This window comes from Xenia sp. Carnegie-2017, unplaced genomic scaffold, assembly GCF_021976095.1.
Source record: "Xenia sp. Carnegie-2017 unplaced genomic scaffold, XeniaSp_v1 HiC_scaffold_6, whole genome shotgun sequence".
Classification (NCBI taxonomy): Eukaryota; Metazoa; Cnidaria; class Anthozoa; order Malacalcyonacea; family Xeniidae; genus Xenia; species Xenia sp. Carnegie-2017.
The window spans coordinates 10,189,255-10,261,343 of NW_025813526.1; the positions used below are offsets into that span (position 1 = coordinate 10,189,255).

General features: G+C 34.3%; 1 protein-coding gene and 1 long non-coding RNA gene across 3 annotated transcripts in view; both read left to right on the forward strand.

The window, feature by feature from the left end:
* The first annotated feature begins 16,962 nt into the window (after positions 1-16,962).
* LOC124458151 lies at positions 16,963-30,698 on the forward strand. Of its 2 annotated transcripts, none has more exons than XM_047008229.1 (3): positions 16,963-17,328; positions 20,170-20,259; positions 30,158-30,698. In XM_047008229.1, the coding sequence occupies exons 1-3, from the start codon at positions 16,975-16,977 to the stop codon at positions 30,422-30,424; spliced, it is 711 nt and encodes a 236-aa protein (XP_046864185.1). In that variant the 5' UTR covers positions 16,963-16,974; the 3' UTR covers positions 30,425-30,698. The 2 variants fall into 2 exon arrangements, with proteins under 2 accessions (XP_046864185.1, XP_046864186.1); XM_047008230.1 differs by lacking the exon at positions 30,158-30,698 and adding an exon at positions 23,202-23,390.
* Positions 30,699-72,018: 41,320 nt separating this feature from the next.
* Positions 72,019-72,089, forward strand: part of LOC124456677 — a 289-nt gene continuing 218 nt past the window's right edge. Inside the window, exon 1 of the long non-coding RNA XR_006952391.1 lies at positions 72,019-72,078. This is a non-coding gene — a long non-coding RNA (uncharacterized LOC124456677). The remainder of the gene's footprint in view (positions 72,079-72,089) is intronic.

A 72,089-nucleotide genomic window follows, 5' to 3' on the forward strand; every position in this document is an offset into this window, starting at 1 on the left:
ACCTTGGTCAAATAGTTGCAGAAGTTTATTAATAACAGTATCCATATCAGTGAATTTACCTACCTTACGCTATTGTCTAAATGGATGTATCCTAACCTAGCATATAATGAAAATTCAGATAATATAACATACAATACGCTATTGTCTAACTGGATGTATTCTAGCATTTAGTGAAAATTCAGCTCATACAACCTACCATACGCTATTGTCTAAATGGATGTATCCTAGCATCTAGTGAAAATTCAGCTCATACAACCTACCATACGCTATTGTCTAAACGGATGTATCCTAGCATCTAGTGAAAATTCAGCTCATACAACCTACCATACGCTATTGTCTAAACGGATGTATCCTAGCATCTAGTGAAAATTCAGCTCATACAACCTACCATACGCTATTGTTTAAATGGATGTATCCTAGCATTTAGTGAAAATTCATCTTAAATAACCTACCATACGCTATTGCCTAAATGGATGTATCCTAGCATTTAGTGAGAAATTCAGTTAATATAACCTAACATACGCCCTTCTTTAAATAGTAAGTCCCGGCCTCCACATAGCTGAGGACTATGCTAAACGCCTTAGTGCTCGGGCCTCTTTTCTACGAAGGCGAGCTTTTCCGGCTTGCTGGCCACAATCTGCGCATCATTGATTTGCAATTGATTGAACAAAATTTGCTTTTACTAAAAATTCATGCAACGAATTGTTCCAATTCCTGCCGCTTTGCTTAAGACGGTAAAGTGATTTCTTCAATTTACAAACTAATTTTTCATTATTTTCACCTAACTTTTCATAGCCTTCAGGTTGATCAACGAAAATTTCACAATCAATAGGTGCGTTCAAATAAGCAGTTTTGACATCCATTTTGTGAATGATCATGTCTTTGTTAACAGTGCGTTGTAGTAGTGTGCAAATTGAACTCGTGCGTGCTGTGGATGCGAATGTTTCTTGATAATCAATTTCTTGCACTTGAGAGTAATCTTTGGCTACAAATCTGGCTTTGTACGTTTCCGCCTCGATTTGATCTGTCTTAATTGTGTAAACCCATTTCGCCCCCCCTATTTGTCTATCGTTTGGTTTTGGTACAAGCTCATATGTATCATTTTTTTCTACTAGGGCTTTCATTTCAATATTCATGGCCTCTTGCCATTTGTCTGCATCATGTGCTTCAACAGCCTGTTTGTATGTTAATGGTGTCCTCAACCCTATAACAATAGTCTACTGTAAGACTTAAATTGTCGTTTGTTTGGTTTTGCCCAAAATAACTTGGTTTGCTTCGTTCTTGTGTCGGATATTTAACTAGTTGTTTTTGTTCATGCTGCCTTGTGCGTGCGTGTCACTACTTAATTCAGGATTGTTTGTTTTTGAAATATCTTTTTGTTCTTTTAAATTGTTTGGCTTTCTTCTGTTTCATACATACTATCTGCATTTTGTATTCTATCTGAAATCATATCATCGATATAATTTATCTTTTCTGCCTGAAATTTATCATGAAATTTGACACATCGTGCTTTCTTTACTTTATTTGATTCTGAATAATAAATCAAATTTGCCGCACTTTCTTTGTAATAACCAACAAAGATTCCTTGCACTGCGATGATCTAACTTTTTGGCATTTTGTAGATATGCATAACAAGTGGATACAACGGTGGCCCGTATTTGCTACAGCTTCTGCGTAGAAATATGTAGCTGTTCCATACAAATCAAGTTTCTCCGTACAAACCCGAGTGTTCTCCGTACGAATATAATGTTGCTCCATGGAAAACGAACTGCTCCACACAAATGTTAACCTTCTGCTTGTTCAAATGCTACTTCTCCACACTTAAAGAAAGATTGCTAAGAGCAAATAATCCCTTCTCCATGCTGAAATTATCTTTCTATATACAAATAAACATACCGAGCACTCTCTGACTGTAGTTTGGCGATAACGGTTACCAGTTAAGAAATAAAAGATGTATAAATGACCTGCTATAATGGTCAATTGCGAAAATTGCCTTAACATATGTCGAGGCGATTATAGATTTTGCGACGAATGTGGATATCAGCTTGTGCAGCTTGTAGGTTTGTACAAATCGTAATGATTTTAATCATTTGGATCTTACTATTTAATGTTTATGTTTCAACTAAATGATAGATGTCTTTATTAGTCTTATACATATATATAAAACAAATTTCACTTTATTGTATTGTCTATGTACAATTTATGGTTACTATCTCTTTATTTTGTTGAAAGTTTACAATTGCATCAAATATAAATAGTATGTATTTCTTAATTTTGCAGCTGCAAAACAACCTGTTGTAGATCAGATAAGGGTAGCCATTACGTTTTACTTCAAATTTGGCTATACCTATGATGTTATACTTGACTTCTTGACAAAACATTATGGAGTATCTATGGGTCTTAGAACACTCAATAAGCGACTAAGAGAGTATAATCTGAAGCGAAAGAATGTGTCTGTTGATGAAGCATATGTAAAAGAACTGGTTATATTGGAGATGGCAAATGCAGGAGAACAGTCAGGATACAGGACCATTTGGCATGCTTTGAGGATAATATATAATGTACATGCACCCCGAGAAATGGTTTGCAGAATTTTGTATGAACTTAGCCCTGAAGCAAGTGAAGCAAGAAAAGCAAAAAAGTTGAAAAGGTTATGACAAGCTTAAGCCCTTTTGGCTTCCCTATGGTGCATGTGATGGATACAGTCGGAAAGTACTATGGTTAGAAGTTGTAAAATCCAACAATTCGCCAGCTGCTCCTGCATTGTTGAATCTTGAGTTTGTTAAGCAGTTAAAAGGTTGCCCAGCTTTCCGCAGAACAGATTGTGGAACTGAATGTACAACAATGGCAGCGATGCAGTGTTTTTTAGAGCTAATGGCGACGATGAATATTGTGCAGAAAAAAGCACATCAGTATGGTACATCTATTGGAAATCAACGAATTGAAAACTGGTGGTCTCATTCGCGAAAGATGAGAACCCTTTCGTGGATAAATTTCTTTAAAGATATGTGTAACTCTGGTGTGCTAAATATGAGCATTCACCTTGAAAGGGAATGCCTTTGGTTTTGTTTTCATGCTGTACTGAATGATGACCTTCAGAAAGTTAAAGCCAGCTGGAACTCCTATCTTATCCACCCATCAAGGCATGATAGTGTTTCTGGACAGCCAGTGTTAACAAGTGATAACTTTCCCGCGTAAAGTTTACTAACATGTCGTTGATTGAGTGATGATGTAATTTTATTATGTTAATTATTTAGAGATGATATAAGCACATTGGCATTGTTAATTTATACATGTAGAAGCACATATATTTTACTTTTGTATTTTGTTCATTAAACGTTTCAACATATATCGCTTTCGTTTGGTCGGTGGGGGAATGTTTAATTGGTTATGTGCCCAGGACGTGTATGATTGAATAAAACGTGTGTGTTTGTCCTGTTGACGAATATTTAAACCAAATACATCGAGATGGAAATGGCGACCGAGATAACGAGGATTGATAAACTGAATGGCAGTAACTATCAATCATGGAAATACAATGTAAAACTGGTGCTTATGGAACGTGGTTTATGGGGATTTACGCAAGAGGGAAAAGAGATACCTCCAAACGAAGACGCGACAAATGTCGTTAAAAATGCATTCCAATTATGGTCTGATAAAGCTTACTCTTTAATAGCTCTGAACGTCGAGAAGTATCTACAAATTCACATATCAAGTACGACGGACCCTTTCATAGCCTGGGACAAACTTCGCAAGCAATTTTAGTTTTTTTCCATAACACAAGTCGTTCGACTCAACCAGAAGTTTTATGCCGCATCAATGGAAGAAGATGGTGATTTGATGAAACATTTAACTAATATGACAGCACTACCTGAGCAGCTGCGAGAGATGCAAGAAGATATTTCCAGTAAGAATTCGCTACCGTTGTCTTGGGAACTTTGCCAGAGTCATATAATAACTTTCTAACAAGCTTGAACGCGAGGAAAGCTGATGAATTGGAATGGGATAGTATCAAGGCTCTGTTGGTTGAAGAATATTTGAAAACGAAAGATAAGAAGCAGCAAAACACGAGCAACAATGCGCTATTTGTTAAGAGAGGATCTCATAATGGAAGAGGAAGATTTCACAATGTTAAAAAGGGGAAAAATATAATCTGTTTCAAGTGCAACAAACCTGGGCATATTGCCAAGAATTTTCCACTAAATAAAGGTACAAGTAACAACAGAGAGGAACATTCGAAAATGGCTGAAGGAGGAGGAGTTGCATTAATTTCTAGTATGGGAAGCTCCACTGAATGGTATGTTGATTCAGCTGCCACAAAACACATGACTAACGGTAAGGACTCCTTCATTAACTATACAAAGTTTGAAACCCCAACAAGTATTTACCTTGGTGATGATACATGCATAAAAGCATCGGGTCAAGGGATGGTGAAGTTGTTCTCGAAAGGTGATAATTCATATTATTTGGAATTACATAAAGTTCTGTATGTGCCAAAGTTGGCTAAGAATTTACTGTCTGTACCAGCGATGACTTTGATGGGGGCTCAAGTGTCTTTTGACAAAGAAAAGTGTATTGTCTCTAAAGATGGAAAATAATTTGAGATTGGAAAACTGGCTAAGGGAATGTTGTATACTGTTGAAAATACTAAATATGCTAGCTCTACAAGCGAATCATCAGATAAATGGCATGAAAGGTTTGGTCATTTGAACAGTCATTATATCAGTAAACTAGTGAAGGATCATATGGTCAATGGGATGAAATGTGATATAACTAAAGAAGCTCAGAAATAATGTAAAGGTTGCTCAATGGGAAAAATGCAAAAGTTATCACTTCCTAAAACAAATAAGCACAGAGCAAAAGATATCTATGAAATTGTACACAGTGACCTATGTGGACCAATGCAGATGAACATTCACAGATGACTACTCTCGGTATTCTGTGGCATACTTCATCAAAAGCAAAGACGAAGCACTGACAAAATTCAAAGAGTTTGTGTCCCATGCTGAAAATCAAAAGGGTCGTAAGTTAAAAACTTTGAGAAGTGATAACGGAGGTGAATATAGGTCGAAGGAGTTCACCAAGTTTTGCGCTGACAAAGGTATAATATAGCAATTTACATGTCCTTATACACCTGAGCAGAATGGTGTAGCCGAGCGCCTTAATCGTACACTCATAGAATCAGCTCGATCAATGATATATCATGCAAATCTACCATTACACTTTTGGGCTGAGGCATGTAGTACTGCAGTGTACATCAACAATCAAAGTCCCACAATGAAGTTGAAGGTTAAAACACCTTTCGAGTGTTTGTTTGTAGAAAAACCAGACGTTTCCAAACTTAGAGTGTTCGAATGCATTTGTCACGTTTTCATTGCTGACAGCAAGAGAAGAAAGTTTGACCCAAAGTCCTATGAGGCTATTTTCGTAGGCTATTCCTCAAACACGAAGGGTTACAAGGTGTATGATCCAAAACAAAAGAAATTTGTAGTTAGTCGCGATGTAAAGTTTTCAGAGAAGAGATTCTTTCGTTTTGAGCGACCAGGGGACGAGAATGAAAGAATGACTAACGACACGGACAATGATCTACACGTGGTTCTTATTCAACCCCAGTAGGACACAATCACCGATACAAATAATCCAGTTGAACGTATCGAGTAGCCAGACGAACCTGTGGACGAACCAGAAATTCCATCAGCGCCAAGAACATATGAAGAATTATTCGTGGAAAATGTACCCAATTTGTGACCCGTCAGACGTAAGGTTCCTGTTCGGTATACAGATGACGCATATGCGATGTTTGGATCTATGACGTCAGAAGTTGATGAGCCAGAGAGCATTCGAGAACCATTACATGGGAAGCATTCCCAACATTGGAAAGAGGCAATGATTTCTGAATATTCTTCTCTTCAAGGCAACCAAACATGGAAATTGGTACCCCCAACTGGAAGCGAAAATGTGGTCGGCTCTCAGTGGATTTTCAAAGTAAAACGTAATGGAAACGGAGCAATTGACCGCTTCAAAGCGAGAGTAGTAGCACAAGGCTATTCGCAAAATAAAGGAACAGATTACGATGAAATATATTCGCCTGTAGCCCGGCATACATCATTGCGAACATTATTGGCATTAGCAAACGCGTATGATCTCGAAGTCTACCAAATGGACGTCAAAACCGCATTCCTCAACGGAGAGATTGATCATGATATTTATATGGCACAACCCGAAGGATTCATTGATCCAGAAAGACCTAACCATTTATGCAAATCGAATAGAAGCATTTACGGCTTGAAGCAGTCGGCCCGCTGCTGGAACGAAACACTGGATAAGTTTTTAAAGTCACGAAGACACCGACGATCCAACGCAGATGGATGTATCTACATCAAATCAAAGAAGCAGAACGAACTCATTAAGTTTGTGATAATTGGTGTCTACGTAGATGACATCGTTCCTATCTCGAACGACATTACCATGTTAAAGCAAGAAAAGGAAGCAATCAGCAAAAGATTCAAGATGGAAGATAAAGGCAATGTTCATTTTCTACTGGGGATGTTGATCCGAGAAGCTAAGGTTATCACGATTAGCCAGCACAACTACATCGAGAAGATTTTAGATAAATTCGGGATGCAGGATTGTAAACCTATAAGTACACCCCTCGAACCTTCAAAGAAGTTTTTTGAAAGCTCAGATGATGAAGAGAAGTTTGACACGCAAACTTATCAACAGGCAATCGGATATCTCACATATCTTTCAGTAATTTCACGACCAGATATATCAGTTGCAGTGGGAGTCTTATCCCAGTTCATGGCAAAGCCAAGTAAAGAGCACTGGAGTGGTGTGAAGCGTATATTACGATACCTAAAGGGAACAACAGATCACGGATTTAAGTTTTCGGCCGAAGGAAACCCTGACCTTTTAGGATTTTCTGATGCAGATTTGGCTGGAGACATTAATACACGCGAATCGACATCAGGTTACATTTTTCAAATTGGTAATTGCACAGTCAGCTGGTCAAGCCGAAAACAAAGAACGGTTGCAAAGAGCACAACTGAAGCAGAATATGTAGCATTAAGTTACACCACGCATGAAGCAATTTGGATTCAAAGATTACTTATGGACATTGGATTTGGAATGGAAGGACCAATTACAATCTTTGAGGATAATCAAGGAGCGATTGAACTTGCAAAGAATGCTAAGTACCACAACCGTACTAAGCATATTGACATTTGTCATCATTTTGTCCGGGAACGAGTTCAGTTGAAAGAAGTCAATTTTGTTCACTGCTCAATTGATGAAAGGAATGCCGATATTCTAACGAAAGGATTACCAAAACTTAACTTTGAGAAATTGAGATCTTTGATAGGAGTCACCACAACATCAACAGTATACTTTAACGATTTATAACTTTTCATTATTTTATTTCGGTTAAGAGTTATCAAGTGGGAGTGTTAACGAGTGATAACTTTCCCGCGTAAAGTTTACCAACAGGCCGTTGATTGGGTGATGATGTAATTTAATTATGTTAATTATTTAGAGGTGATATAAGCACATTGGCATTGTTGATATATAGACGTAGAAGCACATATATTTTACTTTTGTATTTTTTTATTAAGCGTTTCAGCATATATCGATTTCGTTTGCTCGGTGGGTGAATGTTTAATAGCCAGATGTACTATTTTATTTGCCAGAATGTTCTGGAGGTATAAACAATTTGCACAGAGTGTCAAAAGCTCAAAATTGCTGAGATGGAACTGAAAGTTGATGATGAAAATCAGAACTATGAAGAAGATTATCAGCAATATTTTCATCATTTAATGGAAAGTGAAGACACTCAAAATCCCACAAGCCCAGAAGAGGCTTTGAATTTATTTCAAAAGCTAATGGATGTAGCCTCTTAATAATGTATCATTGCACAACAAAAATAACATAAATGTACTGCATCCTATTTTTGTCAATGTACGTACAATAGGTTTAGTAATAGCTGAACTGTTCTAATGTACCACTTCTAAATTCTTAGAAATTTAGCACACTCAATCATTGCTGAACTCATCTCACAATTATTTTCCAGTTGCTGGTAGTGTACAGGTAAAGTTAAGCTAAGGTCACATGTTGAAGCAACAGGTCTATATTACACCCATCTTGGCAGCCATGCTTGAATTTAACAGTGATTTTTTGGGGAAAACCTAAAGGAGGTACACTCCTTGATCCGGTTATGAATTGCAGTAGTGCAAGTAATGAAAATTGATCCTCACCTGTAACAAAAGATAACACCAGTTCATGAAATCACAGAAAATGCTAAGCATTAATTTGCTTGTACTTGAAGTATTTTAGACTGTGATTGACAACATTTCCTGTCTCTTTACTTTTTTCCTCCACATATTAATGAAAATTTTTAAAGATGTTAATTTCCTGCTGTTTGTAATTGGAGCCATTCTCACTGAATTCTCCTTTGATGTCTTCAAGAAATTTTTCTGTTGTCAATGAGAAACAATCACTCTGCACAAAGACAGGTTCTAAAAAGTCTGTGAATTCTTTTATTAAATCATATGTACCAAAGCAGCAAAGGCCATCGATAATTTGGTTTAACATAGGCATCAACTTACTGAACTCAAACACAACAATAGATCTAAAATCAACAGCAACACTACCAGAAAATATACATATATCAGACAAGGAACATTGTCCATTGATAACAACAACATTGGAACAATTGTTACCAGCAGTCATTCTATATATGTTACTTAGTAACACATCTTGAATGTACATGTGTTGCTAGAACTATTCAGATAGCTAATAAACAAAATATCTTATAATAGAATCTCTGGAAGATAATTTCTCTCGGGTTGGTACCCCTCTGTAAACAATCTTGCCCAAAATTTCAAAAACATTATCTGTCATCAATGCTGACTGGAATGAATCGTCATCATCAATACTTTTTAACTGCATTAATTCAAAAACATACATGTTTCGAAAATTAAAATGTACATAGGTATAACTGTTAAGGACTCAAATGGATACAGATATCGTATACCTTTTCAATGACATCTTTCAGATGCAGATCTTCCACAACATCGTCTGCAATGTCAGCCGTCACATTGTCAATGCCTTTTGAAATGCCTTTCGATTTCTGCTACACACGCTATTTAAAACTTACTATTAAATAGTTTCTTTCCACAGCTCAGACAAAACTTTGACTTATCTTCAACATGTTCGCCGCATTGTATACACAACTTCATGGTTTCATTCCCTTGTTGCTCGTGGTGGTGTAGTAGGATTTGCTTTGAGTTCGGTTACCCCCTCCAGACGTTGAGTGTGTGCACGTGTGTTATTTTTGCCAGGGGTAAGAGAGTGTTCGGTATGTTTATTTGTATAGAGAAAGATAATTTCATCATGGAGGAGGGATTATTTGCTCTTACCAACTTTTCTTTAAGTGTGGAGAAGTAGCATTTCAACAAGCAGAAGGTTAACATTTGTGTGGAGCAGTTCGTTTTCCATGGAGCAATCTTATATTCGTCGTACGGAGAAACTTGATTTGTATGGAACAGCTACTTATTTCTACGCAGAAGCTGTGGCACATACGGGCCACCGTAGGATCCAAATATGTGCATGTTGCTCACGTTTGGTTTCTTACCAAAAAATCTTCGAATGGCGTTTTCTTAAACGTGAGTTGAAACACCTGTTTCGAATGTAGAGTGAAGTCATCACAGCATAAGTCCACAAATATTTGGGTAACTTTGCCTCTAATAACAGACATCTTGCCATATTAAATAAAGTTTGCCATGCTCTCTCTACTGTGCCGTTTTGATGCGGAGAATAAGGTGCACTTGTTTCATGTTTCATACAATGATTTCTTAACAAAGATTGGAATTCTTTATTAACAAACTCACCTCCGTTGTCGCTTCGTAGTCTCTTAACTTTGCCATAAGGTGCAGTGTCAGCTAAAAACCTTTTCGTCGCCTCAAGTGTATCACTTTTCCTTCTCAAAAAATAGATCATGGTTATTCCTGTAAAATAGTCAACAAATGATAAAGCATATTTAAAGCCGTCTTTAGCAGTAGGCTTAATTGGCCCTGGTAAATCACAATGAACAAATTCTAACCGATATTTTGCTCTCGTTGCTGTGTTGCTTGGCGAAAAAATACTATTTAAGTAATATAATCGACCTTTCCTCTCAAGTTTGAATACGCTGCCTTCCTCGGTTTTGTATTCACTTACTTGTTTTCCTAATTTATTGTGCCTCCTCTGTCTATTTCTGCTGATACTGAAAGATACTTTCATTGTACGTCGGAATATAGAGCGCGTTATGCAAGATTACATCATGCAAGTTACCCTTAACATCAAATAACTTAACCTTAGCATTTCTCTTTCGTAATACAACATTAGCTCTTCTCCCATCAGCTAATTCATTAAAATGAGTATTGCTATCAAAATTTTTATGAAAATTTGAAATTTGGAACTGTCTTTATTTATGTCACTCGTTGCTCCCGTGTCCACTAGCAAGTCTATATCTCCTTGGCTTCTTCTTCTTCTGTCTTTGTACTCTTGTGTTGTGAATGCAAATGAATGTTCATCTTTTATTGTTTTCTCTTTAACTTTCTTTACTGTGTCCTTCTTCGTTGCCTTGCACTCATTTGTGTTGTGAGTCTTGCTTTTGCAATTGGCACACCATTTTCAGTTTTTCATCCAACATTCAGAACTTTTATGACCTTTCTTGCCACACGTAAAACATTTCCCTTAAAATCGTTGATTCTGTTTTGAAAACATAACTAGATCGGTTTCATCTTTTTCATACAATTTTTCGTTCTCGTCTTAAGCTCTCAACGTCGTTTTGAATTTAGTGAAAGTCATTTTTTTCCCTTTGGATGACCACAGTTGCAAACGTTTTATAATTTTTCGGAAGCCCTTTCAGAACCATTGCAACCAGCAGCCCATCGCTTATAATTTCCTCAGCAGATTTTAAATTAGTCGCTGCCGTCTCAGACGTATCACAAAATCAGTCGTAGTTGCATTTTCCCCTTTCTTTAACGACGTTAATTCTGTATACAGAACGATGATTCTTGTCTTCCTTTTCCTTGGTAATGTTCATGAAGAACACCAAGCGCTTTTCTACCATCATCTCTTACCTCTCTTATAATAAGAGACAAACTCTGATTGTCCTGACATTGTACCTATTCAGCGAAGGCATTTGCATTTCTCGCCTCATCCAGTTCTTCCTCGTCTCGACTAGGAACGAACACATCGTACAGCTTTTGGTATTCTCATAAACGAAAGAAACTTCACCTTCCAGAGTTCATACTTGGCTTCATCTACATCGAAGACAATTCCTCTCCTGAGCCCATAACCTGTTAGGTTTTGTGATGTAGCCATCTACCTTCATTAGTATATATTGACTTACACCAACAAATAGAGATAATACAGATAACTGTTATGATCACATTTAATATTCAACGTCAATGTCTATTGTCTACGATCTATCGTACAATGGTTAAACTACTTCTAATTATAAAAGATATTACGTATGGATATATTGCTTCTTTACTAAATATGGTTAATTTACCATCAACGGAAAGCTATTAGGAACTATAAAAAATATTTGATTATTGCACATAAGTATCTCTTAAAATAATCATTTAGTTAGTTACATTTGACTAAATTATTTACTAATTACAAGAAGAGTATGCGAGCATATCTCAACATTATTTGCAGACTAAATTGATCGAGCTGAGCTTCATTTAAAGGGGGCATACCTCAGGAACTTCAACAACATTGTCCCTCTATGTCTCTCCATCATATCTTTCTGATGATAAAGGGCCATCAAAATCAACACCATAGCCATTTGCATTTTCCAAATCCGATATGCCTGCACTACAAGATGAGGTAAGTCCACTAACCCATAATTGCACAGGACTCATGTTTGGTTCCGTTCTTAATGGGTGATGATCATTTCCTTGTTGAAACAGTTGTAGATATAAGAATATGTGATGCAAAAAAATCGGTAAGAATATGTAATGCAAACAAATTAAATGAGTTTGTTTACTAATATCCAGAAGATCAATTTCTTCCATGTAACAGAAAACATGATAAAATACAAATGCACAACCATGAAATAGATCCCTCCGAAAACGTTTCTATCCTCTGATTGTGGCATCTCTTTCCTCCTATAAAGCTCCCTCTTACAGGACATCTGGCTGAGTTTAGAAACATGTTTGATGCAAGGTCTACATTTTCCACACCGTGACCTCTCCGTATACTATGAAGTCAACCAAATACTCCAACAGCACGCATGAAAAGTTTAAACACTGTACAGGCCATGTTGTTTGTACTAGGACTAAGGAACATGATGCTCCAAGAATATCCATCGACACAAACATGTATGACAAAGCCATATTGTACAAGTGTGTGATTTCCATATAGATGCCAAAGGGAAAGAGGACCAGGTACAGAATAATGTCGGTGATTAACAAGATTCAGTTGCACGGTCATCAATAAGATACCGTCAAGATAAATGCACCACAAAGATGAACTCATTCTCTGCCATCGCACACGTATGTCACGTGAACCTAAGAACTCTTTCATTTGACATATGCCACAATTTGGAAAATCTTTATATACATTTGATACTACAATGTCATGATTATAACTAGAAATGTCAGTGTATAGAGGAATTTCCTCTAAGAAAACAAAACGCTGAAGTCTTCTGCCAATTGTTTTCCTGTTCATACATAAGACTTCAGATATTTTAGTTTGGGAAAACCCATAACTAAAGTACATCTCTAATTTTCCCTTGGTATATTCAGAGAAGGAGGAGAAACAGTTACAGTATTCATAACAACAGGAGCTTGAGTTCATTCAAATTCCAAAACAGATTCTATGTTTGCCAGTATATTGTACGCTTGTATTAATCTAACCCATTCTAATAAACTGTTAATAATAAATCGTTGTGAATTAATTTCTGGAAAAATTGAGGCGCTGATACGCGCACAGACTAAACACGCACGCGAATTTAAAGAAGCTTGGTACAGTAAAGACAACGACACAATAAACAGACATATCGATATACCCATCATATACTCACAACTAAAGAAAGAGGACAAAAAGCTGCAAACAACACCAAAACTAAAACACCACACTCTAATATTATTAACACCAATCATATTCACAATACAACAAAACCCATGGCCACGCATTTCACCCCATCCAATCACATAAATCCAATCGCTAATCCAATTAGACGCTTTAAGCGTCTACATGCCAAAAGCAACTGTAAATAGATAATTTCATCATTCTGACGAAGGCTCGAAGCAACGAGTCGAAAACTCAATGAAATTATTAATAAAATCCGGAGAAACTTTTATTTTTAAGCAGTATATATATGTATAAGTTAGATAATAATTTACATTGTACACTTACCAACATCAAATCAAATTACATAATGTATTATGTAACTATTTAAATTCCACACAACATCGTATAGGCATTTCGAGCCACTGAATGGAGTCCAATGTAGGCATTGATATTTTAAAATACGTATATTTTATGCGTTGATAAAAAATTGTAAAATAGTATATGGAGTATTTATTTAACGACTACGACAGACCTGTTTATGCAGGAGGAGCATAATTGTGCATATGTTGTCTATGATCTAGAGCCGACCATTACATTCGGGCTTCATTGCGACATGCTAAAATTTAGAAAATCGATGCTTTAAACAATTTAAAATAGGTGAAACCTAATGTCAAGTAAATCAATTGCAAAGCGCGATCGGCGAAAAAATGAAAATGAAATAAGAAGGACTGAATTAAGTGAAATTGTATTTATATTTGAATATCCACAAAACAATCCTTAAAGGGAACTCCACTCCAAACAATCCTTAAATTTTGTTTGTTTCATTCAATATTTTCACAAAAATTGGTTGAAATGTTGCAGCTAGGGCATCCGGTGCGTGGGAGCGGAATATGTCAGCGGCTTGCATTTGACGTCATATCGTCAATTGCTGCTCAAAGTTCTATGTAAAGTCATTGCACAGTCTTAACAAACTTGCGTCAAAATGCTTCTCCTCATCACAAAATGTTTCGTCAGAATTTTTTATTCATAGGTATATACACAAGCAACTTTTATAGCTTACATGCAAGTATTGAGCTGGTTATTTGTATTCTGTTTTAATAGAACGATTTCACATCCATAAAAGCCATTATCGCACAGTTACCGCACTACATATAGAATTTGAATGTCGATTAATATTATTTTTTAAAAAATGCGAACGTTTATTTTTTGTGGAAACTGTGCTGTAATGCCGTTTGCTTCGTTTGCTTGTCCTCCGAATTCAACCTTAACTACAGTTTCTACTGATCACTAACCAGTCTATTGCCATGAATAACATTGAATAATAATAAAACATGGTTGCGTAATTTAGATTCATTATGGTTAGAAAATAACCCTACATAAAACCATTGTAAAATTCGCCTTTCGTGCATAGAATTTAGGTGTATTTTCCTTGACGTACAGTATAAACTTATAGTTTCCTAATTATTTGTACATAATTTCCCTTTTTTAAGTCACATTTGGGACAAAAATTGCCAGTGCTATGAAAAACAAACACCCTCATATTGATCACCAATATGATGTGTGGCATTTGTCTAAATCTGTCACAAAAACTAACAAAGTCTAACATTAAGGGAAATGATGACTTGACCCATTGGATTAAGTCCATTTCTAATCATCTTTGGTGGTGCTCTGCAAGTTGTAACAAGAATGCAGAAGAATTGGTGGAAAATTAGAAGTCTATCCTTAACCAATAACAAGCATTTCTGGAGAGGGAACACATATTTTCATCAATGCCACCAACAATTAACAGAAAGAGAAACAAACAGAAGAAGTGGTTATCTCCTACTTCACAAGCATATATTGCTGCAGAGAAGGTGATATGTGACAAGAGGCTTCCAAAAGACCTGTGGAAGCTATCTGAGTTTTGTCACACAGTAGAGTTGGAGGTTTACCATTCCCTTTTACTGAAATACTGCCCAAAGTGAGAGCATTTTTCATTTTCTGGAATGGTAGCCCGCACTCATTTAGCAGCATTAGATCACAACAACAATATTAACCGTGATAAAGCAGTCATGAAGTCAGGGACAAACAAAAGGCAAGACCGTTACAAAATGATTTTTGCTAAAACAAAGAAGCAATGGGTTGTAAAAGCAATGAAAGAAAAGAAGGAGTGCCAGTACATTGATAAACTACTTGCCGAGGTTGTGAATGCATGAAAAACTTAGGAGATTGAACTTGTACATCATGGCGAGAATCTTCTAAAGAACATTTCTAAATCATGTCCACCCAGGAAAGCAGTAGTTGTAAAGGAGCATCAGTCTAGATTTGCATAAAATGTCAGTGGTGATGCTAGGTTTTGCCATGCCCATATAATATGATGTTGAATCAGTCAAGACAACTTATGTACATTCATTCTTAAATATTAACATAGCAAAACCAACATAGTGGAAGCCTTCAAATTGAAATTCCTCTGCAGGGCCAGGTGGAGGAAATGTTTCTCTAATGCAAGTAACTGCACATGATGGCAAGACGACTCTTACTTCTTTACCCAAGATACCCCAGCACCATCTTGTCAACTGTCTATATGCAATATGGCGGTACAGTTTGTCTTTGGGCCCATCATATGCTACCTCATATTGCTGCTTGTACAGGTACCAAGCCGTTTGAAAAACCCACCTGTTAAGACATACCAGCTCAAAACCAGGATGTTGTGTAATGCACAAAAGGACTTCGGTGGTCTCATTCGTTTCTACTGCCTACATTTTTGTCACAAATATTGGAAATCTCTTTGCAGCATAAACATTCCTCGTTATTGTCCATTATTTGGTAGTTACCACATTGACACCTGAATATGTTAAAAGAAAGGATCTTGAAAAGTAAATGTCTAAATTTCAATAAAGATTGTATCTTACTATAAAAACTTAAAATCTGAAGTATGTGTGTGTGGACGTGGTCAACTTCAAAACTGAAAACGTTCTTTCGAGATCTAAACAATGGTCTAGAATAATATAACATTTTATTACTCACCATTCAAGATTGTCGCGCCGAGGTTCATCCTCAATATACACAAATTCCTGTTCTTTGTTGTCCTCAAACTGGTTAGCTTCTTTGTGTTCACCAGCCGGCCATTCGGGCTCAAACTGATATGGCCGAATATTGTTTGCTGGATTGCCTTCTATTTCATTATCGATTGGTAAATTAGCCCGAGGTTCTTCCAAAAAAGCCATTATAAGCGATTGTTTTGTTGTTGTTTTTTGTGCAAGGCTGTGCGTTATTATTTTACTTTGTTGTTAACACAACTCCAAATCGGTTTGACGATATGACGTCAAAATATTTTCCGCTGACGCTTTCTGTGCCCACTCTGCTAAACCTCAAAACAGCTCAAATAACGCACTTGAAGACGCGATTTTGTTAAAAATAAAATAGCTGATGTAAAAATTTCAAAATATAGTAACCTTTGCATAAAAATGGAACTTTTAAGACCAACATTATGTGAGGGTGGAGTTCCCCTTTAAGCTCATTTGTCTATCAATGTAAAAAGGCTTGTACGTGGGTTTAGTTGGTTTGTAGCAGATTGCATTATAGGCTCTTTTTGATGACTAGATTGTTCAACTGGTAATCTCTAATAGTTTAAACTATCTTCTTGCTAACTTAATTTACAGTCAATTCTGGACTTTATTTAATTTACAACATTTTCCTGCAATATTGTAGCTGATTATTTAGGCAGCTCGGTATATTATAGCGGAGTTTTATCAACAGAATTAAACACAAGCCCTCAAAGCATTACCATCAGACTTATTCTTTAAACTACTCAAGCATTTCATTGTGGCTTTGTTGAATAACTTTCTAAAGCACAAATCATATAAAAGATCTTTGTATGGTTTTTATTATTATGTAAATAAATAAAAACCATCAGTTTGGACATACGTGGCAATGTCATTTCTCTCTCAAAAAATCTTCAGTAAATGTCGAAGAATGGCTGAAGTTAAGATTGTCGTCTTAATAATCGTATGGTGGATTGCAAGCACTCTTACATTTGAGTTTTCCAAAGATGAAATTTCAATTACCGAGCAATCATTTGGCGACATAAAATGGCTCGACTTAACTTGCTTGCAATTAATTGTTGGTTGTTTAGGGTCAGCAATTTTATTATTTCTTCTTAAGCGAAGATTATTTGGTTTAAAGATCATTCAGAGTTATAACAGTTTGGTGGCTGTCGCTACTAATGTTATCGGCCATCTTTTAGTCAATGTTTCATATGCATTTGAAAGCTCAAGCGTGACTCAGGTAATCAAGTCTACTGAACTTTTATTTACATATATTTTTATTCTCTACCAGCAGCAAGTGGAAGATAAAAAAAAACAACGTGTAACGGCTTCAGTGTTTGTATCAATTATGCTTATGTCACTAGGAATGACTCTTTTGATGTCAAATACAGAGCGCAATGTTTACGGAATTGTAGCTGCAGTTGTGTCAAGTATTTTATTTCCACTTCGTAACATCGCTTTAAAAAGAGCACATGGGCAATTTTACGACGGGGCTATTGAGATGTACTTCAATTTATCATTCTATGGTGCTTCTGGCCTCTTACCGTTGGTAATTTTTAAGTTCTTCCTGCCATATAATGCCTTACACCTTTCTTTTAATAATATAACGTCGGGAACATTTCACGGATTGTACAACCTGGCTTCTATCTCAGTTCTCCAACATGTTACCCCATTAAATCACGCGCTCTTAAATTTTTGCAAACGTTTACTAGAATTTACATTCAGCATCAGGTATTTCAACGTTCTAACCTGGCAATTGGTGACCGGTTATGTTATTGTTTTTTTTGGTCTTGGAATATATCTTATTAATTATCAGAATGAAAATAAGCTTTTGAATGTTCGCGCATGTTTAATTGGAATGGCTAAAGTTGTCTTTTATTTGCTCCCATTAACACTTTTGTGGACTGCAGTTTTTCAAAATATTGTGTATGTTGAACACAGTGAGAGCTTTGCTCATCAACTCTCTAATACCAGGTCTGTAAGTGGTAACGTTACTACTGCTTGGCTTTTCAATAAAAAAGGTTTTCATTCGTTCGTTAGTAGTGTAGAAAATCTTCACAAGCAAACCAAGATACCCGTAAATGTGTATTGTGGGACTATGGCATGTGTGAATGCCGTAGAACGTCTAAAACACCCTTTGATTTCAGCTAAATTTCTTATCGTACCAGATGTATTGGACGAGACCCCTTTAGAAAAATGGGGTGGACGTCATATTTTGTATAAGATATTGACTGGAGTTCATTTTGAATGGTACTTAACTCAGGCTCTTTGTCTTGGGCATTTGTGGCGATACGGTGGAACATTTTACTTTCCCTATTATAGAGAGTACAGTGAGAAACAAAAGGTCATAGATGACATATTTCCCTGTATTTTGCTTGAAAAAAATGTTAAAAGCTTTCATTCGAACATCAAAAAAGGATTGCCGGAAGGGGCTAACATAGTCATGGAAAAAATCAAGAAGTTTGTTTTTACAATGAGACAATGGAATCCAGCAAATTTACCTTCATCGTTTAAAGGAAATGTATGGAATGCTTACTCGAGACACTGTAATCTTTATAAACGCTGGTGTTTAATTCGGAATCCAAAAAGCCTGAAAGATCTTTACCACGAGAAAGGAATGTCTATTAGTGATAAGGACCAGCATTTCGGAATACTTTCCCTAGACAGTCTTGTTGGTTTTCGTAATCATGGGAATATTGGTGATGAAATGCAGACACTTTCCGGCATTCAGTTTTTTCCGTTTCTCGACTTTTTCTACGATAGAGATATGCCAATTGCGCCCAATGTCGATGGCGAGTTTTGTCTTTTCAATGCTTGGTGGGGTAGACGAAGTCGTAAATGGCCACCACCTTCAAATATCAATTCCATTATGTTATCAGTTCATGTTAACTCTGCATTTCAAAATGTCATTGCACAAAATCCTGATATGATTGCTTTTCTAAAATCAAAACAGCCTATAGGTGCTCGTGATACGAAGACTAAAAAATTTCTGGAAACATTAGGAGTTCGATCCTTTTTCTCTGGATGCATGACAATCTTTCTTAAACGTCCAATAGCATTAAGTAAACGAAATGAAATAATTTATATTGTTGATGTAAAACAGGAAGGCTATAATGTGCTACCAAAATGGGTTAAGCAGAGCGCAAAATTCGTAAGCCATAATGTTGATTTTGGGCGAAATGAAACTTTGATGACAAAAAGACGTCATTTGCATGCTTATCGATTGCTTGAAAAATACTCAAATGCTAAAATTGTGATCACGCAGAGAATTCACGTGGCACTACCATGCGTTGCTTTGGGCACGCCTGTAATCTTTTTTGATGGAAATAGAATGCCTGGAGGTGGAGGAAAAGGCAACAAAAGTTCGGATAGGTTAGCTGGTCTTACTGAAATGTTCCATTTAATTGATCTTCACAAATTGACCCAAAAAGAAGCAAAAGAAAAACTTACACAGTTTAACTGGTCTATCCCACCCAGAAATCCAAATCTTGGCACTCGTATGAGACTGATTTCATCAATGTGGAATGTAATTCGCCGGAAGAACGTTTTTTATGAAAGTGCACTTCGTTTTGGCATGATACCACTTACACCCAAATGGTTGATAAATGTCAGCAATCGTATTTTTATCTTCCATATAATTCTGGATAACGAATTATACTATTCACATAGAGATCATCGTGGATTACAATGGTATCAACAAGGTTGCATTGAGTCTATTTTACGTAATCATCCTTCTGCACATTTATATGTGCACAGCAATACAGTAGATCAGACATCGTTTGACTTTCTCCATGAAGTTGGCTATCAAATTTATGTAAAAAAATACTCAGTTGCTAGCTTGATAAAGAACACACCGTTGAGTAACATCCAGCATCCAGCTTTTTTAGAGGACAGTGATGGAAAAATTCTGAGAAAATATGGAATGTTAAGTTTATTACTTTTGTATCAATACGGTGGAGGATACTTAAATGATGATACAATCCTTTTAAAACCTTTAAATTTTTCATTTGGAGCCAATTTGAACTTGATTGTTGTTGATGAAAAATCAAAAGTATTTTCTTCGATTGTTTTCTTTGAAAAGGGTCACGAATTTCTTCATGAAGTCCTGGAAAAATTCTCTTTGGATTACAGCGCAACAATGAACCTTCGAGAAGTGAATCTTATGTCAAAGGTTTGTGCATTGTTAATAATTGTCGTTATCGCCTCTTTTTTGTTAGTTTTCCGATTTGCAATATCTTCAATCGAATAAATGTACCGTAACTGCGTAAAAGCACTATTGATACTGCGCATTTGATAAAAACGACAAGTTTTTTTTTTAAATAAACATGTTTCAACATCTCATGATGCCAACTTCAGTATAATATGGAGTATTATGTATGTGGTAAATATATATAATAATTATATGATTCTGTGATACAATCTATACACTTATCAATAGATTATTCTATTACAATGAAATAGTGGTTAAAATTAATGATGAAAATATTTGCAGGCTGATTATAGCCTATGAAAATGTTAGCAAGTATATGTGCTAGGGGAGAACCCATCGCAACACCATCGGTCTGGTTATAAAATTTTCCATTAAGTAAAAAATGTGCCTGTGCCTAAACTAAACTAACTATTGACCCTCTTGCTTTAAAATCATCGACACTGCAGATACCACATTCGCACTCTAAATCAAAGAAGCACTTCACATCAACAAAACTAACACTAATCCTAAAGTTAAAGTTTTTCGTTTTAACATTATAATCAGCCTGCAAATATTTTCATCATTAATTCTAACCACTATTTCATCATAATATAATAATCTATTCATAAATGCATAAATGGTATCACAGTATGATATTATTATTATTATTATTGTATATTCATCACATACAAAATACTCCTTATAATACTGAATATGGCGTCATGAGATGTTGAAACATGTTTATTTTAAAAAAAACTTCTCGTTTTTATTAAATGCGCAATACTTATAAATTTAATTCAAACATTTGCATTCGTAACTATGAGTTAGCCCAATGGAAAACGAATTCTTGATTTAAATATAATTACATGTTTGTACATGTAGATCGTGCAGGTTAGTAGAGTTCTGAGAAGGACTGTTTTTGTTGTTGTTGATTGACGTCTCGACAACCTTAGCGGTAGTCATCTTTAGAATCAAAGACGGTAATGCTGGTCATGCTCAGCACGACTAAAAATTTCCAAAAAATTTTTTCCATAGTTTTATTTTCATTGTACATTCTGACAAGTAATAATTTCTTATAGATTACTTTATTAACATAATATGACTATTTGGGACGAAGGTCAACCATTGTATTGCGTTTTATTCCACTACGTTTTCACACTAGAACTTATTCTACCCTTATAACAGTGACTTGGTATTGCTCTGAAAAATCTCCATGACCAAATAATATATTTTATGGTAAAATTATCCGTAATTTGATTGGATAAAATCATCTCAGCATGCTCAAACGCGATGTCTAACGTCATTAGGTCATGCTGATTTTAAAAGGCATGACCAACTTAATCCCGCAAGTAATCTTATTTGTCTGCGAGACTCGTGTTTGTAGTTCGTGCACTTTGGAAACATGCACGAACTATATAATTGCATTATTTATTTTACTTTCTCTGCTGCCAAAGGAGATATCATCGGTTCTTTGCCATGAAAGCTTTCTTTGCTTGATAATCTGGCCAGCACAATATTATTGTAAAGCGAATGGCAAATGGCGAAGTTTTAAACAACATCATGTGTAAACAGCCAACAATTACATGGAACACCAATGGGCTCACCCGTTTCTATTGGAGTTGCTGCAATTGTAATGCAATCTATAGAGGAACGGGCTCTCACGACTTACAAACATGCACTATCTTTTTGGTTCCGCTACGTAGATGACACAATCACAGCACAGCATGCAGACGAGATTGATGACTTTCACACTCACATCAACAAACATAACAGCCACATACAATTTACCAAAGATGTCGAAGAAAACGGAACTCTTCCTTTTCTCGACTGTTTGGTGAAACAAGACAATCAAAAACTACGAACAACAGTTATCGCAAACCAACACACACTGACCGACTACTACAACAATCATCTTACAACTCTACATCACACAAAGCCACCACAATCTGAACATTAACAAGACATGCACAAATCATATGTGATTCACCGAACGCTCTACACAACAAAAAAAAGTATCTCAAACGTGTTTTTGACAAAAATAACTATAACTCCCACTTTATCAAACGCAACACTTACAAACCCAACGAACCCAACGAAACGAAAAACTCAGTGACAACAGCAACGACATCTGACATCAAGGGTACCTCTATTTTATAACATACCATAGTTGCTTTTTTATATTCTTGTAGGAATAGACAGTTATATAATATTTTTAATGTATTTGTAATCAAGTATTTACTGGCATATTTATTTATTATCGTAAAATAGATTTCGGTTTTTCTCATTATTGCATTTTGCTGGTAATTTTACGATAACTCTATGTTTTCAATAAACTGTTCTTTGTATACTTGTTCACTGCCTCGAAATACAACTCGTAATTAGGAGTAATTCTTTTGGAGTTAGCATGACTCTAAGTGTTTAGTGTTAAAATAACTCTATAAAGGAACTGTAGAAATATCTCCTTTATAGTTATTTTAATTCCACTTTTGGAGTTACGCTTACCCCAAAAGTGGAGCTATAATTTTGGAGTAAAATTTAACTCAAAAAAAGTAGTCATTCTGTACCTTTTTATTTAACTCCACTTTTGAAGTTAAATCAACTCCTTGAATTTAACATGTGGTATTTCATGTTTATTTACTTTTCGCAAAGGTCTCTAGAGAAAATGAATTGATATCTGGAATAAAATTTTCCACAAAAATAATTAAAACTTTCAGTGAAAATATGTTAATAAATTTTGGCAACTGATCCGCTGAATAATATTTGCTTCTGGCTCTTTTATGGTGTTCCCATATGTTTTCTTTTGATCAGTTATTCGCAAATGTCCTTCTACAGACTTCAAGCATTTTTCTAAGATTTTCAATACACCTAACTAATGAAGGTCTAGAATTTTCTTTTCATCTCAAGTACTGCATTCTTCTTTGGAGGGATCACTATTACTTACACGCATCTCAGTGTTATCCTCTGCCACAACAGCAAAGAAAACCGGAACAAACATTTGTACGATGCTCAGTTTCATCAATGGGAAAAATTTGAAAGCAAAATGGAATTCAACTTTTGGAAATTTCGGGCAAAGACAGTGGCCTGACGAAGGCAATTGTTTAAGGAAGTAGATGGCCCTTTGTGTCTAAAACATTCGTTAAAAATGCTGATGGTTTCAATATGGTTTCAATCACCTTTATGAACTTCATGTTCTGACGTCTCACCTCTACTGCTAAGTTTTTCAACTAAGTTTTTCAACTAAATTTTTCAACCGCTAAAGTTTTAGCAACTCTACTGCTAAGGTCGCAACAGCAAAAATGATCTAATTTAAGCACATTTAGCTTGGCCAGAATAGCAAAAACGTCCAAATCTTAACCATGTCTAGACACAGCGGGCATCTCAAAAGCCCGCGCCTGTAGGTTTAAGACTAGTTAGCCCTCGGGATAATCTTCCATTGTGTGTGACAATCATCAGGAATTTCTTCGTCTGACCTCTCATCATTATTATCTTGCAAGTCATTATCTGTTGAATAGATGCCTGAGTCATCTTGAGCAAGAAAGGGTTTTAAATCGGCATTTTTTTCAATCGAAGGAACACGGAGCAGCTTTATCAGTGCAATAACCAAAAACAGGGACCTCCTTACACCTGCAGAAGTGGAAAGGCTTTGGAGGATCAGTTCCAGGAACAATTTTCACCTCTGAACCATCTTTAAGACCAACATATATTCAACTTTTGACTTAAAATCTTGATTGAACGTAGATTTGCTTCAAGGTTGCTCCCTTCATTATTTGGTCGAAAGTAGCTGACGCAAAAATTTTTAGAGAGAGTGCATTTCCTCTTTTTGCCTTGTTGTTCTCCATAATTGCAATGGTAATTTTAACTTTAATGTCCCCAAGCTTCGAACGTTTTTGTCTTTTCTTTCGCACAAAAAAAAGAGTTCCTTCTTTTTGTTTTACGTTTCACCTGTTGTATCTACAATTTGGCTGCAGTGTGGGCAATATCTAAACGTTGTATTGAGACGTGTTCTTTGCACATGACAGAACTTGTTCCTTTGCGTAGATGCCATGTTTTTGAGTTGATAAATTAACATAATATACTCATTATTTAAATAAATAGCTGTTCACTAAATAAATCGCAGTTCATTATATAAATCTCTGTTTGCTAAAAATCTCTGCTCACTTTTAGCTAAAGTAATTTCTAATTTCGCCTAATAAATCCCATTCTTTAATAAATCACTATTTTCTTTAATATCTCTTTTGCATTTGTCGGTCACCGTAAACATTACATAAATCATCTCCAGAAAACTTTATAATGTTCTCATTTAATAATTACGCAAAACTTTTAAAATTAAAATAACCAAATTTACCTAACTTGAGAATTTCTCGTAAAGAATGACTCGTCAATAACCAGTTTTAAGCTTAAAGTTTTTCCCGGTTTCAATGCCTAGAAATCCTTTAAGGCCTCACCGAATCCCTGTTATCCGAGCTCGTCTAAACAGTCACTAAAGCGGCATCGATATAAAAAGAGTCTGTCTCCGACGTTTATTCACGGTGAAGGGATAAACTGTAAAAATGATTGGTTAAAATAACCATATGATTGGTTACAGTAACCATAAAAATATTTGTTAAAGTGGTTAAATGCGTCTGAGGTAACCAATTTTAATGGTTATTTTAACCAATCAGTTTTTACAGTGTAATATGGAATTAGCAGTGTCAGAAAAGACATCCTTTTTAAAAGCGGCAAATTTGTCCGACTAACTGGTCTCCGTTCTTTCGGTTCCATAGTTCTTGTGTGAACGCAAGATCAAAAAGGATAGATTTCAGACCGCTTCCAAATCCGTACAGTGGCGTGTAAGCGTTGTCTTGAGCAATAAAGTTGCACCGTAAACGAAGAATTTAGTCGTAAAACCAGCACAAAACTCGCAACACCAACAGGAACAACAATGAAAATCCAAGTATTATAGTGTGGAAATATATTGTCTTTTAATTAAAAACGAAAATTGAAAACATATAGTATTTCTTATCATCATACAAGTACTGAAATTTATGCGCAACAAAACGGTGAAATAAAAATCATGGGCTTAAAATTTCCAAGCACCTGAAATAATATATCATTTTCTTCACTCGTGACAAAATGCATATCAAGTTTTACCGCTAATTGTGGACAGCATTAAAATCAAAACAAAAACAACCAGTTTAGATTGTACCTATATCAATGGCTTCGAGATTTGCGGAGACATTGCCTGTCAAAGAGTTTATTAAATGTCTGGAAGATATTAACAGAAGAAAAAAACGTTGCAGGATACACGACATTTTGAAGAATATTTAACTTCGAAAAATGAGTGCCAAAAAAAGCGAGGACATTTCCGTCGAAAAATTGAACGAATACTTAAGCGAATTTATCATTTCTGTTAGAAAGAAAGAGGACAACAGTGAATATGAACCAACTTCCATACGTTATATTTTTGTTACATTTGAGAGATACTTTAAGAAAAAGAACGGGTTTAGTATTATGATGGACAGGGATTTTGAGCTTGCCCAAAAAGCTCTGCTATCAAAGCAAAAAGACCCAAAAAAAAGGGAAAAGGAAACAAACCAAATGCTTCGGTTACTCTTGGTGAAGATGAAGTCAAACTGTTTTACAAAAAAGAACTTTTAGGAATTTCAAGCTGTCTGGACAACAGCATTCATGTCAGTATATGAATTTGTAAAAGACTTCCTAAATTTCCGTGGTGGTTCTGATTGTAGTTTCTATCACGCTTCACCAAATTGTATGAAACCACTGATTTATATTAAGACTGGAGTGAGCATGTCATTGAAATTTCTATAAATTATTAGTGCGCGGCCTGCGTTAAGAAAGCGGATTTTGGTGGTCAAAGTCAACGGAAAGACGTGGGCTCACGAAACAAAAATTTTTTCGACCACCAGGTTATAACCCTTACCATGCCACTATAGCAAATATCAACACTATTTATAATCCAAACACAAACACTTTTTAAAGTTTTATTTTTTAAACAATGTGCATACTTCTGTGTTTTGCGGATGCCGAAATAGCAACAGAAAAGGATAAATTCATGACTCTAGTAAGTAGCATAGTATTGTTTATCATTTAAAGTGTCCAGTAGTTTTTTTAACACGATACTTGAAGAATGTCGTGAGTGCATTTCACGTGTTTTAATAGCAATCAGTAGTTGTTAACTCATTCATACATCACTTTCATCATACATTATGTTTGGATACATGGTAAGTTAAAGGGATTTCGGAACAATCATCTTTCGTCTCTCATTTTTGCAGCCTATGCACTAGAATGCTTGTAAAGCACGGTGTTCGTTGCTGCTTTTGTCTCATTTTCACGGCTTTGCCTGCTTCCTTCAAAGGATATCATGAAGCCTGTGAAGCTGAAAGACGATGTTGACTTTGCCATTCTTTTTCTTGATTGGAAGATGAATATCAGGTTCTTATTGAAACATTGCTTCCATATTCTTTGCTTTCAGTTTCTGAATAATCATGCTTACATGCATGACAAAATTTTAATGCAAAAAAATGTTGCGAAATAAAAACAACATATTTGGGTTCTGTTCTCGTATTTTAACAGCCAAAAGCAATTTATAAGAGTACAACTATAGCAAAATACCTTATAGTTATGTTTGGCTAAGGCTTCCTTTACAAAAATTTAATGCTCGAAAAATTGTGTATGCAGTATGCTTGATAATAAGTTTCATTTAAAAGTCTTTGCTTACCAAATAAAAACAAGAAAGGTTTTTTGTTTTGTTTACGGAGATTCCTAGTTCGTACAAGTTATTTTTTCCTTCACGTCAATTACCGTGTGTTTACTTTGCTTGGAAAGACTGGTCGCTACAGGTGTCAAAGTATCGACTGACGTAGCCTTCCTTTTATTCACTTAAATGGGTCTAATTGAATTTTAATGGTTCGATGTATATTTATAAGAAATTTGTCAACATAGAATAAATAATCAATGTTATCATTTTTTTTCATTCTTGTAAATGGAATAGCAATTTCGTACTTTAAATACTTGCCATCCAGGTGTATGTGTTTAATTATTTTAATGCAATACTATGGTCAACATTTACCTTTATGTCGCCAATTTATAAAACTGCTTCCTCTGTATGCACTAAGTGTGCATGAAGTCTTACAATAGCTGAATTTACACAAGAGCATTCCCTTTGCCCGTCTTTGCTATTCCCACATTTCATTAAAGATGAACAAGAGTTATAAATGTCAGAGAGTGTTTACTCAAAAGGTTTCCGTTCTTCTAGCGACTTAACCTTTCCCCAATCACTTAAAAATGCAATTTCATGTGATGAACGATTGACTGACTCAAGCGAAATAACCCTTGCAGTATAGTATGACATACCACTACAAAATTTGGAGGATATTATCACTGATGTTTGTCAGTAGCTGGGATTTTTCCAAAGGCCGTTTTTCATTATGGAAGACTATTCTAGTCAATGCATTCTGACATTTCTTACTATTAATCATCTTTAATTTAATGTTGGTGCCAGCAAGGATGTCGATAGCTCGTGTAAAATTAAGTTTTCGAGCTAATAGAACTTTGCGCATGCAAGAACAGTGGCGTAGGAACAGTCTAAAGATTGTGGAAACACCAGCTCCTTGGAAAACTTTGTTTAAGAAAACAGCAGCTAAAAATATGCAAAGAGACTGTTTGATTACAAAGGGTGCAAAGATACCTCAATTGTACTTTGTATTTATGCTCTTAAAAAAATTCCAATTAGTAAAGTCTAGCACGTCATTGTCCGCGTTCTTATGTCAGTCAGATGTAATTCTTATAAATGATAGAGTTATGCCCAGCTTAAGTTTGAAATTAGAATCAAGATGTTATTGATAAATAAGTATACCCACAAAGAAAACGACACGTTATGCAACCTCCTAGTTGTCATAATTTATTCACAATTTATAAAATCGAAAACATAATCTTAATTGAAGCAACAGAAATTGTTTCGATTAAAACACAATTCAAAATACATGTCTTCTTCATAATTTAATCATAAATGATAAAAATTTACTTCATGAGACCACCATATACAGTCTGGCTAACCCATTACTTCTACAGTTATAGTATTAAGCGTTGATAATAATTGAACTGAATAAAATAAATCTTCATTCAGTTCCTTAAAAGTATCAATTTACTAAGATTGACCTTTCAAAAGATGCGGCACTCATTGCAAATCTCCCTTATTTCTACATTTGATAATTTTCTGCGTTTGAATTATGTTCCGATATAATGACAGTAATATGTAATCATCTATAAATAGATATAAATCTATATTATATACATACATTTATATCTTACTAAAAGCTGATTAAAGCTCACATCGCCTTTCAGCAATAAAAATCAAAAGTAAAACTCCAAAGATTTTGATATTCCGTTTGCAACAACCGCAATGTACAATAAACTTTTTTTCGTTTATTTACACTTTTCTCGATCCAATCAATACTATAATTATTATTATGTAGCAGTAATCCCAAGTTACAAAATTGAATTAAAGTGCTGAGCATATTTATATTTGCTTTTAAAAGAACAGCTATTCCCTTTAAGAGTAAGTTTGACATTATTTAACAATAACACATGTTTAAACGCTGATGTGATGCTAAATATCACCTCTATAAAAGTCATCAAAACAAAAACAAACACACACCATACTGAATATCACAAGAATTAAGTTCTGCATTAAAGATATAGCTGTATCCTCCTAATAAATATATCTTTCAAGGTAAATGTGATTTTAAAAATTGAAAAGCTCTTCTCTACATTGAAAGTTTCAGTTCGTTTGGCATAATTTTTAATGTATGAATTGTTAGAACATAAGCTTATTTCATCTTAAGGCTAATAGTCAACTCAATTGTATGACAATTCATAAATAGCATTAACTGTACGTTGCTGGTCATAGATACCATAAAATTCAGATCTCCACCCCCTCCAATAACTTTTAAAGCCTGTGGTGGTCAAGCTATGTGAAGAATCTTAATAATTATCCATTAGAGGAAGGAAATTAAATGCATGCTGTTTGATCATTTTCACTAAAGTGGATGTTTTAATCAGATTCATGTCATATAACGCTCTCATAAGGTAAAATTAGTTTTGCAGTGGAAAAACTTTGTAAAGTTCCTTATTGCTCACAGTGGCAAACTTTGATGGCTGATATAGCTTATAATTTTTTAAGTAAACACTTGCACAATAAAAATTCCAGCATCACCCAGTGTTAACTAAACACAACTAATGATCACATCACAGAAAAACCATTCAATCATTACTGATTGATATCAAATTTGCCAAAAAAAAGTTGGGGAACAAATAGGACAGGTTATCAACAATTCTTAATATCTATTTTGAGCTAACTCTCCTTTGAAGCGAAAGCATTTGAAAAGTGCTTCAAAGTGCTTTAAAAAAGTCCTTTAATCTCAAGGACATTTGTGACAAATGGTGCCATCATTGCTGCTGGCACCAATAAAAACTTTTTTTAATGTAAATGATTTAGCATCATAGTTTTTCCACCCTAAATTCATCAAACATGAATTGTTCAAAATACACAGCTCATGCCGTTACTTCTTTGTAACAGATAAATTTAACGGATGAGCTTGTTTTAAATACGCAAATAATTATTGTCTTTTTACCATTTGAAACTTAACTTAGAGTACAAATTTGCTATGAGAAATTTGACTAAATTTCGAAAACATATAAGGCCTTGTAAATTATGTTTAATTTGTCTTATTTAAAACATATGTCACCACTATGTGTCTTTACGTTGAAAATAATAAAAATATCGAGGAATAAAGATTATTACTGATAAGAAAAATCTTTCAATTTTTTGGAAGCAGATATATAGCCCAATTCAACATTATATGACCTTTTTGTTGTTAAGGTTTGGTACGAGTGGCAAAGGAAATCGAAGACAAGAAATGCTGTTACAGTGAAAAATAAGAATTACTTTCGTTTATTAACGGCCGAACTATTAAATAGTGAACAAAATCTTTATGAAGTGATCGAAGAAACGACTGCTGTTATAAGAATAGCATATCATGATGAATGTGTGGAGAAATGGAACAAAGGTGAAGTGGTGTTGAGAAAAAATTCTTTATGTAAAAGTATTTATAAAGAGCACTGTTTGACATTCAGTCAACTGTTGTAGAACATTGTACACAACTGGTACACATGTTGAGTAGATCATGTCTTACTTATTTTTCAATAGTGTAGTAAGTGTACGTCATAAAATGTGTAACAGTATGTAAGGAACAAGAACGTATCTTTAGCATTGTAAGTTCAATGTAATTAAAGGATTTTTGAAAGCGTGTGAAAAAGAGCCCATATGTGAAGATCCTATGGAAGGGTCTGAGACAAAACTTACATATCTTAAATAATTTAAAATACACTTTTTGCTACAAGTTTGAGCATTAGAAAACAAATGCAGACTTAATAAAGTGCTAGTTTATTGCACGTTTTCTCTTCTTGCGCATATTTGAAAGCTTTCTTAACAAAACTGTGTAATGTGCTCCGTCTACATCGTATTCGATCACTGTAAAAATACGAGATGCCTAAAAGAATAACTTATGAAGTTTTGGTTCTTTTGAAGTTCACACGGCAGGGCCATAACATCTGAACTGGCCACGCAACAGTCTACGTTTCATCTAGAAATCCATCAACTTTTGCTTAGCTAGTACTTGTATGTTTAGGAAATCCTTTGAAAGTATGGTATCAGTAATCATATATAAAATAGTTTCTGAAACAGCTGGATAAAATACAATACTTGGAATGACATATACATTGCTTTCTGTACATTAAACCAGAGCATGTTCAATTGGCTTGTCAATGAATTAGTCTGGTCTTTAAATAATCAATGATTTGGTGTGGTCTTTGACCTTTATAATTTGGAAAAACATGCAGAAGTTTTGTCACTATTCAACTCGTTAATTTTTTAAGCTAGATGAGAGATTGGAACCCATATAAAGGTCCAGTACAGACAGTAACATTTGCAGAAAACTAAAGCATTCTCCAACAACGGAATTCTTTATATTGGACAAAATAATTTACTTTCCAACAAATTCCTCCCCAAAAAGAAGCCTAAACCATTCTGCATTAGAATTCACTTTACCTATAACCACATATTTACATGCAATAAAGAAATCAACAACTTCACATTAGATGGATAGATTAATAAATAGCTACTGCATATTAACAAATATTTTAAGTCCACAATTTTCTAGCAAAACCTTCGTAATCTGTCTTCATTAAACTTTTGTGCGTGGATCACGTTGCAAAATTTGTACTACCTAAGCAAACTTTTATGTCTACAGTTCTTTAAAACAAAACCTTGCACAACTATGGATAACAGTGATTCAACCGCAAGCACAGTTTAAATCAAAATAAATTATGGCAGTTCAATTGTAAATTGAAAATAATTTTTAGTTTTAGAATCAACTTATTATTGATGAATTTCTACAGAATATATATAGTTTACCAGTTAACTCGCCTGTATACGATTTCGAAATGTAAATATAACCAAAAACGAGTTGCAGTGATTTATTTTGAGTTACCTTTTATCTGCCAAAGCATTGATTTTTATCGGGACCTATGTATGTATGGCAACGGGTTTTCCTGGCCAAGAATATGTAACCGAAATGTCGAGTAAGCAAATTTTGAACTCCAGAAACGCATGTCTGAAAGTCAAAAGGCGTGTAGTACATGAAAAATTACACTTTACGCAAACTTGTTAGTAAAATACGTTTTTATCGAAGTCTTTCCTTCATTTTGCTAAAAGAAAGAATAATCGTAGAAAGATATTGCGAAGTTAAAAGTGATGGGGCTCATCTTTATTCATTTGTTTATGATGGTTCCTGTAATGTATGCATGCTAATGGTCTTCAAGATGGGATATGTGCATGGTTAGTTAGATTATGTAAGTATAAAATAAATAAGGGGAATAAGCTAATTTGACAGATAATAATATATGTGTCAGAAGTAAAATGGAAGTTCTTACAAAACCTCCGGGAGAAATAGACAACTGAAGAGTCCTCGTTGTCCGAAAGATTGAAAACATAGAAAGAAACGTACATAATTGGTCAAGACCAAAGAGACATAGATAACACAATGAGACTCTCCGAACAGCGAAAGGAAAATATTGCTTTGCTATTCACAAAATTCGACAAAGATTGTTAACCAAGAAAAAACCCAATTATGGAAAAATACAACATCAACTCTCGGTTGCAAAGAGACGACAAAAGTATGTAATGGAGCTTCAACTGCTAGCATAGAACTGTAATTATAATTACCTCGAGGACAAAAATTGCGGACGAACTAGTTATGGATGGAGTAAATAAAATCAGGAAGTCTTAGGCCTGCGTTAGACGACATATTTCAATGGGACGTATTAATTTTAAATTAAATTCTTGAAAAAAGTGACGGAAAATTCTACAACGAATTTTTTTACGAATTCCATATGAGAAAATTGTTTGCGGCCTGGGGCACAAAACGAGGAAAATGAAATGGTGCTAGTTAGAAATGAATCGCAAACCTACAAACTAAGTCCCTAATTGAGTAAAGTTTTGAGTCAATTATAAAAATTCCAGCAACACTTCAAAGGATTAATTCTAAATTAGCCTAATTTTCTCTTTTTTCTTGGCTCTGTTTACACAAGTGGAACGCCGTCGATTTTATTTTTTGTTTTTTTTTTGTCAGATAAAAGGTTTCTCAGCTTAGTTCATTGAAATGTATTTGCGATAGTATATTAAAGTCGTGGACGTATTATTAAAATGAAACGTGTAGGTAAAATTATGAACATTTTTTTACAATTTCAAATTTTAGGGGCATCAAAACGCTACAGCAACTTTATAGCTCACCATAATATTTACCAGAAAACATACAAATACAATTCATTGAGTTATTTGAAAAGAGGAGATAAATGGAATAGAAATATTTGGATAGCCAACACTTCTCTGTTTTCTCACTGCAGTAATAAATTGAAAATATTTAACAGCACATATGCTTAACTTCCGGAAAATTAAAAGCAATGACAAAATGATATGTTGGTCCGATGTGACCTAACGCGTTGTATGTTACAGATGTTAAGATTTGAGGGCGACGGGTAAAATGTTCGTGTAAGAGGTCTGAAACTACTTTTTTTGACGTCGTCTTCGCGGAACTTTAAAATTTTCAAACATTTATCACGACGGCATTGTATTGCTTTAAAACCCACTAATACCATGATTGAATTCAAAAAAGCAAGACATTGCTTCATAAACTCATATTTCCTTGACGTAAATGGCGAAGAAGAGTTTGTGTTGGTTTACGATGCCATTTTTTCTGAAAATCCCGAATTTTCTTACAAATTGTTCAAAAGATTTAATATTAACAAGATAAACAACGTTGAGATTGAATCCAAGTTTCGTTTTCGCAACGATGACATACAAACATTTGCCAAGGTATTAATTATACCAAAATCTTTTGTGAGTCGCAGGGCACGAAGATATACAGTATTGGAAGTTTATGATGTATTCTGAAAAGATTTGTTTATCCCTGCTGCAAATGAGATATGATTCTACACCTTAGATAAGCTTTACCAGAATCAATTACTAGTTCTTACTTAATAATTGATTACATCCACAATGAACATGCCTATGAAATGGAATGAAATGCTGCTTCATCGCCACAATCTTGAAACATATGCCAATGCAATTAATTTCAAAGGAGAAGCTCTTGATAACTTCATTGGCTTTGTTGATGGAGCTGTACAACCCTTCAGCCGATCTAGAGAGAACTAACAAACAGTTTATGACATAAACGTGCATATGCTTTAAAATTCAGCCTATTGCTTTCTCAAATGGAATTATAGGGCATTTATATGGTCCAGATGGTTAGTCATCAGATTTTTCAATCCTTTCTATGTCTTCAGATGTAGTAGAATTAAAATTTTAATTTCAATTTTTGCTGAAGGAAAAATGACGCCAGTATGTTACAAAACTTTCAGGATTATTGCATGATCAACAGCAAAAATGTTTTACAAATGATGGTAAATCTCTTTATCTTTATGGAGATCCATCATATCCCTTGCGAGTTCGTCTTCAGGCTTTCTTCAGAAATGGTTTTATTCTTGCACAGCCCATGAAAGATTTTAATACATCCATGTGTAGAGTTCGTTTGTCTGTGGAATGGCTGTTTGATGATACTATCAATTACTTTTAGTTTATGACTTCAAAAAATAATTTAAAAATTGGGCTAATTTGTATTGGCAAGATTTACATTGTTTATTTACTGTTAGGTAATGCATTTACATGCTTGTATAAAAATTAAACTTCATGTATCTTTTGCTTAATCCCCCAAACCATTCAGAAATATTTTGGTTAATCTATGGACATAGAACTCAGACATTTTGATACTTTTCAATTTTTTTTATATGGCTTTTGATACACAGGATATAGAGTTTTATTTTAACTAAAGATTTTTGATGATGTTTCAAATCAACTAGAACATTGTAAAGTTCATAAACACAATATTAACTAACTATAGAGTACATTCACATATTGATACAATGTCAAATTATGTTAACATTTTGGATCTTACTTTCTTTGGTTCACAGAGATACAAGGGCAAGAATCAAGTCACTCTACTGCTTAATTTTGTTGCTTTTGCATTTGCTGTTGTGAAAGCCTTATTTTCATTAATTTTGGTTTAATTCGCTTTTATTCGAACTCTTCCTCACATCATTCATTTATAGCTTCATTTTTGTCTAACAAATAGTTCACCTTTTCATTACCACATATTCTTTTGCTTGTTTGTCGAAGTGTTTCTATTGCTTTCAAACGAATGGTCTTTGCATCAGCCCGATCTCTATTCTTCCTATCCATTTTTCATTGCTTATTTATTTTTGCTCTTGGTCAGAAGTATCTTTACTCTAATTATTTTCTTGCTATACTTTTGGACTTTACTCAAATCGCGTACTATCCCAGATGCAGATTCTTCCTTTCGTATGTTGATTCGAAGTTGTTTAGCAAGTAGATCATAACGGTCTCAGGTAGATTTTTGGGATACTTTGAAATAAATATCTGGAAACTAGCTCACATTTTGCTCCCTGTTGCTCTGTTTGTTGCTTCGTTCCAGCGAAAGGATAAAAACTAATAATTTCTCTACTAAGCAGCTTATTGTGCTTTCTTGTCCATAACATCGGCTTTCTAAAATTTAGAAATAATATATTCTCTTTAAGCAGGCTATGGTCGAATAATCATGCAAAATTGACAACAGAAAGCATATTTACGGCTTACAATTCATTGCTAAACGTCACGTTGACGAGAGAACGTGAAAACACAGAGAATGGCGTTGTAAACCTATGCAGCACGGCAATCATTCCACACCGTGATGAATAGTGCATGCTCATTTCCTGTTTAAGTATTTTCCGTCGTTGTCGTTTTGACGCCGTCCTCAAATCTATAATTACCTGGACGGGAAATCATAATCCAAATTGCTATATTCTATTAAAGCGCGGCCATTCTTCAAAAACATCATGTTGCATGGAAATAGCGAGTTTGCGTTTTGCTGTTTTTGCGACGGCGACGTCATGGTCTGGCAGCGTCCGCGTACATGAAGAATTTGGCTTCCAAATGAAAAGCAGTGAACGACGTCGACACCATTAGGCGTGAAATTTAAATTATATACTTCTATAGTAGAAAGAAGAATATGAAACAAGTTGTGAACAAAGTACGAGGTGTAGTGAACAATTTTTGAACAAAAAGAGATTGGAAAGTGACGAAAAATCCGGTAACATCTTTTATATTCTCATAGGCAGAGTTTAATTGACGACGAAGTATTTCTTTTTTTGTACGATTTGCATACGGCCAATCCTCCTGACCTGGCATATTAGAAATACAGCGGATTTGATTTGGATGATCCGAGGGATGAAAAATGCATATGTGAATTTCGTTTCTCAAAAAAAACGATCTTTACCGCTTAACTGATGTTATAAAGCTGCAAAACGAAATGCAGTGCTACATCGGGCTAAAGGTACATCTCGTCAAAGCTTTATGCATATCCTTGTAACACCAACACTGCATGGTGAGTAATGCATTAATAAATCACGTTTATACAGAATGGCATAACTTACTGTCAAATTTCAATCAGTCATGGTTATCTGTTAACCAGCTGGGAAAATATGGTGAAGCAGTGTATCAGAAAAGTGGTGCTTTGCAAAACTGCTTCGGTTTCATTTATGGGACTGTTTGCCCAGTTTATAGATCGGGACAAAACCAAAGAGTTTTGTATAATGGTTACAAATTCCAAGCAATAAAATTTTAGTCAGTGGCAGTTCACAATGGAATTGTAGCTAACTTTTATGGACCAGCTGAAGTTAAGAGACACTTAGTTCCATTTTTGAAGAACATGGCTTGTATAACCAAAATTTAAGAACTAGACATTCCGCCAGATGGGTATCATGTGTGTATATATGGCAACCCTGATTATCCTTTTTGTCAAAATTACAAGGTCCATTTAGAAGAGCAAGAATGAATCAAGAGCAAAAAGATTTGAATACCACTACTAGAAAAGTTAAGGTTTCAGTAGATCATAGTCAATTCATTTAAATTTCTTGACATCAAGAAAAATTTGAAAGTTCAACCAAGTGCTGTGGGGAAAATGTACGTCATCTGTAAACAACTTAAGAATGCTCGGTGTTGTTTACATGGTTCAAAACATCTCATTTTTTAAATGAAACCCCTTTTCTTGAAGAAAATTTTGTGTAAAACAATCAAATACATAACTATGAAAAGGAAGTCTTGTGTTATAAGAAAATAGAGGCTTACCATGTTATGCAAAAGTAAGTCATGCTCTCTGGAACAAAGTTTTTGGGAAAAAGTAAAGGAGAACTTAACTTCACCCTCGTTAACAGCACCAACAATAGATAATTTGTATGAAGTGTTTGGCTGAATGCAGTAACAGTGTAGATCAAATCGTGCATAACTTCAAAACATAAAGTTTGTCAATCATTTGCATAAATAGTTTCTTTTTTTGTTTACTCGCATCCTTATTCTAACTGGTATATCATTTACTGACCGAATGAAAATTGATTTATACATACAAAACCTAAGGGAATTTAGCCGTAAATATGAAAACATGAAAACTTTCATCAGCCTATTCATTCCAGCAAGAATAACATAACCAAACATTTCTAGTAAACATTTTGCAAGTTGTGGGCAATAAACTCTTAAAAGCTAACGGGAATTCAGTGATTATTTTTAGCAAAGTGTTCAATTAATGTAAGCAGAGCAGCATTTTGGACTTGCTATTGTGCATAAACTTCTCTTCTTGTCTTTGCTGGACTGCCATATCATTATTTAGAGCATTTGTCAAAGCTTCCTGCTGGAGAAATAAATTTTGCTGTTGAATTCTCCTTTCCTCAGCCTCAGCTTCAGATTTTTCAGTTTCTTTCTTTTAAGCTCTGCATCTACTTCAGCTAAAGTATCAGCTTTTATTAATCCTATATAATAATCCTATCACGGCTTTTTAATTTGCGCATGAAAAGCATGTGACTTGGACGAGATTTGAACTCGCACCTTCGGGATACTAGTCCGCCGCTCGATGAATCAAATCTCTTTTAAACTGCGTATGGACGAGAGATTCTCGCCATCCAGTAAACTTTTATAGTGGCGAGAATCTCTGAGAAACGGGCGCTCGCGACTTACAAACATGCACTACGTTTGAGGTTCCGATACGTAGATGACACAATCACAGCACTGCAGACGAGATTGATGACTTTCTCGCTCACATTAACAAAAAGAACTGCCACATACAATTTACCAAAAATGTTGAAGAAAAAGGAACTTTTCCTTTTCTCGACTGTTTGGCAAAACAGAACAATCAAAAACTACGAACAACAGTTCATCGCAAACCAACACACACTTACCGACTATTAGACCAATGATCTTACAACCCTACATCACACAAAGCCACCACAATCAGAATATTGACAAGACATGCACAAATCATATGTGATTCACCGGACATTCTACACAACAAAATCAGCTATCTCAAAAGTGTTTTGACAAAACAACTATAACTCTGACTTCATCAATGACCACACTTACAAACCAAACAAACCCAGCGAAACGAACAACTCAGTGATAACAGCAATGATACCCTACATCAAAGGTACGTCTGGGACTATTTCGGGCATCTTACGACCATACAACATACGTGTCGCACATAAACCACAACGTTACGATAAGTAATAACAAGAACGTAAACAAAATCCACTTGCTATCGTCACATCTGATAAACAATTATCTTCAAAACCGTGGTTGGTCCAATCTGATACTCTCTTTAACAAAATACAAAACTTAACTGTAATTTTTTTTCATTGTTCTGATCTATATAATACAGGATGCGGTTTTTATCAGAAAACACACGTATTAAAGTATGTGAAACAAGTAAGCGCAAAACAGTATTCTGGTAAGGTCACAAGGTTATATTTGTGCAAAATTTAGTCTAAGAATTCAAGCATTTATTTCAATTAAACCAATTGCAAGCAGACACTTGTCGCAAAAGCATTGTACAGGAAAAATCAGTGAAAATGGATTAATGCCAAATGAATTGAATATTGCAATACAAAAAGCGTATAGCAAAAATAAAAAAAAATTTGTTAAAAATGATTGATCGTGTAACAATTGAATTCAAAAAGAAAAAATTCACAGCCACCCTAAACAACCCGGTCTCTTCCTTAATTAACTGTATGCGCTTATTGTGAAAATACCCTCAAACTGACTCTATAAGTCAATTTGAAACGTCCATTCAAACAACAGGCCTGGTGATATAAGTGGCTTATTCGCTAGTTGCCGAAATGAAAAAACCAAAAACTTAGCGCGCGCCACTTTGTTTTGTTATTGGAGCGAAGATATTCTACATTACCCTGTATCAGTATTTTGTATGAAGTATCAAACACATCGTGATTTCACCTCTTATTTAGTCAAACTCATGTCTCAAAAACGCAGTAGACCGAGTAAACCAACGATTGATAAGCAGCCGCCATCTGCAATAAGCAATGTTAATTCTATTACAAATCAAAGTGTTCGAGGTAGAAGTAAAACTATTAAGAAGAAAAATGCCAGTAGAGATATAGTTCTTCAAAGAAGCGAAGGTGGCGAACGGACACTCTTAAGCCGAGGGAAAGCACTTCGAGCAATAGAAATACACAAAGAGGAGTGTGCTGTAGAAATAATAATTTTATTAAAGAAATAGCAACATTTTAGATTTTTGTGTAACTTGTGTGTTACATTTTTGTGTTACTTGTTGTTATTACTATCATAGAACGGGAAATGTCAACTACAACGTCAGACTTACATGATGTTCCACAGGAAATTATTATGTGTTGACAATTTTATTGAAAGAGGTTGTTGATAATACTTCTTACATCTCAACTTTACATAACAGAAGCAAAACTTTTTTGCTGCCCTGGCCACTGCATCTATACATAGTTTTTTATGTGTTTATACTCATGTGTTTGTGTTTTTAGCAGTTCCATGTACTCTTTATATAATTTTGTCATATTTTAGAAAAAAAAATAGAAAAGGAAACAGCTTATTGTCATAAAATAATTTCATTTTAACTTAAAGCTAGTCTTGAAATCTGTCAGTTGTTTATTATAAAAGTGGATACTGGCCCATATGCCTTGCAAAAAGAAAGGAAAATCGAGAAGAAAATTGAGAAAACATGAGGGAAAATTATTTAATGTCACTGTGTCATTATTTGCTCCTCTTTTATCTGGTATAAAATGTTGTAGTTGCAATTAAAATAAAGCTGTACTGAGATACAGACAATGTGGTGTGTTGAGATATATTTGTAGAGAATGCACTGATGATGTTTGAGAGAACAATCCTCTCCTTGATCGAACAGTGTGTTAGGATAAATATTTTCAATATATCAAGCCAACACAATCCATTTCATCTGATGGAAAGAATTGCAGCATTGGTAAGTATAATGTACATACTATTAAATTTTATATAAATATTTGTTTTTTGTGTTGTGCCCAATGTGAGAGAAATGTTTTTCAGTGATGATTCTGTTATCTTTGGAGATCAACTAAATTCCATCCTTTACCCACTTTCATGTCAGTTGTGTAATAAATCTATTATCAAAACTACCAACAGTTCTCTTGTGATAATGATCACTTGGGAAGGTCAAAGTGTCTATGTAATTTTTCACATAGCAAATTTGTTGTATGGATGTACATATAATGCATCTTGCTAAAATCTGATTTGTTAAGGGCTCATTATGTTAGGCACATTTAGAAAAGTACATAGGCAACAGGTTGGATTGTACACTATTTCAAAAAATTTAGATTGAAACTAAAAATTTCAAATCATCGATGAAGTTGCTGCTTTCTTATGAAACCCCAGATTTGATTTCTTTAAAGCGCATATTTTCAGCACTGTACTGGATATTTTGATTATATTTTGTCTTCAACAGGACGATTTGATCTTAATTGGTTCACTTTACATAGCTCATCTTGTCATGTGAAGTGGTCATCAATTTCTGTTAAAAGTATAATTGAGAGTGGCTGGTGGCCTGGTAGCCCTTAAATCGTTCATCACATGTTTTGTCAAGATATTTTTAGTTTGTGGGATGCATTTAGATAGAGGATGCCTGTGTCATTACAATCTGCTTTTGTAAGAAGTTTGGAAGATATTTCCAGCTCTCGAGGAATAGAGATTAATTTTTATGCTATCTACATATCTTTCTAAGTGTGCTTTTTGTTTTTATATTTTTGTCTCGCATATCAAAAGCTACAAGACGTAAATCTTTGTTTCAAAATACTCCTTTCTGAAGATTTATTTCTGTGAATTTTGGTAAATTCTGGAAAGTACAGGAAAAAATTTGTTTAAACTTTGTAACATTATGTCCATTTTTGTTGGCTTCATATAATGTGTATGTTTGAAGTACGAGAACTATATTATAGTACGGTTGGGTTTTTCATGTAGATTATAATTGTGCTATTTTTGGATGTGGAACTGGCTTCACTAGGGTAATGTTTTCAATCCAGTCATATTTAGAAAATCGTTTGATAAATGGAGCTATTGCCAACATGATATTGATTTTCTTCATGAGCAGACATGAAAAATTGCCCTCCTTGTTACATTGATCAACATTCATGTCATGTTGATGGAAATCAAAATATGTACAGATTCAGCAAACTACCAAGATTTGTGATATTGGATGGCGAATTCGCAAACTTGCAAAATTGTAATTACCCTTTGTAAAGACTTCAGATACTTGAATATATTAATAAATTGAACCAACTTTAAAGTGCTTATATTGCGAAGTTTAACCCCCCTTTTTTATGAGCTTAATTAAAAATATGGATTATTTGAAGAACTATGACATGTCGCTGGACTTTAACAGATAAATATTAGGTCCTTAATTTTGCCTCCAAATTCGGGTACTATTTGCAAACTTTTTTCCGACGCCTTATTGATACTTGTGACGTGGATAGTTAAACACGTCTGTTTCCGTCATTATAATATTGTTTTATATGAGGTGATTTTGTTGTCGTTTTTCTTGTCTTAAAAACAAATAATGACAGTATTTTCAAGAAAATATTAAAAAACAAGTTTTCCCGAATGTATGGCCTCAAATCAGTGCTCAGATCAATCGAATTCAATGTCTGAACGCGTATCTGATTCGAGTTCGGAATCCGTTGATTACGTCGAGCATTTAAGCGACTTCGCATAAGACGATGAACTGCTCGCAGGAGATGGTGATGAAGTGCATACTCCAGATGATCACGATGGAATTCTCCCTGCGACATTAGAACAACGATGTGATGGCGTAATTCCACTCGGTGAATGATAAGTTGTTGTTTTCTCCTGTTTGTAATATACATAAAGTTACTTTATAAACCACAATGCTCCCACGTTTCTGGTGTAATTGTGAATGCTGTCATACGATTTGTTAGAAGGCGCATTACAGTACAGATAATGTAAGGAAATAGGACCAGCTTTGCAGAAAATGACATTCGATGGCAGCATTGAGAAAATATCATGCATAGCACATCATGCCAAATTGGGCCTTTAGTTCATGAGGCTGTCCTTGACAACGTCGGGCCACTGTTGAGAGATAGGAATGGACGTGCTTATTGCCGCCAAGCATCACAATCATTAAATATGTAAGATTGTAAATTGTATGACAAACAATGTTATCATCAACATTGTTTCATCAACAATAACACTGGTCAACAGCAAATTTGGTGTCTCAGTTTTGTAAACTGATTTTGGACAAATTTGATGTGCTGAGTCCAAAAATAACACTATTTTTGCTGGGTCAGGTAGAGATTTTAAGCTATTGTTAATTTTCTATTTTTTAACTTTTAAATACCAGAGAAAGGTACAACAGAAGTACTATCCATTTACCTTTTAAAGTTCTATTATCTGAACAAATTTGAATATTTTAGCACTAGCAATACAAAGAAGAAAGCATTTGAATAGGCAATTATTGATTGAATTTCAATTAGGGAGTTTAGGGATATTATTATGGGATATTTAAAGATAAAATAAGGCTTTGTTTAGCCCATACTGGAATTCAATGGTAAAACTTGTTAAAACAAACCAACATATTAATGTAAGTAAAAAATAATAAAAAGTAGAAATAATAAAAATAAGCCAGATGTTTTTTGCTATGGTTGTGGTGAATACACATTTGCACCAAATCGCAATACTGTCAACACCTTTATCAAGCGCATTTACTATGCATATTTTGCTATGAAGCTCGGCGATCAAGACAAAACTTGGGCACCTCACATCGTTTGCAAATGATGCAAAGAGCATCTCCGTCAATGGAGCAAAGGCACGTGAAAGTCCATGAACTTTGGCATCCCCATGATTTTGCGAGAGCCTTCAAATCATGCAACAGATTGCTACTTTTGTGCTATCAATGTCATGGGAATTAACAGAAAAAATCGCACAACACTGGACTATCCCAATCTACCATCAGCTATGCGCCCTACTCCTTATAGTAAAGAAATTCCCGTACTTGTATATGAAGATACAAATATTGAAGAAAGCAGTAGTAGCCAGGATGAAACTGAAAGCATTGCCACTACCGATGATGCATCCTTTCCCGATGACAATGATGAGCAGCCAAAATTGTTTTCTAAAAACGAACTAAACGATCTTTTTCGCGATTTAAATTTGCCAAAAGACTCTGCCGAACTTCTTGCATCTCGTTTAAAGGACAAGAGCATGCTAAATGGTAATGTTAAGGTAAGTTTCTTCCGTACCATGCACCAGGAATTTTAAGATATTTTGCTCAAGAAAAGAATTAGTCTATCGCAATGACATAGTAGAGCTACTGAAACATCTCGGCGTACCTGAATACAAATCAGAGAACTGGCGACTTTTTATAGACAGCAGCAAAAGGTCTTTGAAATGTGTGTTGTTACACAATGGAAATCAATTTGCATCTGTGCCATTGGCACATTCGACAACATTTAAAGAACAGCATGAAGCAATTAAGTACGTCCTAGAAAAAATTTCTTATGACCAACATAAATGGCTGATTTGCGTTGACGTAAAAATGGTCAACTTCTTGCTTGGTCGACAGTCTGGATTTACCAAATACCCATACTTTTTATTCCTCTGAGATAGTAGGGATCGTACTCATCATTACGTGAAAAAAGAATGGCCAGTACGTGAAGAGCTTGCAAGTTGCAGAGCAAAAAATGTGATAAACAAGCCTCTAGTTGACAGGGGACGTATTTTATTTCCTCCACTGCACATAAAGTTCGGTTTGATAAGGCAATTCACTAAAACTTTGGATAAAGATGGACGGTGTTTTCAGTTTCGTTGTAAAACCTTCCCCAATTTGTCAACTGAAAAATTAAAAGCTGGTATTGATCCCGAAAATCTTGGCTCTTTAAGCGATGAGCAAGGAGAGCGCTTTCACCATGACTTAAGAGAAAAGTGGGACATGGTGATGATGGCGGACTACTGTTGGAATTTAAAAAGAGATCTGCAAGCACCAAAACATTCGCGACAATCAAAAAAAACGAAAATATAGACCGTAATAATGCAAACATTAAGTTTTCATTTTTAGTTACATGTACTGTACATGAAGTGTACATGATTCTTTCTTGGAATACTGCAATTTTATCATAAAAACTTACATTTTGTTTTGAAACATCTTGAAAACATTGTTTTGAAAAAATATAACTAAAGTCGCATAATTTTAAATTCAAATTTGCAAAAAATTTGACCTCCGAGAGCAAAATGAATGTTATTTCTACATTTAGCGTAGCAAAAATATAGTAAATCAGTCAAAAAATCTCAGACACCTTTTAAAAAGTTTCTTTTTGTTGACCAGTGTAATTAGTCTAACCTTTTTATTTACTTCAGGTACTTGAGAGCTGTGGCATGCAGATGGTTGATGCCATGGTTTTGTGAGTCTATGGGATGGGAGAATACTCGGCTTTACCTGCTTGTGTTTGCCACTTTATTCAGAAAGCATATCCAAGTGGTAACACAAAAGGTTACATACTATCAGAGGGGTGATGATGGAAAGTTCTTTTAACTTGTGCACTGTAGAGACTGTTGATCTTCTTTGCTGAGTTTAGAATGGTCAGGAAATATGCCTAGATGAAAACCAAGTAGGAGATACATGGATGCACTATATAAGTTGACATGCAGTTTAATGGTTTGAAACTAGAGTAAACAATAAAAACAAATTGGTGCAACTACTGAGAGGTTAAGCTGAAAGAATTAAATGAAAGAAAATCTTTTCTTCAATGTCAGTCTGGGAAAAAAGACAAAAGAAAAAATATGTGGAATTAAATCATGGCATAAACGTAAAAATGGAAAATAGAAAGCCACATGAACTTATCTTATAAGGTCTTTGCACTTCATTGCACCTCATCCGCAAAGGGCATGTTGAGCATTAAACTACAATAAAAAAAAATTATTCATGAAAATTAGTTAGTTGCACAATCGAGCGAGATAGTCATCTTCAATCTGACAAGTATACATACCATTCAATTTTACATTAATACTGTAATCATCAGGAAAGATGTGTATATCAATGCCCAGATAGGGAGGCTAGAGGGTACTATCACTTGTCTAAGGTGAACCCTCGGGCCGGTGGTGGAAGGAGGTGCCTTACTTCTCCATTCCAGACAGGCTCCAAGCAATGTCTGGCCACTGCCCTATCATCTACCAACTTCAATTTATTCTCTTTCAGTGGATCATTGACCTGGAGGATGTCCTTTCATCGGAGCTTTGCATTTGCTCAGCTCTATCACTAGTAGATGGTACTTCCTCATTGAGAGAACATGTTTCCTTCAGCGATGGCCTCTACAAAACAAAAATCGAATTTACATATGACAAAAGAAAAATTAACATAATCAAGCGTAAACTTACTTGTCTACGCTTTCGATCGGTTATTTAGTCCTGTAATGGTTCAGGAATCCCAGCCACGTCAATGGTTGGGAAAGCATCTTTCTTCCATCTTCTTTAGAGCTTGACTTGCACGCTCAAATTAAGGTCAAAACAAGACTCTTCAAAATGCGCAGAACACAGACACGAGGTAGAGGAAGCCTCAAAACACGGTCTATGTTTAAGCACAAAATTTACCCAATTTTCTTGTCTTTGCGGCTCTGTTTCTTATTTAGAAAACAGATGCATCGGCATTCCTTCGGTTTTTGAATCATTTGCGCAACTAGTTTGATTATAACCGCTAGCAACACAGCGTTATCCTCCGTGTTTCTTATTAAGATTATTAGTAGAATACGCCATGTTGATATATGTGTTCAACTTTCTACGTCACAAGTCATTAGCATACAAATCAAAAAGTTCGCAAAATAATTTTGAAAATCTTGACTTTGAACGTACGTAAAATCACTTTCACCATTCCAATTTCAATTATAATTGCAGATTGAAAATCACTGAAACAAAGTCTTTCAATTTAGCTAATAAAAAAGGGGGGCTAAAATTCGTAATATAAACACTTTAACAAGTCCAAGAAAAAGACCTACTGCTCATGTTTGATTCTTTACCTGCATTGTTGGGTTTATGAGTGTTTGTGTGATAAAGTGATAACTTACTTTTACCACAGGGGTCCAGTCTAGTGTTATTATCGTGTTGTATTGATTGCAAAGAACAGTTTTGTGCACTCTCGTTTATAAAGTCTTGCTTAAAAGTCAATTCACATAATGTGTTATTAAGTAGGATTGAAAGGTAGTAATCTTATATTAGGTTAAAGCATTTTTTATAGAACGAAAATTATTCTTGTTGTGACACCGATGGAAAGCTGCAGAAATGGTCTCCAAATGAAAGAAAAACTAAGACGAGACTGCACTTGAAGTTGCTGGATGCAGGCACTCGATTGCTCAAGCTACCTTGAACATGTTCAGAGAAGAAATTATTGGCTATGCTCACTACTTGCATATGAATTTTTTACAACCACTTAAGTTAAATAGTTGTGGGAAGATATTATATGCAAATATTGGCCGTTGGCTCTACGTGTTTCATCGGAAGAAAATCGTAATGCTTTGAGAAATATTGCACCAGCACTGTCTATAATTAATGGAAATCACACAGTTGGTCATGTCAAGTATGTTACATTCGTAAGTTATGATTGTTTACCCAATAACTCTTAAGCCAAATACCACATACGCCGACGATACTGCTCTATAAAAGATTTTATGAGACGAAGCGTGCTTTATAAAACTGTAATAATACTGCATTTCACCAACTAAACCGTAGTTACGTAAATCTGTAATGAGTTGTCATAAATGAATAATTCTTTTCACCCTTCTTCGGTTATTTCGTGCAGAAGATGCAAAGTGGTACGGCAGCAACTGCTGGCGAAGACGTTGAGCAAATAAACTCGTAATTCAAGACTTGGCTCGACTACCAAAGATATGACGGCCTCCTGTGAGTATTACTTTCTGATCTACCTATCAACTCAAGTTTTAGTGCATTAAGTCCAAAAACTATTTTGCACATTAATGGTTGTACATACTAAGGACGAGAAGAATGTATTAATGAACATCAGCTGAGTTAGAAAAAGCGAAAAATTTTAAACTTGGCAAAATAACTTGTTAATCAAAAAGGTTACACGTTGTATATATGTTCAGTAAATTGTCAAATTTATACTAGTGTGAGTCCATGATTCTAATGTGTGCTACGTACGTGTATAATATGAAAAGAATTTACATTTCCTAATTGTGTATAGGTATTGTTTGAACTCAATACGTTTACTGCGCTAATATAATTTTTTTTCACTGTTTTTCATAATGTGTACTTGCATTTCAAAGACTGAAAGGCAACTTTCATATGCCAGGGACGATTTTGTAAAGTTAAGAAGCGAACTCAATGCCTAGGGTTCAGACTTCGACGACTCGATAATGCAGTGGAATGAAGAAGTTCAACAATGTAAAAGTCAACGATGATCAAACGCAGACATTATTGGGTGATAGGCGTTTCGTTTATGACGCTCAAAACAAAGTGAAACAACTTGAACAAAATCCAACAAGATTACTGGAATTAAAAAGACAGCTCTTAGATGGACATGTGACAGAAAAGCAGCTTCTTGAGCAAGGAAAGTCGCAGCTGGCAAAAATCACATTAGCAAAGCTGCAGAGGGTATTGGAATTGATGTATTTTTCAGTCACTTGACGCACAAAAGAAATAACTTCCCTTGCAGGTGAGTTTTGTTGGGATTTTTTTATGAGTAACTGTGAACATTATTTTAAAAACCGTTGTAAAATTTGAGTAAGTTAGATTTTAGATGTAGGCGACACAAAATGCAAAATATGGAACATTTTTATTTCAGATAAATTGTGCTTGTAGAACAGGAACAGAGTACACCGTCCTCGTAGAAATATATAGACTTATATTCATTGGCCACACTACACTTATTTTGAGCCGAATTATTTCAAAGCATTTTGGTAAAATACTGTAAAATTGCGATTTGTCGTTGTTGCGTATATTACAGTTTGCGTACAGTTTTGCCACATTCAAAAAATTGATTGTTATTCATTCACCAGACTGTTAATCAGAAACATCTTCTAAAGAGATATGGTAACGAACTTACCGATAAAATACAGCCTAACTTTGTTTTTTTCGTGCGGCAAAAACCAATCCTAGCTATTAAGTCTTTGGTTCTTTTGTACTGCAAAGTGAAACATCGTACGCTATTGCAGAGGCTCAACAAGTTATAAAAGGCTAGAACAACTAGTAAATAACACTGAAGAGGAAATGTCGGTGATTAACCAAGTATTCCAAAAAAGCAACAAGAAACCGGACGATACAGTAAAAATCGTCACATTGCCATACATAAACAGAACATCAGAAATGACAGCCAGACGTTTTCAACCATTCAATATTAACGTCGCCCACAAACCTACATAAAAACTCAAATCATATTTCACCAAACATAAAGACAAAACAACAATTCAAGATACAACTGACGCGATCTACATGATACCATGTAAAGACTGTTCAAAGCAATACATAGGACAAACATCTAAGAAAATCGAAACAAGACTCACAGAACACAAAAACGCCATAAAACGACGAGATCCGAACTCACTACCGGCAGAACATACCCACGGAAACAACCACACACTCGACTGGACACAAACTCAAGTACTAGGACGTGCACACACTAAACACGCACACTAATTTAAAGACGCTTCGTACAGTAAAGACAACGACACAATAAACAGACATATTGATATACCCATCATATACTCACAACTAAAAAAAGGGATAAAAAAAAGTACAAAGAAAAGCAAAACTACAACACAAACTCTAGTAATATTAACACCAATCATATTAACAATACACCAAAACTCATGACAACGCATTTCACTCCATCCAATCACATTGGACCACCCGCTAATCTAATTAGACGTTCTGAGCGTCTACAAAGTAAAAATACATGTATATAGTTATTTGTCATTCTGATGAAGGCTCCAAGCAACTACTCGAAAGCTCAATAAATTTAGAAAAACTTTAACAATTTAGAGAAACTTTCATTTTTTTATGTATATATTAAAGTGTAAAAACAGAGAGATAATTGTAAAAAAAGAAATAAATTGTAAAAAACTTAAAAAAATTGAAAAAGGGTAAATTAAAAAATGTAAAAAAACGCAAAATGTGCAAAAAATTTTAATCAATAAAAAACAATAAATTACATGTTTTTACCATTTAAAATGCTAAATTTTATTTTTTTTTTTATTCATAGGAATACCAAATGATTTTGGCTCTTCAGATATATTAAAAGTACTGCTATTTGGTTTTTCTAATGTGTTAATTTTGTCATATAAATTTTTGTGTATTTTGGTATTTTCTTTCCCCATTTTTTATCAGAACTTCGTTTATTTCTTTTTTATTCATCTTTTTGGATTTCCTTTTTATTTCGTCTTCAGTAAATTTGATTTTTCGTTAAAAATTTTGCAATTTCTATTTTCTCTCTACAGCATATATGCGCATGGTAAAAAACACACTGTGATGAAAATATTAGCAAATTGTGAAATACAAAGCTTTTTCATCAATATGAATTGGACATTTTTACAAAAAGAACAGTCTTTGTAAAATAGTTTTCGATATTTTTCATATCTAGTTCTATTTTTGTTTCCATACATTTTTGTCAATAACAAAACTAAATCGAATCGTTTATGGAAAATCATGCAATTAAGTGTTCTTTTCTTTTTTCATTACTTTCAGTTAGTTTTTGTATATCCTTTTATTTCTTTTTCTTTCTTCTTCTTCTGTTGATGATTCAAATTCTCTTTAATTCTTCTCTCTCATTACAGAATATGTTTGCATGATACTCAATACTCTCTGTTTGAGTTAGTGCTGGTGATTTTTTATAATCCAAATAATCTTTGTTATTAATGCATGATGTGCTATAAAGGAAATAAAAAAATAAATAAAAAAACTTGCTGTATAATTACTGATAGGAGTAGACGACATATTGATTTTAGGAGTTTTTTCTTTTCCTTTTATTAAATATCCGATGATAAAATAATTTTAGCAATAAAATGCTCTCTATATTTTTGTTAGCAAAGGCATCGACTTCAGCTTTTTCTCCCTATTAGTTCTGAATAGAAAACAGCATAGTTACAGTTTTATATAAATTTGTAATAGTATAAAGTGTTTATTATATTTTTTCATTTTTTAAATTCTTTTTGAATTTTTTTCTCTTCTTCTTCAATAAGATTTATATGATTAATAGTAAAATCATTAAAAGATAATCCACTTATGTATTTATAATTATTTGACAAGGTATATGTATATATACATCTACTTCAATTAATCTCAGTTGAAATTCATATATTTTATCCATTGTATTAATACAAGTTATTTTAAGAGTGTTTCTTTTGCTGTTTCTATTACCTCTAAAATGGGACAAAATTTAAAATGAGCAGAAGCATATCTTTCTGAATGGGAAAAATTTCTATATAAAGGACAAATTTTTTTAAAAGATATGATAATCTGTAATGAGAAATTGACATCTTCTATTCATAATTATATTCAGGTTGTGGGATGTATTTTAATGAACAATAGTACAATGATTTAAGAATAACCCCATGGTATGATTATAGAAAAAAAGAAGAGGCGCTCTCCATTTAATTAAATATGAAGAAAAGGAACACGATTTGTCTTTAAAGAAAAAATTGAATAATGAAGTATTTATTTACTTGGATGGATGCTGTTATAAACATTTTTGTTGAATTTTATTGTTCATGTATTATCAATATTGTCGTTGCTAAATGTTATATTAATAACTTTTGGTTTGTATATTTGAAATAAAATATCATTAAATTTCTTTCATCAGTTTTGGTTTCGAAATCAAAAAAAAAAAATTTTGGTGTATGCTTATACTTATTAAATTCTAAAGATTTGATGGGGCATTTATGTTTCTTGTCCAAATATTTTGTACAATGAGCACAATATATTTTTGACAATCATGAAAAACAACCAAATTTTTTTAAAGAAGAAAATTCTTAGAGCAATTTTATTACATGTATTACAAAAAAATTTTGTTAAAAGGAATGATCTTAACACTGTTCTTATTTTTAAACAAAATATTTAACAGTTATCTTTAAAAACAATCTGTACATTTCAAAATCATGTTGCATTCTGTGCATTGATTAGAAAAGTTTTTTCTTTCTTGCAGTTAGAATAACATTCTAAACATATATGTTACTTTTTACATTTATGAGAGTCCACATACTCGTCAGGTTTAAAGCAAAACAAATCTAGGTTTAGTTTAGAAGATTAGGATATCAGATTAAGTCATACTGAGAATCAGTTAACAATCTAAATACCCTTATTACTTAAGTGAAAGGACTCGTGATTAGTCACTCTTGATTAATAATTTGTTGTATTTAATTTATCTTTAGAAAAACCTACCAAATGAAAATTATCTTTTTTACATAGTTTTCATAAATTATATGCAGTCGGTTTATGGAAACACTTCCTTCAGTTAATTTATCTTCTTTATAAAATGTTTTAACTTTGCCTACAATAACTATTTCATCAACTGATTAATTTCAATTTTTAAAATTTGGATAGTTTATAGTAATTATTACTAAACATTTTAGAATAATACAGCCACAGCAAACAAGTATTAATTTAACTTTTAAATTGTCACACTTACTTTAAAAATGCCATTTCCGATTTCTTTTAAGCTTCAATACTGGGCGATTTATCCCTCTGCTATAGTCATCAGGATTTCATTTATAAATAAGATTTTTGTTTTGTTTTTCCGAATTGGACTTTTTCCTAGATGAGATTTTCTCATTTTTATATTGATTTGGAAGAATCATAATACATACATTTTTTCCAATCATTATTTAGATATTTTGATATGTTACTTTCTAAATTATGTTCAAAAGAACCTAATAATCTTTGTGTAGAGAGTTCCTTTAAATGTAATGGAGCTTTTTCAAAAAATGTGCTAGTGATGTTAGATTATGAACTTTATTCAAAAGAATAGTATTGATTTTACAACAACAAGATATATATGCACAGGAAGTATGTAAGATCGTACGATTGTCACGTGTCCACTGATCTGTACTTAATGAACTGAATTAACATTAACTTTAACAAATGAAATACTTTATTTTATATTGTATCATGTTAACACCCCCCTCAGACTCAACTTGCTCATGATGAGTCTGCTATGTGGTTGGTTTCTTCATTGGATAACCTAAATCTTTCATTAGTGCTCGTAGGTATATTGCTTCTTGTACAGCTGCCGCCATAGCTTGATATTCGGCTTCGGTTGACAAAAGTGCTACAGTTGCCTGTTTCTTCACTTCCCAGGTGATTGCACCTCCGTTCCCTTTAAATTTGAAGTAATATCCTGTAGTTGATTTGCGATCATTGAGATCACCACTCCAATCTGCGTCTGAATCATCAACGATATCGAGATTGGAATTCTTCAAGAATGTTAATTGTAAATCGATATTTCTTTAAGATATCTTAATACGTGCTTTGCTGCTTTCCAATGTGATATGTCTGGTTTATCTAGGAATCTTGATAGCTGATTAACAATGTGAAGGATATCTGGACGGGTTTGTTTACCAATAAATAGTAATGATCCAACTGAACTTTTGTATAACTTTGCATCGACTAACTTCTGATCGTCGTTGCTCTTGATTAGCTTCAGATTTACTTCTCCAAGCGTTGCTGCTGCTTTACAATCACTCATATTGAATTGTTGAAGAACAGATTCGATGTATTTCTTTTGGTCAACGGTAATCTTGTCGTGAGATCGTATAATTCGCATTCCTAAGAACCAGTGCAGTGTGCCACGGTCGTCCATCTTGAAATTTTTGCTTAACGTTGCTTTGATATGATTAACTGCTTATTCACTCGTACCAGCCACTATAATATCGTCTACCCAAACTAATACGTATGCGGATGTTCCATCTTCTTCTTTTCTCACAAATAAACAATAATCGTTGCAGCTACGTTTGAATTTTTCTTTAATAAGTAGACTAGCCAATGCTTCATACCAATTCTTTGCCGCTTGTTTCAATCCATATATTGATTTGTTTAGCTTGCAAACTTGCTTTCGTCCTGATTTTGCTTTCTTGGTAAAACCTTCTGGTTGTTCTAGATAAATTTCTTCTTCTATGTTGGAGTGAAGGCATGCTGATTTGACATCCATCTGGCCAATATGTAGACCTTTTTGTGCTGTCATTGCGAGCAGGATTCGAAAAGTTTCGGGTTTACATGTTGGAGCGTAAGTATCGAAAAAATCTAAGCCTTCGACTTGAGCATAACCCTTGGCTACATATCTTGCTTTATATTTGTCGATTTGACCATCTGCTCCATACTTTACTTTATATACCCTTTTTCCTGGTAAGACTTGCACATTCTCTGGTTCATTCACTATTGTCAATGTGTTATTGTCCATTAGTGAATCATATTCTGCTTTCATCGCTTTTCGCTAGTTTTCAGCGTACGGTGTATTAATTGCTTCATGATAAGACTTGGGTTCTTGTACACTTTCTTCATTAGTTGTGTTGAACGTATAGTATAATCCATACCTTTCTGGTGGCCGCCGATTTCTGCTTTCTCTAGGGAGCGAGATTTCTTCCTCTGGATTTTCTTCATCTTCTTGCTGATGTTGAACAGCAGATATCTGTGCATTATTTTCCCCCACTTCATCTTGAATCGGTTCTTTTTTTTCTCATCTTTCGAACGATCATCGTCGAAATCCATGTTGGGGCTTATAAGATTTGGTTGTTCTGGATTTATCGTATCTTTTGCTGAAAAAGGTTGAATTTCACTTTCTTTGAAGACAACATTGCGTTCTTTGATGACTTTCATTGATTCGAATTCTTGCAGAATGTAAGCCGTGCTTTTGTCATCGTAACCAATAAATTTTGCTTTCACAGATCTTGACTCCAATTTCTTTAGGTTGATCCTCCTTTTCATGATGTATGCTGTGCAGCCAAAATTGCGTAGATGATTTAATCTTGGCGTTTTTTCTGTGAATAGCTCGAAAGGACTTTTACCTTGTTCGCTGTTAGCAGTAATGGTGAGATTTCTGATATGAGATGCTGTGGATAAGGCTCTTACCCAATAACGTTTTGGTAACTGTGCTTGGATTAATAGACATCGTCCCATTTCAACTAGAGTTCGATTATAGCGTTCGGCAACTCCATTTTGTTGCGGGGTTTCGGGTACTGTAAATTCCTGCTTTATTTTTGATTCTATGCAGTAAGCTTTGAATTGCTTCGATGTATACTCTGCTCCATTATCGCTTCTCAATTTTCGAGGTAATCCTGATTCTGCTACGTACTCTTTAAATTTTTCAAATGCTTGTGCTTTCTTGCTCATGAATTTAACGATTGCATACTACGAGTATTCGTCCACAAAGGTAATTGCATATCTGCATCCACTGAGGCTAGGCACTTCAAATGGACCAAGAATATCTGTGTATACCAATTCACGTGGTTTCTGGGACTTATTGTGCGCTTCTTTAGGTACAAGTTTGCATGATTGCTTTCCAAGTGCGCATGTTTCACACACTTTCTTTAATTTGTCTTCGCAGTTAACAGTGCGTTTGACATCATCGTTGTTCAAATCTCCGAGGCGTTGATGCCACAGTTGAAAATCTCCTCTCATTTCTTTTTTATTCTGGTTGCTTTTAATGGAATTACAGGAACTGGATCTTTGGAATATGATCTCCAGATAAAATAAACCTGCATTTTTGTTTAGGGCAATTTCTGGACCATGATTTAACATCAACTTTGCTTCACACTCTTTGAATACGAACTTATGTCCAAATTTGACCGCTTGGTTGACAGAGAGTAGGTTGACTTCATAATTTGACACATAAAAGACATTTTGCAGCACCATCTCTACTTCTTCTCCATCGTTCAATAGAAGCTTTACTGGTACGTCACCAATACCTTCGATAGGTGTTAACTTTCCATTTGGATCCTTAACATTTTTAGTATTGCATGGTTTTAAGTTGTCGAATAATTCCTTTTTAGTAATGATGCGATCTGTGCAACCGGTATCAATGATGATATAATTCAATCTTCTACTGTTACTATTTCTTCCAGTGGCACTGTTCATGCATTGAGAGTATGATGACAATGAATTTGGTCCTCTTGTTGAAGGTTCTTCGGTTTTACTCTGACTCCTACTTGCTCTTGATAGATGTCCCTTTTTCTTGCACTTTGAACAGAAAGCTGAACTTCTTTTACTACATTGCTTGGCAAAATGACCAGGGAGTCCAAAAACATAACAAGTTCCTTTTTGCTTGATTGGGGCTTTGGTTTTGCCTGATGCATTTCCAGAATGCATTGCTATTGCGCTATCTTCTCCTTGGTTTCTTTGGATCCGACTATCCTCGTAATTCTGTAGTCGAGTTCTCAGTTCCAAAAAGTTAGCTGCTGGGTTGAAACTTTCTTGAACCACGAAGTGTTCAAATTTTTCGGGAAGTCCATTAATGACTAGAGCATTAAATAATGTTTCTGATATATTTTCTCCGGCTTCAGTGAGTGGAGACATTATATCTTGTGATCGTATAAAGTATTCGGATAACTTTTCACTTTCACCTAATTGTAATCGAGATATTTGTCGAACTAGACCTACTACAGTTGGTTTTTCTATGTTAGAAAATCTTTGTTGCAGTAGACGCCATGCTTTTGATCCGCCTCCGACACCATCTGGCGACAAGCAGTCATGTCGTATGTATAAAAGGCTGTTGTTGTCAAGAGCTAATGCAATATGACACCATACCGTGTTGTTTCATTCTTTGATTTCATCAATTTGTTGATTTCTCTCGCGTACTTTTGTTTCCCATTCGGACCTTTGCTCACTTGTAGCGTCGACTGTTAACGGTGTAACTTCTTGAGGTATGACTTCTCTACCAATGAGAGCTTTGTACAAACCTTTCGTTTGCATATATGCAGTAAACTTTGTGCTCCATGCCGGATAGTTGTCGGCTGTTCCATCGAACGCAAGTCACTTCATTGTTTGACTATCCATAAATACGGTCTTGTACGATTTTTGTACTATTGCTGAGCTATTTCTGGGCTATCTGGGCTACTTCTGAGCTTCCTGGGCTTCCTGGGCCCATAACCTGTTAGATTATGACTTTATTCAAAAGAATAGTATTGTTTTACAACAACAAGATATATATGCACAGAAAGTATTTAAGATCGTACGATTGTCACGTGTCCACTGATCTGTATCTAAGGAACTGAATTAACATTAACTTTAACAAATGAAATACTTTATGTTATATTGTATCATGTTAAAAAATGGAGCTTTTTCAAAAAAAATCTAACTAAATAATTCTCAGAATTTATAGAAAATTTTGGTATATTAAGAAAATATTGTAATATTTTGGAAAATTGCTTAAAAAAATCAAGTAAACTGTTGAAATTGTAAGCTGTAAAATTAGTATCAGCTTTTACCAAGTACGAACAAGAGCAATCATACAATAAATGTGTAGAAATATTTTTTTACATTAAACTCTAGTAGTATATAAGAGCATGCTTGTTAAAAATTTCTTTATTATCAAGAAAATTGAATCAGACGAGTTATACAAAAAATTTTTATTTTATTTGGAAGATGCAAGAAACAAACAAAGTTTTGACAAAATTATAGAGAGAAACGAAGAAAAAAAATGAAAAAAAAATTAACAGGTATCAAATTGGAAAGAAAATCAAATTCCAAAGGAAAATGAAATGTAAAAAAATCAAATTCAAGATGAATACGTTTTTCTACAAACACCAAAACTGAATTGGGTAAATAATACTGAGACAATGTACAATGAAGATCAAAACAGTGCATTACGCTCACTAGATTCTCCACAACGTATTGATGAAGATTTAACACAAAAAAGAGATGGTAAAATAACATCTCGTTTCAATATTTATCATCATAGTATTTAATAATCACCCCCTTTACCCATAATTCAGAATGTATACTCATCAAAAATTTCTCCCAAAATAGACGCACCTATAAATCTTATGACTATCATGTCTCCAATTACATGAACAAGTAGTATGCTACCAAACACGTATAATTCTCTGTTAAATTATCACGATGTGCCCACACCACTTACTTTATTAAGAGAAATCGAAAACAGTGAATTTAATCAGTTTTAACAAATGAATCAATCTGAACGAATGAATGAAGATCAAGTATTTGCTCATCCCGATCAAATATTTACAAGTCCTCCTAAGAATAATAGAGATTGAATAAGAAAAATGGGAATTTGATGTATGTAACAGAAAGTACAAAATAAGAGAGACGACCCAACAAAAAACAAAAACTTGAAGAGTACAACAAAGAAATCATTAAAAATCCTGAGAACACTTTCATTATGTAATATTTAAACACCGGAAAAAATTGTATTAGTAGACAGTTTATTCACTTATAAAAGGAAATATCATTTGTAAAAATGTGGAAAAAATAAATTTATTAATGGAACTCTTTGAGAAAAGAAAAAAATTACTTGTTCAATTAAAATAACTCAACGAAGAAATTAATTTAAAAGACAAAATGGAGTATTTTTTGGAAAACAAGGATGTGTGGGAATGGTTGCATGACCCAATGACGCATCCACCACCAAATTCTACGGACTACCTAAAATCCACAAAGAAAACAACCCACTTCGACCTATAGTATCGCTTCCATATCACCTACGTATGAACTTTCAAAATATCTTTATAACATTCTGTATCCATTAGTCAAAAATTCACCTCACACCATCAGAAATGCCACCACTTTCCTCGCCAGTGTTGAGAACATTAAACTACTACCAGACGAAATCATGATATCCTACGACGTGACATTATATATATATATATATATATATATATATATATATATATATATATATATATATATATATATATATATATATATATATGTAGGTTATTATTCGATAGTGCTACTAGATACCACTTTTTTAGATTTAATGAATAAATATGAAATGCTTAAAATATATACACAAGATGATATATATATTTTAAGCATTTAAGCATTTTATTCATTAAATCCTGAAGAGTGACAATCAGAAACAGGTTTGTCGGGATGAAATTGTAGTTTTGTGTATTTTTCTCAACACCACTACACATATTCACGCTCTGCTCTTGGGCATCGAGCACTGTTTACGGAAAATCATAAATTATAAGCTTCCTATATATATATATATATATATATATATATATATATATATATATATATATATATATAAAATGAACTAAAATAAATGGACAATTGTTTACTGTCGCCACTGGAGTTTCACGCCGTATATGATTCTCAGGCAACTGACAGATAATATTTTAAATGCTGACTATATATTATCGACTAAAAGGTGTTAAGTTACATGACGGCATGCACTAAACATATCGGAACGTTTATTTAAAATGTTCTTTACGTCCTTTTCAGGATAAGTAGCCTTTCTTCAAGGCAAAGACGGCAGGTTCTTTGGTTTTTGTTCGGAGGTGGAAGTTGTTTGATGAAGTCCCATTTAATGTTGTAGTTACGTTTGTTTTCTTCAGTGTCCACGTGTATTTAGAAAGTTCTGTCTCGTTGCGGTATTTGTACCGTTCCGGTACATTAAATACCGCAACGAGAACCTGCCGTCTTTGCCTTGAAGAAAGGCTACTTATCCTGAAAGGACGTAAAAAGAACATTTTAAATAAACGTTCCGATATGTTTAGTGCATGCCGTCATGTAACTTAACACCTTTAGTCGATGTTTATAGTCAGCAAATAATATATAATCTGTCAGTTGCCTGAAGACTGCCTACGGCGTGAAACTCCGAGTAAGCACAGCAAACAATTGTCCATTTTATTTTAGTTCATTTTATCTACGCTCTTCTCTAATATATCGAATATTGAGCGCTCCTTTTATCCAGGAATATTATCCATAATATATATATATATATATATATATATATATATATATATATATATATATATTAGTAAGGAGAAGAAAATAACAAAATACATAATTTCATCCCGACAAGCCTGTTTCGTGATTGCACAATCGAAGAGTGAGCAATCATGAAATGAATAATGCTGAGCCTAATGTCTATTTCACCACCAATATTACACTCTGCTCTGGGCATCACACTGTTTTATACGGAAAATCATAAATTATAAACTTCCTATATATATATATATATATATATTATAGGAAGTTTATAATTATGATTTTCATAAACAATTAACTCGATATAGAGCTTTAAATATATGTGCTAGTGTTGAGAAAAATCCCAAAACTACAGATTCATCCCGACAAGCCTGGTTCATTGATTGCTCACTCTTCACGGGATTTAATGAATCATTTTTCATATATATATTTATATATGAATATATGCTATTTATATATATATAATACAGAAGTGTATTACAACGTGCCCTCCCGGCTATCACCAGAGTAAAATGGTGACTCCTGCACTTGGGACACAGGACGTACGGTTACACATTGTATGGGTTGTATCGTAGAGTCACCACAGGGGATTGTTTTGTAGAACCACCGTATGCCCACTAAAAGGAGAATGCCAAACCAAATGGGTAGTCTACCAAGCCACAGTCACCAACACACTAACCAAACACAAAGAAACCTACATCGGTCTAACGGAGAACACTTTTAAAACACGCTACTTGAACCACCAGCTCATTCCGAAATAAATCAAAACAACACTCCTTGGAGAACTCAGGAAACACATATGGAAACTAAAAAGACTCTAACACATCATACACTGCTCAACTGGAAAAGTGTAAAGAAATCACAACCTTATTAAAACAAAACCAAACGCTGTAATTTATGCCTCTCGGAGAAATTCTTCATCATCTTCCACCCAGAACTCAGCTCGCTAAATAAACGAAACGAACTCATTTCTGAATGCCGCTTTTGTAATAAACACTTACTAACGTCATAAATGTAATACTATATCACCTAAACACTTAATTATTCATCTTAGTGTATAAGTTCCGTTGTGCTATAGTGCTATATTTATTCTCCTGACGACTGTGGCAAGTTAAATAACTGCCATACGAAACAGCTCTGTAGGGAAAAAAAATTCGATGAAGTGATTCGTGGTTTATTTATTTTGAATTATATATATATAAAGAGTCTCATATGGAGACGTTCACCGTGTTCCCGATATGCAAAGCTCACCTTTATAGGTTTGAGCACTGTGGAGGCTCTACCATACAATCCATACAATGTGTAACCGTACGTCCTGTGTCCCAAGTGCAGGAGTCACCATTTTAATATGGCGATAGCCGGGAGGACACATTGTATAAACACTTTGTATATATATATATATATAGGAAGTTTATAATTTATGATTTTCCGTATAAAACAGTGCTCGTGCCCAAAAGAGCAAACTGTTGTGGAATATATATGTAGTGGTGTTGAGAAAAATACACAAAAAACACTTGAGTATTTTTGTGTATTTTTCTCAACCTCTATATATATACTATATATATATATATATATATATATATATATATTACCATAATTTCTAATTAGCAGCAATTTTAAAAAACACTTGAGAAAAACTACGATTTTTTTATAAGCAAACATGTTTCGACATTATCAGAATGCCATCTTCAGTGCAGAAAGGTTAGTGTTAAGTAATATGATACATAATATGATATGAATAAATTAATTACAATGAATAGGATTATGATTTAGTTAGTTAGGAAGTTATAAAATATTTACAAAAAAAGGAAAAAAAAAATAAGTATTATTAACTTATAACGTAAATATAGTGTTGTAGTGGTGAACTTGGATATTTAAATCGGGATTAGTTTTATTGATGTGTAGAGCTTCCTTGATTTTGAGTGAGATAGTGGATTGATCAGTGTTGATGATTTTAAAACAGGAAGGTGAGAATTTGTTTTTACATGAAGGAGAGGCTTGAAGATGTTTGTAGATAGTGGAGTTTTTGTCTGTGTGAGTATGTTCCTTTATCCTGGTAGATAATTCGCGAGAAGTTTCACCAATATGGCGGGAATTACATCCCGCACATGAAAATTGATAAACTACCACAGATTTGGAAAGTTCGGGAAGTGGGTCTTTAAACGAAAAATAAAATATTTTATTTTAAAAGGTGTGAAAATAAGCTTAACGTCAATGTCAGTGCAGTAGCGTTTAATGATTTGTGTGAAATTGCATTGTGTGTGTCGTGAGTAATCACCTATGTAAGGTAGTTTGAAATAACGTTATTGTCAGGTTGTTGTATATCGTTAGTGTTTGTTGTGGAGTTAGATGAGTCAGTGCTTTTCTTGTTGTCCAAATAGTGTTGTATAGTGTTGTTGATGAAATGAAAAGGAAAAGAATTACGTTGGAGAGTGAATATTAGTTTCTTTAAATCACGTTGAAAGCCGATGTCTGTGTTGTTAAGTTTCCGTGCTCTGTCGGTCAGTGTTCGTATCAGTCAATTTTGTAATTTAATGGTGTGAAACTAAAAAGTTAGTCAGTAGTCCTGTATATGTTGGTTTGTGGTACGTAGAGGTCATACAGTTTTCATGTGATTTAGTTAGTAAGATGTCAAGAAAGGGTAACTGATTGTCTTGTTCGGTTTCGTATGTAAAGTTTATGCTTTGATGTTGTTTGTTGATATATTCGTAAAAGTAATGCTTCGTCTTTGTTATGAAAAATACAAAAAATGTCGTCAACGTATCTGCGGTAAAATAAAGGTTTGTTGTTGCTGTAGTTATTTAACCAGTTTCGTTCGTGAAAACCCATGAAAATGTTGGCTAGAATGGGTGCCAAGGGTGAGCCCATACTTACCCCGTCAATTTGGTCGTAGTACTTACCGTTAAATAAAAAATGAGTCTCGGCCGTAGCGATGTTAAACAATAGTTTTAGTTCTGTTCTGTTCATTTTGAATGTAGGGTTGTTGGTAAAAATTAAATCAATAGCAATGTCTATGGTTTCGGTCAGTGGTATGTTGGTAAAAAGGCTTTCAACGTCAAAAGAAATAAAGAATTTGTCATGTGGAGCGTTAGTGTTAAAAGATAAAAAATCATCGACAAAACTAAAAGAATCTTTAGCAGAATGGTCATTAGGTATTAGGGGTTGGAGTAAAGAGCTGAGGTATTTGGCTAATTTGTAGTTATACGAATTGATTGAAGAATTTATAGGTCTGATAGGAGGTATGTCATTGATATTGTTTAATTTATGAAGTTTAGGTAAACCATATAATCGAGCTGGCTGTGAACCTCTAGGGTACATTTCTTGAAATGATTTTTCGTTAATAGAGTTCTTTTTCTTTAAGTTACGTAGCAGTCGTTGTAACTTTGCTTCACGGGAAATTGTAGGATCATGATCGAGTGGTTTGAACTTAGATAAATTGTTAATTATAGTGAGGCAAGAGTTAATACATACCTGACGATCCATAATGACTACACCATTGCCTTTGTCAGGTTTAAGAACAATGATTTTGTCATTATTACGAATGTTCCTTAGAATTTTATGTTTCTTCAGGTCTTTAGGAGCTGGATGGTAGGAAGTTACGTACTTGTGTGCCAAGTGACCAAGTTCCGTTTTTAGTATTGAATAGTCCTCTTGTTTGATGTTTATTTCTTAATGAATAGTGGATTCGTTCGAATGTTGCCAGAATGTCGGAGGAGTGGATTTTTGGTGGTTTGATGCTGAAGTTGAGACCGTTTTTTAGAGCGTTAAGTTCATCTTCACTTAGCTTTACAGATGATAGGTTGGTGACAGTGTCTTTATGAGTGAATGGTATAGCCTTGTTTTGGTCAAATTATTTAGTTTCTTACGGTGTGTCGAAAATATTTTGTTTTTGTTTGTCGACATTCTTTTGAAGGCTTTATTCAAGATATGCCAGTCAATTGGGTTAAAGAAAGCTTTTGATTTCTTCTGTTTTGTTCGTCAGGTCCCTATCCAGTGTCCGTAGTTCTTTAGATCTCTTCGTTATCGTAGTTCGTAGTAAACGCTTTCAATGTGGTATGTATCTCGATTGTCAACATTAGGCAGTGGAAAACACAGGAACTTTGGAAAAACTCAAAATTGTGCAATCTTTAAAGAAGGCGACATCAAGTTCAGCCTTGCGTTTCTTAGTTGTAAGCTTTTCATAACTTCGAAAAAATCCGACAAAGGAAACCTTTCCATAATAATTTTGTGCTAGTCGTAGATAATATTACCATAATTTCTAATTAGCAGCAATTTTAAAAACACTTGAGAAAAACGACGATTTTTGAGAAAGCAAAACTGTATTTCGACACGGTATCAAGATACCATCTTCGGTGCAGAATGGTTAGTGTTAAGTAATATGATACATAATATAAATATGAATAAATTAGTACAATGAATAGGATTATGATTTAGTTAGGAAGTTATGAAATATTTACAAAAAAGAGAAAAGAAAAAATAAGTATTGTAACTTATAACTGTAAATATAGAAGTGTTGTGAAGTGGTGAAGACTTGGATATTTAAATCGGGATTAGTTTTGTTATTGATGTGTGGAGCTTCCTTGATTTTGAGTGAAAAGTGGATTGATCAGTGTCGATGATTTAAAACAGGAAGGTGTAATTTGTCTTTACATGAAGGAGGCTTGAATGTTTGTAGATAAGTGGAGTTTTTGTCTGTGTGAGTATGTTCCTTTATCCTGGTAGACAATTGGCGAGAAGTTTCACCAATATAGCGGGAATTACATCCCGCACATGAAAATTGATAAACTACCATAGGTTTGGAAAGTTCGGGAAGTGGGTCTTTAAACGAAAATAAAGATTTTATTATACAACAACCTGACAATAAACGTTATTTCAAACTACCTTACATAGGTGATTACTCACGACACACACAACGCAAACTCACACAAATCATTAAACGCTACTGCACTGACATTGACGTAAAACTTATTTTCACACCTTTTAAAATAAAATCTTTATTTTTCGTTTAAAGACCCACTTCCCGAACTTTCCAAATATATGGTAGTTTATCAATTTTCATGTGCGGGATGTAATTCCTGCTATATTGGTGAACTTCTCGCCAATTATCTACCAGGATGAACATACTCACACAGACAAAAACTCACTATCTACAAACATCTTCAAGCCTCTCCTTCATGTAAGAGACAAATTCTCACCTTCCTGTTTTAAAATCATCGACACTGATCAATCCACTTTCTCACTCTAAATCAAGGAAGCTCTACACATCAATAAAATTAATCCCGATTTAAATATCCAAGTTCACCACTACAACACTATCTTTACGTTATAAGTTATTAATACTTATTTTTCTTTTCCTTTTTTGTAAATATTTCATAACTTCCTAACTAAATCATAATCCTATTCATTGTAATTAATTTATTCATATCATATTATGTATCCTATTACTTAACACTAACCATTCTGCACTGAAGATGGCATTCTGATAATGTCGAAACATGTTTGCTTTCAAAAAAATCGTCGTTTTTCTCATGTGTTTTTTATATATATATTACTTTGAAAATTTGTAATCCAGGCATTTAATACATAAAAGATAAAAGTTTCTTCGGATTTTAAGTAATTTTTTATTGAGCTTTCGTCTCGTTGCTTCGAGCCTTCATCAGGAAGAGGATATTTATTTACACGTGCTTTTAGCTTAAATACGTTTAGAGCGTCTAATTGGATTAATGGGTGGATTAATGTGATTGGATGGGGTGAAATGCGTTGCCATGGGTTTTGGTGTATTGTGAATATGATTGGTGTTAATAATATTAGGGTGTAGTGTTTTAGTTTTGGTGTTGTTTGTAGTTTTTTTGTCCTTTTTCTTTAGTTGTGAGTGTATGATGGGTATGTCGATATGTCTGTTTATTGTGTCGTTGTCTTTAATGTACCAAGCTTCTTTAAATTGGCGTGCGTATTTAGTCTGGGCGCGTCCGAGTACTTTAGTTTCTGTCCAGTCGAATGTGTGGTTGTTTCCGTGGGTATTTTCTGCCGGTAATGAGTTCGGATCTTGTCGATTTATGGCGTTTTTGTGTTCTGTGAGTCTTGTTTCAATTTTATTACATGTTTGTCCTATGTATTGCTTTGAACAGTCTTTACATGGTATCATGTAGATCGCGTCAGTTGTATCTTGAATTGTTGTTTTGTCTTTACATGACATGAAACATGATTGAGTTTTACAGTAGCAGGTTTGTGGGCGACGTTAATATTAAATGGTCGAAGAGGTCTGGCAGTCATTTCTGATGTTTCGTTTATGTATGGTAATGTGACGATTTTTACTGTTTCGTCGGGTTTTTAGTCGCTTTTGTCGGTTTGTGTTTTGTTTTGTATTTTGTATATAGTTTTGTTTATGAAGTTGCTAACGTAATAGTTTTTAATACATGTGGAGCATAAGTAGTTGCGTTTTGTTTTTTTAGCTTCTTCCGTATTACAAGGAGTGTTTATCCTGTTGAAACGTGTTCGAATGCAGCTTATTTTGTGTTGTGTTGGATGATTGCTGTTGAAATCGAGTATTTGGTCTGTGTGGGTGGTTTTGCGGTATACTTGAGTGTTACACGTTTCAACAGGATAAACACTAATGTGTTGGATAATAGTTGTCTTGTATCATCCAAAACAACACAAAATAAACTGCATTCGAGATTTCTATTGAGAAATACTCATATGAGGAAAAACAAGCAAAACGCAACTCTATTCCCTTCAATAAACAACCACCCCAACTTCATACTAAACTTAACTATACAAATACAAACAAACTCGCGACCATTCAGAAACAGTAAAACTAATCTTCCTGTAACAAAAACATCAAAACTGTAATTATCTTCATTGTTAATAACATTCTAAAACTCAAATCATGTTCATTAAACTTATAAAAACGGAATCATTAAACTAGTAAATCATGTTTCATTAAACTAGTGTACCGTCATCTGTTCTGGTTAGTAGGATGTCGAGGAAGGTAAGTTGTTTGTCGTGCTCTTTGTCTTTAGTAAAGGTAATGTTCTTTGTGGTATTGTTTATAGTATGTAGAATTTGATCAGTTTTGTCTTTCTTGACTATGGCAAAGATGTCTTCGACATATCTTTTCCATAGTCTGTTGTTTGTGTTTTTTGTGACTGATTGTGTTTCGAGGTGTTGCATGACAGCTTCAGCGAGGAAGGTGGATAGTGGTGATCCCATTAGTGTGCCTAAAATTTTTCTGTAGTATGTGTTTTGGAAGGTGAATTCAGTCGAAAGGCAAAGGTTGAGTAAGTCTGGCATGTCATTTTTGTCTAGTTGTCTTGTATCTTGCTAAGTTTTGTCGTTTGTAAGTAGTTCGTTTGTAATTTGTTTGGCGATGTCTAGTGGTATGGATGTGAAGAGTGATGTCACGTCGTAGGATATCATGATTTCGTCTGGTCGTAGTTTAATATTTTCAATACTGGCGAGGAAAGTGGTGGCATTTCTGATGGTGTGAGGTGAATTTTTGACTTATGGATAAAGAATGTTATAAAGATATTTGGAAAGTTCATTTGTAGGTGATATGGAAGCGATACGATAGGTCGAAGAGGGTTGTTTTCTTTGTGGATTTATGGTAGTCCGTAGAATTTGGCGACGACATCTTTGCCACAGTCAAGAAAGACAAAACTGAACAAATCCTACACACCATAAATAATACCACAAAGAACGTTACCTTTACTAAAGACGAAGAGACGAAGGGGATTTAAATCCCCTGAAGAGCAAGCAATCACGAAACAAGCTGGTCGGGATGATCTTCAGCGTGAAACTCCGAATAGCGACAGCAAATAATTGTTCATTTTATTTTAGTTCATTTTATATATATATATATATATATATATATATATATATATATTTACAAAATTAATATTATAACAATGTTCCCTCCTGGCTACCACCATAGTAAAATGGTGACTACTGCAGTTTGGATACAGGACGTACAGTACGTACGGTATATATATATAGAACTAAAAGATGAAAAGAAACTAAACGAAAACGACTACAGAAGAATCCGACCCAATGACGTATCCACCGTAAAATTCTACGGACTACCTAAAATCCACAAAGAAAACAACCCACTTCGACCTATCATATCGCTTCCAGGATCACCTACGTTTGAACTTTCAAAATATCTTTATAACATTCTGTATCCATTTGTCAAAAACTCACCTCACACAATCAGAAATGCCACCACTTTCTTCGCCATTATTGAAAACATTAAACAACTACCAGACGAAATCATGATATCTTACGACGTGATATCACTCTTCACATCCATACCACTAGACATTGCCAAACAAAGTACAAACGAACTACTCACAAACGACAAAACTTGGCAAGCTACAACACAAGTAGACAAAAATGACATCCTAGACTTACTCAACCTTTGCCTCTCCACTGAATTCACCTTCAAAAACACATACTACAGACAAATTTCAGGCACACCAATGGGATCACCACTATCCACCTTCCTCGCAGAAGCTGTCATGCAACACCTCGAAATACAATCAACACAAACATCACAAGCATCAGACTATGGAAAAGATATGTCGACAACATCTTTGCCATAGTCAAGAAAGACAAAACTGAACAATTCCTACACACCATGAACAATACCACAAAGAGCATTTCCTTTACTAAAGACGAAGAACACGACAAACAACTTACCTTCCTCGACATCCTACTAACCAGAACAGATGACGGTACACTAAACGCACAAGTATACCGCAAAACCACCCACACAGACAAAATACTCGATTTCGACAGCAATCATCCAACACAACACAAAATAAGCTGCATTCGAACACTTTTCAACAGGATAAACACTCATTGTAATACGGAAGAAGCCAAAAAACAAAAGAACAATTACCCTAGAAATTTCATAAACAAAACTATATACAAAATACAAAACAAAACACGAACCGACAAAAGCAACAAAAAACCGGACGAAACAGTGAAAATCGTCACATAAACGGAACATCAGAAATGACTGCCAGACTTCTTCAATCATTTAATATTAACGTCGCCCACAAACCTACACAAAAACTCAAATCATGTTTCACAAAAACTCAAAACTCAACCTACACAAAAACTCAAATCATGTTTCACCAAACATAAAGACAAAACAACAATTCGTGATACAACTGACGCGATCTACATGATACCATGTAAAGACTGTTCAAAACAATACATAGGACAAACATCTAAGAAAATTGAAACAAGACTCACAGAACACAAAAACGCCATAAAACGACGAGATCCGAACTCACTACCGGCAGAACATACCCACGGAAACAATCACACATTCGACTGGACAGAAACTAAAGTACTCGGACGCGCACAGACTAAACACGCACGCGAATTTAAGGAAGCTTGGTACAGTGAAGACAACGACACAATAAACAGACATATCGACATACCCATCATATACTCACAACTAAAGAAAAAGGACAAAAAAACTACAAACAACACCAAAACTAAAACACTACACCCCAATATTATTAACACCAACCATATTAACAACACACAAAAACCCATGGCAACGCATTTCACTCCATCCAATCACATTAATCCACCCACTCATCCAATTAGACGCTCTAAACGTCTCCAAGCTAAAAAGCACGTGTAAATAATATTTTTCATTCTGATGAAGGCTCGAAGCAACGAGTCGAAAGCTCAATAAAAATCATTTAAAAATCCGGAGAAACGTTTTATCTTTTATATATATATATATATATATATATATATATTAGTAGGAGAAGAAAATACACAAAACTACAATTTCATCCCGACAAGCCTGTTTCGTGATTGCTCACTCTTCAGGATTTAATGAATAAAATACTTAAATGCTTAAATATATATACAAGATGATGACGGAAGCTAGTGTATTAATCAAGGTGTATAGTTTCAAGTTAGATGACGGAAGTTAGAGTATTAATTACGGTGTATGGTTACAAATTACATAGGAGTGTTTTGGATCTATGGCGACAAGAGGAAATAAGTTCGTTGCGTTTATTGAGGATGATTTGGATGGTTGGTACAGGATGAAGAAATTTTATTTAAGGCAAAGGTTGCATCTTTTACCGGTGCTGTTGTATGGTTTGCTGTGTGTATGATGTTCCATGAGATGTCGTGGTCGATATTGCTGTCTTTAAGAATGTGTCGTGATTGCTGTCTTAAAGACGGCGTATCATTCATGACTCATCATTACATGGCGGCAACAAACAGCACCAGAACTTGCCAAATAAATTCTTCATCTTTATGCCAAATCATCCCTCAATAAACACCCCTTTCCTCTTGTCACCATAGATCAAAACACTTCGCTGTAACCATACGCCGTATTAAACTCTAACTTCCGTCATCTTAACTACTGATACTGCCCGTCATCATCTTGTATATATTGGCATTGTATTTGTCGTGAAAAGTGACAATCTGAAAACCATGAATGAAACCATCTTCTTACCAATATTTACGCTCTGCTCTCGGGCATCGAGCACTGTTTGCACGGAAAATCATAAATTATAAACTTCCTATATATATATATATATATATATATATATATATTACGGATTATAATCCTGGATAAAGAGCGCTCAATATTCTATATTGAAGAGCGTAAGATAAAATGAACTAAATTTAATGAACTTTTAGTTAATTTTATATATATATATATATATATATAAAATATAGGAAGTTTGTAATTTATGATTTTCCGTATAAAACAGTGCTTGATGCCCGAGAGCAGTATTAATAATAAGAAGAAGAAAATACACAAAAAAATACACAAAACTACAATTTCATCCCGATAAGCCTGTTTCGTGATCCCTGAAGGTGAGCAACCACGAAACAGGCTTGTCAGATAATTGTAGTGTTTGTCTATTTTCTTCTTGTTATCAATATATATATAAAAGATATATATACCTAGTGCAGGAGTCACCATTTCACCATTTCACCATTTCAACAGGCTTGTCGGGATGAAATTGTAGTGTTTGTCTATTTTCTTCTTGTTATCAATATATATATAAAAGATATATATACCTAGTGCAGGAGTCATAAACGCAACGAACTTATTTCCTCTTGTCGCCATAGATCCAAAACACTCCTATGTAATTTGTAACCATACACCGTAATTAATACTCTAACTTCCGTCATCTAACTTGAAACTATACACCTTGATTAATACACTAGCTTCCGTCATCATCTTGTATGTATATTTAAGCATTTAAGTATTTTATTCATTAAATCCCCTGAAGAGTGAGCAATCACGAAACAGGCTTGTCGGGATGAAATTGTAGTTTTTGTGTATTTTCTTCTCCTTACCAATATTTACGCTCTGCTCTCGGGCATCGAGCACTGTTTACACGGAAAATCATAAATTATAAACTTCCTATATATATATATATATATATATATATATATATATATATATTACGGATAATAATCCTGTATAAAAGAGCGCTCAATATTCTATATATTAGAAGAGCGTAAGATAAAATGAACTAAATTTAATGAACTTTTAGTTCATTTTATATATATATAGATAATATAGGAAGTTTGTAATTTATGACTTTCCGTATAAAACAGTGCTCGATGCCCGAGAGCAGAGCGTAATTATTGATAAGAAGAAGGAAATACACAAAAAAATACACAAAAACTACAATTTCATCCCGAGAAGCCTGTTTTGTGATCCCCTGAAGACTGAGCAATCACGAAACAGCCTTGTCGGGATGAAATTGTAGTGTTTGTCTATTTTCTTCTTCTTATCAATATATATATAAAAGATATATATACCTAGTGCAGGAGTCACAATTTTAATATGGTCATAGCCTGTAGGGCACATTGTTTATACACTTTGCATATTACTCTCACTGCGCGTGCGTAGTTTGAGCACTCTCGGATTGTGTAGGGAGTCTCATATGGAGACGTTCACCGTGTTCGCGATATGCAAAGCTCACCTTTATAGGTTTGAGCACTGTGGTGACTCTACAATTTAATGCATACAATGTGTAACAGTACGTCCTGTGTCCCAAGGGCAGGAATCGCCATTTTACTATGGTGATAGCCGGGAAGGAACAATGTATATACACTTCGTATATATGTATATAAAAAAAACCCAATAAAAATCACTTAAAATCAGGAGAAGACAACGACACAATAAACAGACATAGCGACATACCCATCATATACTCACAACTAAAGAAAAAGGAGAAAAAAACTACAAACAACACCAAAACTATATATAAATATATGAGTTTGAAAATTTGTAATCCAGGCATCGAGTACATAAAAGATAAAAGTTTCTCCTGATTTTTAATTGATTTTTTATTCAGCTTTCGACTCGTTGCTTCGAGCCATCATCAGAATGAGGATATTTATTTACACGTGTTTTTAGCTTGGAGACGTTTAGAGCGGCTTATCGGATAAGTGGGTGGATTGATTTTCATTGGATGGAGTGAAATGCGTTGCCATGAGTTTTGGTGTATTGTTAATATGATTGGTGTTAATAATATTAGAGTGTAGTGTTTTAGTGTTGGAGTTGTCAATTCTTCAGATAAAATATTTTTGCTTTTTACATTTGGAATTTGGCTTGTTAAGCTCTAGTATTCATCAAATGCTGGCAATTTTTTACAACCATGTCTTAACTCTAAAGAAACTTAATCTGTAGTATAATCTTGTAGTATTTTGTTAAAACTATCAATCATTTTCAAGAAGGATATGCTGCTATATGCTGTGCATGGTGTCTTGTGGAATGTATACATGTTCTGATGCTTAATCAACTACTCTTTTTGGTGGTATATTATGTGACAGTCAGCATGCTAACTGCTCTTCAACACAATTACGTACTATAATATGTGTGGATGGAAAAGGTACAGTATGG

Coding starts and splice junctions, on each gene's coding strand:
- LOC124458151 (XM_047008229.1), top strand. CDS start 16,975: ATGTCATTTCTCTCTCAAAAAATCTTCAGTAAATGTCGAAGAATGGCT. Junction 17,329..20,169: donor AAAGCTCAAGCGTGACTCAG/GTAATCAAGTCT, acceptor TTCTTTGAAAAG/GGTCACGAATTTCTTCATGA. Junction 20,260..30,157: donor AAGTGAATCTTATGTCAAAG/GTTTGTGCATTG, acceptor TTTGTTGTTAAG/GTTTGGTACGAGTGGCAAAG.